General features: G+C 46.4%; 2 protein-coding genes and 1 long non-coding RNA gene across 7 annotated transcripts in view; 1 reads left to right on the top strand and 2 right to left on the bottom strand.

Annotated features, from left to right (window-relative positions):
- PTK2B (protein tyrosine kinase 2 beta) overlaps window positions 1–18,907 on the bottom strand; it is a 135,159-nt gene extending 116,252 nt beyond the window's left edge. For 4 of the 5 annotated variants that reach the window (XM_005562900.4, XM_005562903.4, XM_005562902.5 and 1 more), the window contains exon 1: window positions 18,747–18,907. The gene's annotated coding sequence lies outside the window, so the exon portion shown is untranslated. Of the gene's footprint in view, window positions 1–17,517; window positions 17,626–18,746 lie in introns of those variants that run through there. The other variant, XM_065519002.2, reaches the window with a different exon arrangement.
- A 10,542-nt stretch (window positions 18,908–29,449) lies between these two features.
- On the bottom strand, window positions 29,450–32,910 carry LOC135964700 (uncharacterized). The gene is made up of 3 exons (XR_010577229.2): window positions 32,660–32,910; window positions 31,074–31,156; window positions 29,450–29,642 (listed from the first exon to the last, which is right to left on the bottom strand). It is a non-coding gene; the product is annotated as an uncharacterized lncRNA (long non-coding RNA).
- A 190-nt stretch (window positions 32,911–33,100) lies between these two features.
- Window positions 33,101–60,069, top strand: TRIM35 (tripartite motif containing 35). The gene is made up of 6 exons (XM_005562899.4): window positions 33,101–33,560; window positions 45,831–45,926; window positions 50,426–50,656; window positions 54,877–54,899; window positions 55,774–55,892; window positions 56,916–60,069. The coding sequence occupies exons 1-6, from the start codon at window positions 33,126–33,128 to the stop codon at window positions 57,491–57,493; spliced, it is 1,482 nt and encodes a 493-aa protein (XP_005562956.3). The 5' UTR covers window positions 33,101–33,125; the 3' UTR covers window positions 57,494–60,069.
- Window positions 60,070–71,313: the final 11,244 nt, after the last annotated feature.

Genomic DNA, 71,313 nt, shown 5'->3' with positions numbered 1-71,313 from the left:
CACGTGGCTGGGAAGTAGAGGGGCCACACCTTGAGAAGCCCTCGCTCCTAACCCTTGGGACCTGCCTTGCTGACAGAGTGTAAATTGTGTGCAAACCGGATGTTTGTCCTTCTCCACAGGCAGACATATTGCTCCAAATTTAAAAGAGCAATAATATCAGTTCCAACCTCATGCTGGGGAGGGGAGGTCTTGGGGAGAGAGAAGTGGGAGAGGGCGCACAAATACATGGGCTGAGGTGTGTGCCATTTCCCTGAAGAGTAAAATACGGGCAGGAACTGAGTCTAGGAGTCCTTTCTCCAAACTTAGTGCATTTTCCTCTAGTTACAGCACTGATGAAAAAAATTTTTTATTTTTTATTTATTTATTTTTTTGAGACAGAGTCTCACTCTGTCACCCAGGCTGGAGTGCAGTGGCGCAATCTCGGCTCACTGCAAGCTCCGCCTCCTGGGTTCACGCCATTCTCCTGCCTCAGCCTCCCAAGTAGCTGGGACTACAGGCGCCACCACCACGCCCGGCTAATTTTTTTGTATTTTTAGTAGAGACAGGGTTTCACCATGTTAGCCAGGATGCTCTCAATCTCCTGACTTCATGATCCGCCCGCCTCAGCTCCCAAAGTGCTGGGATTACAGGCGTGAGCCACCACGTCTGGCGAAAAAAATTTTTTTAAAGGAGAAAGGACAGAAGGCAGGCGACATGGTAACAGTGAATGAATAAGGTAAAGGTTGAATGGGGTTGTCAAGAGCACTTCTGTGGCATTGGGCTGAGACTGGCTGAATGTGCATTCTGTGAGCTGGGCATCCCTTCCGGGGTGACGGGTCATTAGACAGATGTAAAAAAGCAACAAAGGGCAGTCATTCCCAGACAGGTATCTGGAACACTCCAGGGCTTTGGGGACTACATGGGGTCCCCAGGTCAGGGGACTCCATGTGCCTGGAAAACACCAGTGGCTTCATTTCAAAGTCATTTGTGATTTTCACAACAAAGTAAAAGAGCAAGACCTTGAGCCAGGCTTGAGGGAGAGGAACCACGTTTGGAAGTGACTTGAGAGGGGAAGGGAGCAATGGGAGGGCTTGGCTGTATGTCAGCTGAGAGATCCAAAAGAAGAAGGTGGATCTGGAAGATGTACAAGAACAAGCAAAAAACAAACAAACAAACAAACAAAGAAGGATCAATCATAAAATGAAATTCCTGAGGCTGACTTGGATGTCAAAGTCTGCACATTTTTTTGCCTGAGGAAAACATTCTTAATGCAGCTCTGGGGGTGGTAGTTCCCTGAGCGATGCTGATTAGTAATCAAATTATTTTCAAGGCTGATGAGCACATTGGACCCTGGCACTCAGCGACATCAGCTCAGGGGTGGCTTCACAAACGCCTCCTCTTCTCTGCTACCCAGGCCTTGGTAGGTGTGTTTCGAGAGCTGGTGGCCAGCAAGGGCCAATGTAAACAGGTCTCTTGTTTTTCAGGCCCTTCTCACTGCAATTCAGCAGACATAGATGGAACACGTCTTCTATGTGACCCACTGAGGGGGGACACAGGTGCCAGGACTCCATCCTCAGGACTATAGTCTAAATGGGGAAGGCACACGTCCAATGAAAGCTAAAGTAAGGCAGAAGGAAAGTCCTAACTGAGTCAGGAAGAAGAGTGTGAGATCAGAGGAGCACAGATGGGATGAACCCGGGGCGCTGGGAGAAGGGCACAGCAGAGGTGGCACAGGGGGAGGGTTTGAAGGAATCTGAGAGGTGGGAATTTAGAAAGCCTGGGAGAGGCAGTCTTGCCTTTGAGAACACCGGGAACGAGGACAAAAATCTGGGGAAGCCAACCAAGTCATCAGGGCGCCGTGGGCAGGAAAGGAAACATAGTCGTTGTTTCAACCAGGGTGGGCACCAAAACTATTTTTGAAGCATTAAGAACAAAGCAGGCTGGGCTCAGTGGCTTCTCAGGAGGCTGAGGTGGGAGGATCATTTGAGCCGGGAGGTTGAGACTGCAGTGAGCTGTAATTACACTGCTGCACTCCAGCATGGGCAACAGAGTGAGACCCTGTCTCAAGGGGTTCGGCGGGGGGGCGGGGGGTGCGGAAAAGAACAAAGTAAAGCAAAACCAAAGAGAATAAGAAATGACTGCCTGGGCACAACAGCAGACAGGCACAGAAATGTCTTAAAATCTCACCTGTGAGGTAGGGGGTTCTGATACACACCCCTAAGGAACAGAATTGCAAAGGTGCTTGAGGGTACGTCCCTGTGGGGGAACCTCCACTGCAGTGGTTCTCAAAGTGGGGTCCCCAGGCCAGCAGTGTCCACATCACTTGCAATCCTGTGGGAAGTACAATTCTTGCTCTCCCCAGATGCGCTGTGGCAGAAACTATGGAGTTGAAGCCCAGTTTAAAAGCCGTGCAGCCAGGTGGGGTGGATCATACCTGTGTAATCCCAGCACTTTGGGAGGCTAAGACAGGAGGATCACTTGACCCCAGGGGTTCAAGACCTGGCAACAGAGCAAGACTATCTGTACAAAAAAATTAGCTGAGTGTGATGGTGGGTGCCTGTAGTCCCAGCTACTAGGGAGGCTGAGGTGGAGGAGATTGCTTGAGCCTGGGAGGTAGAAGCTGCATTGAGGTATGACTGCACCATTGTACTGGAGGCTGGGCAACAGAACAAGACCCTGTGAAAAACAAACGAAAAACGCACAAAACACCCCCACAGCACCGCAAGTGATTCTGATGCCACTGACTCCATGCTGTGCTGAAGGACTGCAGTGAGTCCAAGGACTGTCCGCCTTGGTCATGACACACACCTCCCCTTGGAACATTCTCCACTGAGGTGGCCACATCCTGGGGCCAGGGAGTCCTCCACTCACTCAGCTCTTTTGGGAGTAGATGAGCTTTTGTGGGTCTTGTTCTTGTCTGAATCTCTCTGATGCCCCTCGTTTCCACAGGTATCAGAGATCATCCCAAAACAAGCACTTTTTCCTCGAATCTTTCCCCTAAAAGTTCTCCGCATCTGAACAAATGTTTCCACAGTGTGAGCTCCATATCCTGACATTTGCTAGATTATGATTGGGAGACAAAGGGGCACAAGACGGGGGCCCGTCTTTCCTTCATCCCATTTAGCAACACATGTACTTGTGAAAAATAATTTTATCTCAAGAAAACATGTGCCAGGCATAAACGGATGGTACAGCCAAGAGCTCTGGGAGGAGGGGCACTGGGGGAGGTAGAACGTGAGGACGCCCTTCCCTCCACCACAGTGCCTTCTAGTCCTGAACATCCTCTATGTGCCATCATCCCGATGGAATAGCTGAGCCCAACTGTTGGGGCAAAAATAGCTGCCAGGCCATCCCCTTGCTCTCCAGGTAGGTATCCCCTTCATCTGTCTCTCCCTCTGCACCTCTTGCTGACAGCTGGCTGGTTCTTACCCATCTGGCCAAGCCCTGTCTGCTCTGTCTGCCCCCCTCCCCACTGCACATATGCAAACAGCAGCAAGAGGCAGGAAGTGGGTTCTTCCTTCACCAGCCCTGCTGGCCAGCGGCCAGTGTGGCAGCTTCAATGCCTGAGCAGCAGTCAGCAGCCTGGGCCATGCCCCTAGAGGGCTGGCACCTCCCGCTTGCTGCACCAGCTCAGCCCTGCCTGCAGCCCTGGCCACTCCCCAGACATGCCTGTCTGCCCATGCCCAGCCAAGGCTTCTCCATGCTTGGTGCAAGAGCTCCTGCAGCCTGGGGCCAAAGTCCTCTTTAAACAAAAATCTGCCTCTCTTCCCTGCTTAAAAATTCCTGCAACTGTCTATCCTATCCTATCTATCCTATTGCTTCCTGTCACTGGAGAATGATGTCCAACGCTAAGCCACCAGGATCAAGGGTCTCTATAGCATTCCTGCCTTATCTCCACTGTGCTCCTGCTAGACCCAGCCACCCTCAGATGTTCCCAGCTTCCCAAACAGGCCCCATTTATTCAGTGCCTTCTTATCTTTGCATATGTTGTGCTCTCACCCGGTAAAGCACCTCACCTCACCACCCTTTTTCTGTCTGGCACACTCCTATCTATTCTTCAAAACCCTTCCCAGCACCACCTAACTATGAAGCCTTTTGGGCCTCCCCTTGGTAAAGTTGGTAGCTCTGGCCTTCCTGCCTCCATGGCATCTGTTCTACTGTCATGCAGAACATCTGTTCTCACTGTGGCTGCCTGCATTACTTTTCATCTTGAGAATAACACTCCTTGTTCACCTCCGAAACCACTAATGCCTTGCATGGTACCTGGCCCATAGCAGGTGCTAAGTGATGTGGAGCTAGGCTTTAGATTCACCATGTCAAAGCCACCAATTCTACATTCTCAAAAATAGGAAATATGGCTTCAAGGAGGCACATAGACTCGTTCCTTGCAGATGTTTAAAGCTGAAAGGAAAACAACCACCTGCTAGGACAGGTGAGACTCCGTCCTGACCAACAGGCACAGAAGAAAGGACTAGGTGTCGCTGTCACTGGGAGCACTGGGATCCTGCCCAGGAATGGACTAAAATTCTATGGAAGGGATCTGGATGCTTCTCTGATAGACGGTGACCTGAACTCCTAATTCTGAACCTGCCAACCACCATCAGTAAAGGAAAGGAGTCCAGGCCATATATGTCCACACTGCTATGTACTGTCCCTGGTCCCCTGATCCCCAACTCCAACCACATACACTCCAGAGTCAACTACGCCGGAGCCTGCCCGCTATGTTACCACCCTGCTGGTCTTTCCATTGTCCCAACTTCTTCCCTTTCCAGGGTCTGAGCCTTTAAAGGTCATCTCTCAAGCTTTTGCCCATGTCTCCGTGCCCATGTCAGGCCACAGCTTCCTTTCTTATCTTCTTGCCCAATATTCTTCCTCTTTCTCTCTCTTACCCCAAACTCTAGAGTACCATTTGCCAGCTCACACATTTTCTTAAGAAAGGACCAATGGTAAAGGATGGGGAGGGGGCTGTGACTCTCTGCAGTTGGTGGTGAATCGTGGTGAGTGTGGCTTCTGAGATGGATCAGACTGTTTCATCGCAGAGAAGGTAGAAGGAGAGACCTCCAGAGCCACCACACACAACACCAGCAACCCAGAAGCCTTTGTGCTGATGGAAAGAGCAATGAAGAGCTGGTGGGCCCACCCAAGAAAACCCTTATTATCAGGTCACGTGCCCACAGGTCCCACTCTGGTGACTTACAACTCTGGACCAAGGCCTACAATCACATCACTTGATGTCTGAGTTTCTCGACTGCCTCCAGGACCCTGCGCAGCCTTAGTTCCTTCCCATTTTTAAGGAAGATGATAAAGATACTCCAGGCGACAGAAAATAGTGTCTTGTTTCCAATCTGTAACTGCAAACTTGTTCTTTAAACAATTTTATATATGGTTCCATAAAATGTAAATTAAAGACCAAGGCTGATTTACTAAGTGGGGATTAGAAAATCCTAAACAAAGAGGGAAAGATTGGTCTGGTTGCTTGATTGGTTTACTTGCTTGCATTTCTTCTTTTGTTCATTCATTCATGAGTCCACTGTCCATCCATCCATCTACTTATTTTTAAATATCACGTTTGCTTGAATAGGAGGTAAAGCTCTCTACCTTCCCAAATTATCTGCCGGAAAAGAGAAAGTTTATATCCAAGCCCTTACAGAATCTTTCATATTATGGGTTGCTTTCTCAATTATCTTATTTTGAACAACAATATACTGTTTGGGAAAAGTATTAGCACTCCAATCAAGGCTAGTTTGGGATGCTTACGAAGGTTACTTAAAAGAATTGGTTTTTATGAAAAAAAAAACCCACCATACTATAATATAGATTCAGCAATTTTTCTTTTTAAAATTTTTTTCTTTCTTTCCATAGGTTTTTGGGGAACAGGTGGTGTTTGGTTACATAAATAAGTTCTTTAGTGGTGATTTCTGAGATTTTGATGGACATATGCCACTGGAGCAGTATATACTGTATCCAATTTGTCTTTTATCCCTCACCCCCCTCCCACGCTTCCCCTTGATTCCCCAAAGTTCATTGTATAATTCTTATGCCTTTGCATCCTCATAGCTTAGCTCCCTCAGCAATTTTTCTTGAGGGCATAACCTCAAAATTTCAAGTGCTAAATGTTGTAAACAAACCTTTAAAAGATCATTGTCTAAAAAGCAGTGTACTGAGTCGTTATACTGTTGACATAAAAAATAAATACTTTATAAAGGATTTGAACAGACATTTTTTCCCAAGAAGACATACAAATGGCCAATAAGAACATGAAAAGATGTTCACCATCATTAATTATCAGGGAAATGCAACCAAAAACCATAGTAAGATACTACTTAATCCCCACTGGAATGGCTAACATCAAAATTACAGACAACAACAAGTGTTGGCAAGAACATGGAGGTGTTAGAACCAACAAGTACTGCTGATGGGAATAAAAAATGAGGCAGTTGCTGTGAAAAACCATTCAGCAGTTCCTCAAAATGTTAAACAGAGTTATCACAGGACCCAGCAACTCCACTCTTAAGTTTATAGCTCAGAGAAATGAAAACATATGTCCACAAAAAAACTTGTACGTGAATGCGTATAGCAGCATTATTTACAATGGTCAAAAAGTGGAAACAACCCAAATGTTTATTAACTAATTAAGAGATAAACAAAATATGGCATATCCATACAACAAAATATTACTCATCAATAAATATCAATCAAAATGAAACGAAGCACTAATAGATGTTACAACATGGATGAAGTTTCAAAACACTGTGCTAAGTGAAAGCAGCCAGTCACGAAAGGCCACAGTGTTGTATGATTCCATTTATATGGAATGACCAGAAAAGGCAGATCCATAAAAATAGAAAGTAGATAGTCTTGCCAGGGTACGGGGGAGTGGAGAACAGGGTGTGACTGTTGATGGTACGGGGGTTTCTTTTTGGAGTGACGAGAATGTTCTGCAATTAGATAGCAGTGACGGAGGGCCAGCCGCGGTGGCTCACGCCTGTAATCTCAGCACTTTAGGAGCCCAAAGCGGGCAGATCACTTGAGCTAGGAGTTCAAGACCAGCCTGGCCAACATGGTGAAACCCTGTCTCTACTAAAAAATACAAAAACTAGCCGGGCATAATGGCAGGTACCTGTAATCCCAGCTACTTGGGAGGCTGAGGCAGGAGAATCGCTTGAACCAGGAGGGAGAGGTTGCAGTGAGCTGATATCGTGCCATTCACTTCAGCCTGGGCAACAGAACAAGACTGTCTTAAAAAAAAAAGAAGCAGTGATGGTTGCACAGCTCTGTGAATGTACTAAAAACTGTTGAACTGCACGTTTTAAAAAGGTGAATTTTATGGTATGTGAATTGTATCTCAAAAAATATTACTCATCAATAAAAATCAATTAGCGATTATTAAAAAATAAACTGGGGGAGGGGGAGCTGGGCTGAGGCAGGAGAATCACTTGAATCCAGGAGGCAGAGGATGCAGCAAGCTGAGATTGTGCCACTGCACTCCAGCCTGGGTGACAGAGTAAGACTCTATCTCAAAAATGAAAAATAAAGAAAGAAAGAAAGAGGTAAATAAACTCCTTTTGCATCAATATGAAACAGCCAACTCTCTGCAGACCATAGGGACTATGATGAATGCAGAACATGAAGAGCTGATGCAAAAAGTGTTCTGGTGACAAGGAGGACACTGATGTCAGAGACGGGAGTGAACAGTTACAATGTTTCCTAAACTGGGACAGTTGCGGAAAAGCAGTATTTAAGTTAATGTATTATGTTATTAGCGTGTGATTGAAAATGTATCGCTAAAATAATTTTTCAACATTATCCTACAAAGTTTACATATGAAAATCAGCTTTTTAATTTTTTTTTTAGCAACCCTCCTTATTGGGAGAACAGAGCCGCCTTATGTCAGGCACACATAATATGTACCCAATGCCAGTTGTGTGTCAGGCACCAGGCTGTGTCCTTGGGATATAACAGTGACTCTCCACACAGATATGGTTCTTTCCTCAACAGGGCTTATGGCCTAGTTTGTCTGAATTAAAAAGGAGCTCAAGTTTGAGGTCATTTTTATGAAAGGTTTGTAGAATGGATGATAATATCTTACAAGAGATGTTCTTAATCTTTTGGGGTCACAGGTGCCTTGGAGAGTCAGATGATAGCAATGAACTTTCTTTCATAAACATACGCATTTGCTCCGTGGTGAGAATTACACATCTTTCAGAGAGTTCAAGTCTACAGCCCCTCCTGCCACTCACACATACATAAACCTGCCATGCCCCAGGCTGGACTTCCAACTTTGAGATTGTTCTTTTCCAAATCCATTTGCACCTACAGCCATTCTCCAGCTCCCATGACACATACACAATGAGCACCTCAAGAGCCTGAAACCCGGAAAGAATTCCAGATGACCTGCACCCCAGGAGGTCCATGGAAGGGATCTGGGCCTGGTAGGTACCTCGCCTTCTCACTCCAACCTTGGACAGGAATATTTCTCCCTGGTTTATATCGGGCACTTACCTAAGATCTGCTTTGAAGAAAGCTTTCCACTTGCTAAAAAGTCCCCACACCCCCTGATTGCACATACAAATAAAAAAACAGGAGGCTTGAACAGGCTTACCCAGGGGACTCACCCCATAGCATGTGATGGGATATGAAGGAGGCAGTGACTAGCCCAGGGCTCCTAGGCTCAAGGCAGCTCCTGTGCCCTCTTCTGGGGTCCCCGAGGGCATGAATACAGGCTGGGACTGAGTGTTCAGTGTTGGGTGCAGAAAGCATTTTTCTTTTCTCTCTTTTTTTTTTTTTTTTTTTGAGACAGTGTTTTGTTGTTTTGCCCAGCCAGGCTGGAGTGCAATGGCATGATCTTGGCTCACTGCAACCTCTGCCTTCCAGGTTCAAGCGATTCTCCTGCCTCAGCTTCCTGGGTAGCTGGGAATACAGGCATGCACCACCACGCCTGGCTAATTTTGCATTTTTAGTAGAGACGGGGTTTCTCCATGTTGGTCAGGCTGGTCTCAAACTCCCAACCTCAAGTGATCTGCCCACCTTGGCCTCCCAAAGCGCTGGGATTATAGGCGTGAGCCACCACGCTTGGCCCAGAAAGCGTTTTTCTATACAGGGTCAAGTAAAGAGGGGGAGAGGGCTCAGAGGCTACACTGGTGATAATGCAGATAAATGAGGTGATTGTCGACCAAGTGTTTGCAAATCTTGAGCTTCCCAGGGCCAGAAAGCTCAGAGTCCAGCAGCCATGGCAGGTGCTATGTTTGTGTACACTGGAGGTCAAAGTCCAAGTTACTAAAAACTGTCAATCTGTGCCTTGTAAATCTTTCCCATTTTCCCAGAGCATTGTACCCTCTGCCGAGGATGCCTAACTTCTTTCCTCCTCCCCTTCTTTCTCCTCTCATTCAGCCTGGCCTACCTAGTTAGACTCAACAGCAGGAGGAGGAGAGACAAGGGAAAGGTAAGACTCGTAGAGATTAGAGAGAGTTAGGAGTGGTTTAGTAAAGAAATGATGGAGCTCCTGCCCTACATTGCTGACTCCCTCTTTCTGGGCTGTGGGAAATCTCCACCTTCAGGACAGGCAAGAAGGGCATGCTAACCACAGGGCAAGAATTCAAGAGGCTTGGGATGTGGCCCCTATTCTAGTTGCAACTGGCTGTTGCGACACCCACTGTGGGGAATGAGGAAGCGCTGTCTGGCTCACTGCCTGTGAGCCAGGCGTGAGTGTACAGGGAAGGAGGGATCCCTTTTCACAGGCCCAGGGAAATACAATTTTCTATCCTTGGAATTTGAGGGTATAAGGAAGAAGAACAAAATAAAAGGCATCTCCCTGCTCTGGAGGAATGTAGCATCAGGTTGAGAAATAGATTCTGGGAGATCCCAGGATGCAAAGAAGCCCAGAAGTTGCCATGGGGAGCTCAGATGTCCTCCAAAAGGGTGGGTCACCAACTGAACCTTAAAGGAGTAAGTAGGACTGGTGAAGTGCATGGGGCTGGCATTCCAAACAGGACACAGGACTTGAGTAGAGGCTTACCAGAGACTGGGGCGCACACCAGGCTGGCTGGGGCTTCATTTGGAAGGTATGGGGAAAGTTCAGTTAGAAGAACAGATCAAGGTTGGATTACGGGAAGCACTGAATGGTAAATTTAAGGGGGCTGGATTTGCCTGGGGGCATTGGAGAGTTTCCAAAGGAACCAGGGATAGGACGAGGCTCTTGGGTAAAAATATGAAGCAATATTAGGTAATATGATTTGGGTCGGAGTAGGGGCCACAGAAATGGGAAGGAAGGAATGAAAGGCATGAAGAAAGAATCTGCAGGATTGAGTGATGGGCAAGATACGAGCAGAGAAAAGTGGAGGCGTGGAAAAAGGGGAGGCAATAGCAAGGTTTCGGACCTGAGCGTGTGGGAGAGGAACAACCCCATGAAGAGGAGAGAAGCCAGGAGGAAGAGATGGTTTGGCGTGAGAAAAGGAGGAGTTTAATTTCTGAGATACAGCATTTAAGAAAACAAGCTCTTCAAGTGGGAATATCTTACAGACTCTTAGAAGCGAGGCCTAAGGGAGGGAGGGAGGGTCCTGGGAATCATCACATCTGGGTGGTCACTGGAGACATGATGGAGAAGGGGCCTGTGGATCTAAGTGCATATTCCTGACTTGATACTTCAAGGGGCTGCCAGACAGAGGTTGGGACAGGCTGGCATTTAACACACTCCTAGCAGAGGGGAGGCCCAGGGGGAAGCGGCTGGGCTGAGAATCAAGAATATGGAAGACAGAGGTGAAGAATGGTGGGTTCCTCACGGATGTTCTCATAAGTCCTGTATCTCTCAAATTCATCAAAGAACCAATTTCAACTCAGAGAAAGAAGCCTCCAGGGGCTGCCTGGATGCTCCATGGGACCGCAAAGCATCTGAGTTATGCAATTTATTCAGATGTGTGAGGCCTGAACCATTACAACACTCTCTTATCTGCCCCCCTGGGAGTTTGAGCTCTCCTCACTCTCATCCACTCTACAATCCGGAATCTGACCCTGGCACCTCCATCCAAGTCAGTGTGGTCAACAGCTCCCTACTGCCTTCAGAATAAAGCCCGACAGCTGCCTGGGACTTCCAGAATAACTCTCAAACACATTGGCCTCCCTGTCCAAGCCTTATCTTCCTTTCCACTCCCATCTCTGATTCCCTTTTGCCACTCTTGACTCCACCCAAAATGAATCACTCAAACCACACCTCTCCATCTCTCTGCTGTTATTTATACTCTTCTTTGACTACAGCCACCACCTCAAGTTCCCACAGTGTATCCTATCTATCCTTTCAGAGTTTTGCCAAATGCCGTCTCCTCCAGGAAGCATTCCCAGAGTCCATAGCCAGAAGGAATCTCTGTCCTGCAATCTCATAGCACTTCATGCCTCTTTTATGGCACAACATTATTTACCTTTAAATAACTTAGAGTTAAATAAATACCATACAGTTCTTTATCTTCATGTATTGCCTCCCCTACCATACTATAAAGTTTGTGAGGACAGATATAATTCCTCAAATTTTGGGGAAGAAGTGGTGGTTCATGCCTGTAATCCCAACACTCTGGGAGGCCGAAGCAGAACTGCTTGAGCCCAGGTGTTCAACACCAGCCTGGGCAACATAGCAAGACATCGTCTCTAAAAAACTTTAAAAATTAGCCAGGTGCAGTGGTGTGTGCCTGTGGTCCCAGCTACTCAGGAGGCTGAGGCTGGAGGATTGCTTGAGTCCGAAAGGTCAAGGTTGCAGTGAGGCGTGATTGCACCACTGTACTCCAGCCTGAGCAACAGAGTGAGATTCTGTCTCAAAATAAGATTTAAAAAATTGGGGGAAGAAAAACTATACCTTGAGAGTAAAGGGGGTGATGGGGAGAAACATTCAGCAAGTGCCTAGAACAAATTACAAATGAGCAAAGTAAGGCTTAGAGAGGTTCTATCACTTGGCGATGTCAGACAGGCAGAGTGTGACAGAGTCGAGAGTCAAACCCACCACGTTCTGATCCCAAATTCATTACTTTTCCTGGGACAATGCCTGTGATGTTTCATGCGGGATTTTCACACAGTCAAGTATTTCTCTCCATGACCCTACTAGGGAGGCAGTACTAATTCTTCATCTTCAAATGAGAAAAGGGAGGCTTGAAGAGGAAAGAGATTTAGCCAATGTCCCCCAGTTAACAGGTGAGAGGATCTACACCAAAGCCCATGCCTCCTGCCCTCTCTCTTGCCTCTCGCCCAGGCTGAAAAACTGCCTGAGCTTCTGCCTGTAATGAGCTGGGGGCTGGGATTCAAGCTTGCTGTGAGTCACTAGCAGCTATCTCAGTTGGCACTGCTGTCTGCCAGCGCCAAACATCTGCCTAAATAGCAGAGGGGATGTGATCGGATGCTGCCGAGAGCCTCTGCAGAGGTGCAAAGTGCAGCAGCATCAGATCTCTCATAACCTACCTGGGGCGGGACCTGGGGGCGGGGACTGTGTACACCCAAGCTGGGTGAGAGGGGTTGGGTTTTGACTGCAAATGCTCCCAGAGAACACAGAAAAGCACTTGAGGTTCCCAGAGCAGTGGGATGGACATAGTACATTAATTGAGAAATCAGAAAATGGGCTGGGTGTGGTGGCTCATGCCAGTAATCCTAGCACTTTGAGAGGCTGAGGGGAGTGGATCACCTGAGGTCAGGAGTTTGAGACTAGCCTGGCCAATATGGTGAAACCCCGTTTCTACTAAAAATAAAAGAATTAGCCAGGGATGGTGGTGGGTGCCTGTAATCTCAGCTACTTGGGAGGCTGAGGCAGAAGAACCTCTTGAACCCGGGAGGTGGAGGTTGTAGAAAGAAAATAAGCCAGGTGTGGTGGCATGTGCCTGTAGTCTTGGCTCATGCCCCTGCGCCCAAGTGAGATTTCATCTCAAAAAAAACAAAGAAAGAAAGAAAGAAAGCAGAAAATGATGGTGCTCCAAGTGGCCAGAACCACCACAGGGGCCATTCTGTCCCAGGAGAGAAGGGAACCCCCAGAAAAGCAAAACCCAAACTCAGGTCAGAATTCCCAGTAGACCACCCCCCGTCAATCACCCCCATATACACCAGTGGGACTGCTATGGCTTGTGGGGGGGCAGGTTCTCACAGAATCAGGTGCAAGGCCCTCAAGAAAGGAAGCACATTAAAAGGGGGTCTGCCCCCACAATTACTGGGAGAATTGGCTGAATTTAAAGGAAGACAAATGCAGGAGATGCGAATTAAACCCGGTACCGAGCTCTAAACCCTAGGCGAGGTGGATTCTTTGAGCGCCCCTGTCTCTAGTGAGTGATCTTGCCAGATTCTGTGTGGGTGGATTTCAGAACATAAAAGGAAGAGAGAGAACTGGAGAGGGGGAAGATGTTAGTGAACAGAGCCAAGCTAGGAAACAGGAAGGCTTGCCTCCCGCAGGTATTGGCCATTGCTGATCTTGGTTCTAGTCACACTGACTGGCTGCCTCATAAAAGCAGCAACCACCTGAGCGCTGGGAAAAGGTAAGAGTCCACGAAGACCACAAAACTCAGAGCAGTGTCCAGTCCTGCAGCCTGCCTATAGCCTACCTGGAGGGTCTCCCGAAAATTAAACTCCGCATTCACACCAACCTGCCCATTGCATCTAGGTGAAAAGTGCATTGGAACATGCAGCTTCAAGTCTGCTCTCTTAATAAACTGTCACTATGAGTAATAATTATTCCTTGAGAAACAGCAGAGTGACTCAAAAAGCTGTCCCCTCCCCCTCTGCCGCCCCCTCGCACAGCTCCCAGCTTTGTACACAGTATTAGGAGGCCTAGAAAGTGAAGCCACCATTTCCTCCTGCCTGTCAGCTCTCTGAACACTTTAAATGACCATCTGGACTTCAGTGCTGGATGGGCATTCGTAGACAGTCTCTTTGCTGTCTAAAGAGTTAATTAGGGCTGGCTGTTCCCCAAACACAGTGAACTGAGAGTGGCGCTAGGCAGAAATAAACCTCATTGAATACCTGATGTATGCTTGTGAGACAGTGCTCAGGGGAAACTGCCTGATGACTCGCAGAAGAGGCCCTATAACCTCTGGAAAAATAAATGGCGCTGACCCACCAGCTCAGATATGGCCATACGTGTAAAGACACCGGAGAGCTCACACTTATTGGATGTGTATCATCTGCCTAATTATGGGACTGAATGTTTTATTGTACTTTGACTCTATTATTATTAAGTGGGTGCATAAGACGCTATTATTAAGCGGGTGCATCTGGGTTGTTGAAATATCGAAATAGTCCATCCTCGTTGGAAATGTCCATGCTACAGCCCCCCAAAGGCCTGTTTCTTCCACCCCCAGACTCCCCAAGATGCACTGACGGGGTAAGCCTGGCATGGAAGGGGGCTTCTCTGATGCTGCTCAGGGTAAAGGTGGTGTCTGTTCTGTTTGATCTATACTCAGGCGTTAGTAGCTGTACTTTGAATATCTCTCTAACGTATACTACCTCATGCCACCCTCACCCGAAGCCCTGTTGTTGTCTCCATCTTGCAGATAGGAAGCTAGGGCTAACTCACCTACCTAAGGCTACTCACGGGGTCCCAGACCTGGGCTGGAACCCAGGCAGACTGACTCTGAGCCCGAGCTCTTGAACATCTGACTACTTGGACAGATAAGGCATATCAGTGTTGCAGAGTCACCACTATCCCTGCTCTTTCTCCTCGACCCTGGAACTGACCTATACTCTACAAGAAACTCTTCATCCTCAAGCCAGCGAAACTTATCTTCATTACCACACTTTCAGCCCTAGGCACGTCGCAGCTCTGCACCTCTACTCCATCCCCCGATGTGGCCATCTACCTGGGAGGCCAGAGTCACGTGGTCCTGAGACATATGGGTCCCAGGCAGGGGAAACTAGAGACTGAGTGATCTACCATGCAGGGTAGCCCCAGGGTAGCCTCCCTCCCCTCCCTAGCCTCACCATCAGTTTCCTTTGTCCTAGCAGTATTTGGGGCACATGGAGCTACTGTCATCACTATGCAGAGCTAAGTGCCAAGGGACTTGGACTTTCTCCGGAGTCCTCTGCATGATAAAACATGGCCAGAGCTGCAAAGGGAAGACTGAGGCTGACACAGGTGGGAGTTTGTGTCTCTGAAGGATGCATGATGCTAGAAAGGTTGCATATAGCCAGACGCGGTGGCTCAGGCCTGTAATCCCAGCACTTTGGGAGGCTGAGGCGGGTGGATCATGAGGTCAAGAGATTGAGACTCTCCTGGCCAACACAGTGAAACCCTGTCTCTACTAAAAATACAAAAATTAGTGGAACGTGGTGGTGCATGCCTGTAGTCCCAGCTACTTGGGAGGCTGAGGCAGGAGAATCACTTGAACCCAAGAGGCGGAGGTTGCAGTGAGCTGAGATTGCACCACTGCACTCCAGCCTGGGCAAGAGAGTGAGACTCCACCTCAAAAAAAAAAAAAAAAAAAAAAAAAAAAAGGTTGCACACAAGGGCTCCTTCCTTGAAGATCTTCTCTAAGTTGGACACTGCCTAGTCTAGAATGAATTAGGTCCATCCTGGCTAGCGTTATGAGAAGGGCTATGTCTTCTGAAAGACCTGCTTGGTCCCCAAACTGCGCTCACATCAATCAAGGTTCACTCAACGTGGAGTGCTGTTTCCCTGAGAATCTGCATGGGCTCTATAGCCATACTTAGGGAATGACATGTGTCTTTTTATGCAGGACTGATCATAACCTTGCAAATATTCAAGACACAAGTCCAAGTGCAGGCTCATTTGAACGTTTCATAGAAACGTTAGGTGTTCAGTGGAACACCTCTATCCATCTCACGCCATAGGATCTCTCTCAACACCACCTGGGCAAACCATCTAAGGACCTGGGGACAAAATGTTTATCACAGGGGGATGGGGAGGTTCAGCCACTGGAAAGAAGGACCATTTTTAACCTAGCCATTCCCGCAAAGGAAACACACTTTCCATTTCCTCTTTCTCCTAACGAATTCTAACTTCCTCTAGGTTCCCTTTTAGGAGGACCCTAATTTGTTGTTACAAATGCTCCCATTAAAGTCAAAATCCAGTTCACAAGGCACCCTCGCTTGCTCTATCTCTTAGCACTACTTTTCTAATAAGGAACTCATCCTAAAACTGGGACTCATGACAGCCAAATTTCATGGCCCATTTGTCTGCACTGAATATTTTATGTGGATTCTCTACTTTAATTCATTCACATTTCCCTTCAGTTAATTCTACTTTGAGTCACTCTCTGCCCACCCACCATCCCTCAAGAAGAGCGTTATATCTCCACCCCTTGAAGCAGGTCATATGGGAAGGGAGTAGCAAAGCTAAAAACATAATGTAGACTCTGCCCCCAACCCAAGGGCTAACCCCAGGTGTTCTCACTGGACGCAGAAACCCTACCCTGTATTTTGCCTGAGACCTCCAAGTGCTCACTTGTGGAAGTAAATGAACCCAAACACTCTGTGGCTGTTGTTTTGCTCACCCCTGTGAAGGTGTTGCAAAATTCAATATGCACCGTGTTTCCTTTAGTACTCACTAGGCAATTTACATACATTATCAGGGATCCTCCCAACCACCTGCACAGATATTCCTGCCCTCGTTTCAGAAAAGAGGATTCTGAAGGTCAGAGAAGCTCACCAGTCTACACGGATTTGAACCCAGATCTGTCTGGATTTAATGCTGTTTCTTTCTGAGGTACCATACTCCTTTCACCTGTATAGATGAGTAAACTGACCAAGGAATTGATCTTTTTCGTCTTTTAAATAATAGCGTCAATCAGTGAATGAGCTCAAAAATAAAATCCAGGAGGAATGGTTACAAGATAAACCTGAGACTGTTCTCAGAGTGCCTGGGCAGTTTCCAGCCCTTACTTCCCAGCATTGCGCCAACCTTAGCTTCTCCTAGAGTAGGGTTGCCAAATACAGGACACCCAGTTACATGTGAATTTCAGAGAAACAGTGAATAATGTTTGAGTATAAGTATGTTCTACATAGTCCATGAGACATATTTGTATTGGAAAAAAAAAACCTTGAGTGCTTATCTGAAATTCAAATCTGAGTGTCCTGTGCTTTTATTGGCTAAATCTGGCAACCCCTTTCTGCTGGGAAGTCTCCTGCCTGGCTCCAGGTCCCAAGTGTTGCTCCAACAGAAGTTGCCATGGCAGCCTGGCAGGCCTTCCAAAGCCTTCTAGAGCGGTCTCCACTCACCCCTGCAGCTTCCCCTCGCCCCTGCATGTTCTAGGCTCCCAACAAGCCCAGCTACTTTCATTTTCCTGGATGCTTCCCGCTGCTTCCAGCCTCCTGCTGCTTTTAGCCTCTGGTCTCTGCACTTGCTGTTCTTTCCCCTCTTCTCTTGCCTGGCTAATTTCTAGTCATCCTTCAGCTCTCAACTTGGAGTCACTTCTGCCAGGAAACCCACCTGGCCATTGCTGATTGGCTCCCCCCACAGCCCTCTAGTGCACGGTTGGATAGTACCCTGTACCTTCCCCTGGCAGCCTCCCTCAACCACCCCCTATCCCACACTGCCCTGGTGAGCAGAGGCCATGCCACACTCACCTTGTCCCCACACCTTGCACCTGCACCGGGCCACAGGCGGGAAGCCAGTGAGTGCCTCCTGAATGAATGACTGCAGACTGTCCCGCCAATGCTGGGGCTCTCCAGTGTGACTACTTCCTTCCTCCCTTCTGTCTTTAGTCACTTTTTCATCAGTGTCCTCCTCCCCCTCCCCTAGAGTGGTTGTGAAAGACAGGGCCGTCAGTAACAGCACTCGGGGTGAACAGAGAGCATCCTACGTGGAGGGGCCTCCCAGCACCCACCACCGGGTCACGCCAGGTGCACGGCCCCAGTGGGCTCAGACCCAACCACAGCGCAGCTTCCGAGTCCCTCTTGGCTAAAGCCACCTCTAGGCACAACTTTCTGCTCTTGTCCTCCCGCTGGCCCCTTAAATGAGCGGACTTGGGTTTTGCTCCCAGTTTGGGGTATAGGGAGATGCCGGTATCATGTGGTCGAGGCTTAGGGCAGGTGGCAGGGCTTGCAGAACATCACCCATATGCCGCTCCACGCTCACCCACCCAAAGCGGTGCCCACGCTCAGCCTGACAGCAGGCAGAGGCAGCTCCAAACTTAACCCTTGAGTGGTACTCAGGAGGCGGCTTCTCAAGGAACCAGAGTGGCCAGTGTTGACTACACACACACATACACACACACACACACACACACACACAAGAGCTCCCCTGCCCCCCAGAACACCCCTGCTTCCTCCAGCCAGGGCTTGATTCAGAAGATGACCTCTCAGGGGCAAGGAGTGGCTGCAGGAGAGTTGGGGTGGGCTGTGGGTGAGACTATGACCCCAGGGGCTGCAGAAGGGCCCAGGAGGAGCGGGGAGCGGGGCGGGAGCAGGCAGAGGTCTGAGGCAGGATCTGAAACCCCGTGGCTCCCTAACCTGACCTTTAGAGGCAGCAGCCTGCCTGTGCCCTCACACTGTCACCCCTAGCGTCCCCCAGCCTCCCCTGTCTGAATATGTTGAGAGGACAAAGAGGGAGAAACACCCTATAGTGTCAAATTTACTCCTAAAATAGAACCCCTCTTCCCCGCGGAAGGCTGGCGAGCTCCGGGCGTGTGCACAGCACCCACGGTTCCGATTTCCTGGGTCTGGCTGTTTTTCCGGGAACTCCCAGCTCAGGTGCCCAGGATCCCGGAATTGTCGTCCCCAACCCCTGCCATTCGGTCAAGCCTCCAACTTCTGCCGGGCACAGCGCTCAGCCCTGGCTCGCGGGAGGGACTCACCCAGGGAGGCGCGGACTCCGGCGATTGCTCCCTCTGGCCCCGCCAGGTGAGCCGGGACGGCGGCAGGTACAGGTAAGTCGGCCGGGCAGGTAGGTGTGCAGCGGCTCCGGAGGCTGTGGCTGAGTAAAAGGGCTGACAGGTTAGATTCCCCCTCCTCCTCTGAGTTGTTAACCACACCCCTGCTGCTCTCCTCCCCACTTCCTTAAAGGGTGGGGTGTGTTGTCTGTGTGTGCCGGCTACAGCCTCTTACCATAAACTCTGAAATAGAAGCTGCCACCAATTCCCTGAGCGCCAGGCAGACCGGAGGGGCGATCTCTGCCATCCCCCCGGCCGCAAATGGGATCCTCAGATGTTATGTGCCCCTTGTGAGCAGGTGATTCCCCAATTCCTAACACCCCTCCATCCTCTGCCCACTCCACCTGCAGCCTTTTGGAGGCCAAAAGGTGTGTGTAGGGAGGTGGGGGCAGGGCGGGCAGGGGAAACCAACTTCTCAGGCTGGTTCTCCCCCAATCCCCCCGCAGTGGGAGATATTACCTACATGGTACTCTGAGCACCTGTGTCCTAATCTCTCCATGTCCTAAAGTGGCCCCAGTCCCTTTGCAGGCATGAAAAATCATAAATATCACCAGGGATTTGGGCAGAACCGGTCCAGGTCCCTGAACACCGAAGACCAGGTCCCTGAGCTGTGACCAAGTAGGGTCTGAGGACAGCACAAAAATAGTTAGAGAATCTGGACAGCCCCTTCCAGGGCCCTGTCTCCACATCAGTCCACCTGGCTGCCCAGAGGCTGGTCCCCTCTTCCTTCGGGTCAGTGAGATGTGAGCAGGCACTCAAGGGCACTTAGCAACACTTCTTCCCTATCCCTAGAAAAACTCCAGACTTGCTCTTGAGTAGGAGGAGGAAGTTACCTGGACTTGGCATAAGGTCAAAAAAGTGGAGGGTACTCAGCATCACCCTCATCCTATAATGTCCTCTCCAGAGCCCCTGGTCCCAAGCTTCTTTATTCTGTGTCCTGTGCAGGACTGGAATCTGATTCCCAGGGCTGCTCTCTTGCACAATTCTAGAGGATGCTATTCACAATGTACTTTCTGAGAATGGCGCCCCCTGGAGTTGTGCTGAGGAAGCAGTTTCCAAGAATGCACTGACTCCTTCCCATTTCTGAAAAGAAGCTGGAGACTTAGATTAATTAATGAAGCTAGGAAGTCAATGTTTCGCAAAGTGTAATTGGTGGACTACCTATAGCTATTGGCTGGATGCCACTCTGGGTCCACTGAAGATCACACTCTCTGCAGCTGAGGCCCACCTGCCCAGCACAGCGCTCACAACCTATTGATGGTCACTGCCAGCCTTGACAGCTGGAGCCCCCAACCCTTTCCCATTCATGCTATTCACAGATTTGCCACATTCCCAGCACTCAGTGTCTTGGAGGTAATCTTGGTGACTACACAGTGGTCAGCACGTCAGAAGGTGGCCAGGTGGGAGAACTTGGCCATGGATGGGAGAAACTGAAGTTAGCAGGGAAGGTGTGGGGATGAGGCGGCAGGCAATTGACAACATGGCAAGGACATGGTCAGAGGGCATCCGGCAGTCGGTGTCCCTTCTGTATTCTTGCCCTTGGAAATGAAGTGATGAAGGCCAAGTGGCACGAAAGTTAGATACCCGGGTGAGCTGTTAAGAGTCTGTACTAGGAGGTGGCAGTGGGAACTAAAAGCAAAGACAATCAAGACCTGTTCAAGAAAACGTGAGTTTGTGTGTGCTGCCCCTGTGTGGCCACATAAATGAACTACAATCTTATCCTGCTGGGACAAATTCCGGGAAAGGTGAGTTTTCAGAGGTTGAATTCTTCAGCACTTTACAAAAAGTCTCCCAAATCTACCTCATAGAATCATAAAACCATAGGTTTTTAAATGAAAAAGACATTGAGAAACTCTCCGGGGTGACCAACTCCACGATTAGGTCTCCCTAGATTCTGTCCAGTGTCATGTACAAGCAACCCAGGTGACAGCATCATGCATTTCTGCCTGTTATTACCTTTTAAAAAACCCATTGGAAATGCCTCAGGAGCCCTCAGATTCCACTGAAATCCCTAAAAAACGCTATCCATGGTGATGCTGTCCATATGGCATAGGTTGCAATAATGATCCACCCCAGTTAGAAAAGAAAAGTACTTCCCTTCTACTTCTGTATCTCAGGCTGACCAAGTGTCATGTGGGAGGCCCTAATTGCGGGGGTGTCAGGAGGATGTGTACCTGGATCAGCAGAAGGAGAAAACTGTGATGAAAAAGGCCTTTGAACAAATGTCCTTTCAGCTGCTTTTTTCCATTTGGATGTTCCACTCTTACCCCAAACTCAGGTCTATAACCCTGATTCATCTTGCTCTTCAAACAAGCCCTGTTCCAGCCCTCCCCGTGAATGTCAACAAAAGAGGAGTCACCTTTGACTGTCCCTCTCCCACCTTACCCCGCAGCCATACAGTCTCCAATCTCTAAGTCCTGGGAGTCCCCACAAACATTTTTCCTATTCCTTGTTTTCTTTCCTGTCCTATTGACCCACCCCGGTTCAGGTTCTCTCTCTTATCTTTTCAGTAACTGCAGATCACAAAGGCGGTTAAGCTGGTGATTAACTTTTGGGATGGCATTTGAAACCACGAGAATGGATAAGCTTGTCTAAGGCAAGAGTCAGAGGCAGCAGAGGACTTCAAGTCAAGCTCTTACCAGGAGCAATGAATGAAGAGCCACAGGTCAAGTGGGGTGGGCTGATAAGTAAACTGAAAGTAAACACGGAGGCAGCACGTGCTGATGAGTCCTGGAAAGCTTGGCTACCAAGGACAATTGAGACCAGGGAGTACTGGAGGGTCTTGTGGGTTGAAAGAGGACTGATTTGTCATTCAGGATGGTAGCCAGTAGAGCAGGTTTCAATGCTCATAGGAAGAGACCAGGCAAGAGGGAAGAGGTTGTGACTTCAGACATGCGAATCCATCTTTCTGAGCTTATATTTCGTAATGTAGAAAAATAGAAAAATAAGTATTATCGGCTCTACCTGTTTCCCAGGGTATTGTGAAGCCCAAATTAAGTGATAGGTGTACAAATGCTATGAAAAATTCTATGGCTATAATTTTTAGAAATGATAGCAATTAAAGTAAGCTTCATGGGTAGATAGTACATACATATCTGCCATATAATTTATCAAGTGTTCACTCTGTGCCAAGAACTTTCATCTGTCGTCTAGCTTGTCTTCACAACCATCTATGATGTAGCTAGTCCTATTCCTGGTTGAGGAAAGGAAAAGGAAGCTTGGAGAAGGTAAATAAATTAGTCACAGCCTCACAAGTGGTAGCAGGACTGAATCAAAACCCATCATTGGCAGGGCTGCGATATTACGTAATTGACATCTCTCCATTGTAAATGATGGAATTTAAATTACATCATGTAAATTTACTATTATGTAGAATACATTTTATTTTAAAAGAATAGTATGGTTATAAGTAGTCCAACAAAAAAAATGGACAAATACAAAAACTAGCTGGGCATAGTGGCATATGCCAGGAGTCCCAGCTCCTTGGTGGGGCTGAGACAGGAGAATCACTGGAACCCAGGAGGCGGAGGTTACAGCGAGCTGTAATCGTGCCACTGCACTCCAGCCTGGGTGACAGAGTGAGATTCCATTTAAAAAAAAAAAAAAAGGACAAAGAAAAACTTATGGGTACAAGTACTAGAAAAAGTACTTCATCACCAAGGGATGTCTACCTCTCATTTAACCAGACATTACTATGTTTAACAAGTGGGCCACAGTTGAGGCCAAAATAAGTTGAGAGTATGGCTTGAATGGAACTCAAAATCATGCCCTCAACTTAAAAAGAACCTTCTCTTTTCTTTCCTTAATAATGGAGTCCCTGACTTTTGGATGGTCACAGGCTGCCCAAAATAAAGACTACATTTCCCAGTCTCCCTTGCAGCTGTGACCAGGTGCGACCCTGTGATTAAGTTCTCAGCAATGGTTGAAGAGTAGAAGCTATGCACAAAACTCCAGAATCATGCCCTTTAAGGGAATGAGCACATCCTCCGATATTTTCCACTCTATCTTTTCCACCTCCATCTGACAATGAAACCTGGAGCAGCCATCCAGTCTATGATGTTAAGAATCTGGGTACCTAATGCCATCCAGCCACCATGCTTACCCTGGACATAGTCTGAACCTAGTTTAACTTTTACATGAGAAAGAAATTTAAGGTGCTTGGGTTACTTCATTTTGGCCTTTGTTACCACAGCCTGAACTGCATCACTGATATTATGACATAATGAGAAATATATATTTGGTCTCTGACCCTGCACACAACTTCTAAAACCCTTGGAATTTCTGGGGTGTTAAGAATGTTTTTTTGAGGCCAGGCATGGTGGCTCATGCCTGTAATCCAAACACTTTGGGAGGCTGAGGCGGGAGGACTGCTTGAGGTCAGGAGTTCGAGACCAGCCTGGCCAACGTGGCAAGACTTCATCTGTACAAAAAAATACAAAAATTAGCTCGGCATGGTAGTATGCACCTGTTGTTTTAGCTACTTGGGAGGCTGAGGCAAGAGGATTGCTTGAGCCCAGCAGATTGAGGATGCAATGAGCTATGATTGCACCACTGGATGAATTTAGCCTCGGCAACAGAGCAACACCCTCTCTCTCAAAAAAAAAAGTGCCTTTTGTGTGCCAATGAGATGCCTGGTGGCTTAGATATCTTAGATCCCTTAGATAGCTTCAGGATGAGGGCTGGTCATCAGAAAGACTGAGGCATGATGAGAAGGCTGAACTTTCAGCCCTACCCCCAAAACTCGGGGAAGGAAAGGGGCTGAAGGTTGAGTTGATCACCCATGGCCAATACTGTAATCGGTCATGCCTACATAAAGAAGCCTCCCTAAAAACCCAAAAGAACAGGGTTCAGAGCTGAACTTGCAGAGGTTCTCAAAGGGTGGCACTTTAAGGGAAGGCATGAAGCTCCACGCCCCTTCCCACAGACCTCACCCTGTGCATCTCTTCCCTTTGGCTGCTCATCTGTATCCTTCACAATATCCTTTTTAATAAAGGACAAAAGAAAGAAAAGTGTTTCTCTGAGCTTTGTGAGCCACTCTAGCAGATTAATCAAACCTCCTTAGAGGGGGTCATGGGAACCCTGATGTATAGCCAGTCAGGCGGAAGCACAGGCCACAACCCGGGACTTGCTACTGGTATCTGAAGCTGGAGCGCGGTGGCAGGGTGGGGGAGTTGGGGCAGTCTTGTGGGACTGAGCCCGTAACCTGTGTTATCTGATGCTATCTCCAGGTAGATGTTGTCTGAATTGAGCCTCAGTGTTGTGGGACTTTTCCTTAGGTTAGCTAAAGACGGGGTCCTTGTCTCATGGCCATGAAAGATTAGGCTCACAGACAATTTGAAGGGTGAGTAAGGCAGGGTTTTATTGGGTGAAAAGGGAAAAAAATGGCAACAGAGACCCTTCACAAAGCCAGAGTCCCTATGTGCTTCCTACCTCATGGTTTGAATCACAGGTACCACCCAGGAAAAGGAGGGCCCAGGCTCCTCCCCACTGCAAACAGCAGAAACTTCTGTGGCTCCACCCCAGCGCACTCCTCCCAGCACACAGGCTGACTGGAGTTTCTCTAGGGACCCTTCCCACCTGGTTGTCTCACCAGCTGGTGTTCACTGGCGAATCAGCTGTTGGTGGGGAGAGACTCCTGTGCATCCAGCATCAGACATGACTGTTGAGTGGTACATGAGAATACAGAGAAAGAAGCAGTGCTTTTCTTTTCTTCAGAGCATCCTAGCTAATACACCACCATTTAGCCTATTGTCTTTTAGATACAAATTAAGGCAGAACCTCAATTTCCTCATCTATAAAATGGGATTAATTTACCTTATGCGATTGTTAGAAAAACTAGAAATTCATGTGCATTTTCTCGCTATTGCTATAGCTCATAACTGACCATTAATGGATATTATGTCCTGTTGTAACTTTTTTTTTTTTTTTTTTTTATAGTCTTGCTCTGTCACCCAGGCTAGAGTGCAGTGGCGCAATCTCGGCTTACTGCAAGCTCCACCTCCTGGGTTCATGCCATTCTCCTGCCTCAGCCTCTGGAGTAGCTGGGACTACAGGCGCCCACCAGCACGCCCAGATAATTTCTTTGTATTTTTAGTAGAGACTGGGTTTCACCCTGTTAGCCCGGACAGTCTTGATCTCCTGACCTCGTGATCCACCCGCCATGGCCTCCCAAAGTGCTGGGATTACAGGCATGAGCCACCGTGCCCGGCCCTGTTGTAACTTTTTAAAATGGGTTCTTGGAGAGAAAAAAAAAAAAAAAAAAAAGGTTGCTTTAAAATATTCCACCTCCCCCATCAAAAAAAAAAAAAAATCTGTGGAGGGGAGAGATAAAACGAAAAAAGGAAAGTTGATAATAATGCAAGCTGAATGATGTGTATGTAGGGGTTAATTATACTGTTCTCTCTAAAATATTGAGTGTATTTGAAAATGCACATAATGAAAAAGTTAAAATAAATGAACAAAATAAGATCTTTCCACAGAAGAAAAAAAAGGGCCCCTGGAAATAATCCAATGTGAATCTCTTTGGGAAAAATAAAGACATAGTTAAACCATTGAAAAATTGATTTCGGTCCCAAAGAGGGAGGGAAGGATGGAAAACACAGAAGAGCATTTTTAATTCTTCCATTAAAGAACAACACACAAGGCCAGGCACAGTGGTTCATGCCTGTAATCCCAGCACTTTGGGAGGCTGAGGCAGGAAGATCACTTGAGGTCAGGAGTTTGAGACCAGCCTGGCCAACATGGTGAAGCCCCGTGTCTACTAAAAATACAAAAATTAGCCGGGCATAGTGGTGCATACCTGTAATTCCAGCTACTCTGGAGGCTGAGGCAGAAGAATTGCTTGAACCCTGGAAGCAGAGGTTGCAGTGAGCCGAGGTCATGCCACTATACTCCAGCCTGGGCAATAGAACAATACTGTCTCAAAAACAAACAAAAACCATGCAGAGAAAGCCTCATTGCCACAGAGGACACATGGTCGCCATAGAGGACACATGGTTTCTGCAGCTATTGGGCACGCTTCTGGACTTCCGTAACTCCCCAGGTCGCTGCAGGGCTGGCCTGCAGGGTACTCCTAGAAAGAGTGGCTGCCTGGAAGAGGAGACTGCCCTGATGCCCTGCCGACTCTGAGTCAGCTCTGTGACTTTGGTCTTCTTGGCTCTGAACCCCTAACCCCCATCTGTGAGTGGGCTCTGCTGGTCCCCCACATCCCATGGATAAGCTCTGAAGCATTGAGTGACTGCCCAAACCTTGCTTGCCAGTGTTGAATTCCATAATTCTAACAAGCATGGTGATCTGGTCCTAGCCCGCCGTGTGCAGGAAACATCAACTAGGAAGTGAAAGCAGGTTGCTGCAGGCAAATGCATTGTTAGCAGCAAGAAGAACTTCTAGATAGGAAAAAAATGCCTAGCATGTGCAAGAGCCCTCAAAACACAGGCATCTGTGGCCATTTACAGGACAGAGGCAAACAACCCTGCATACTTCATTAACTCCTATTACTTTATTAGCCAGCACAGTAGAGTATTATTGTCTATTTTGGTACATCATGAGGTATGATTTATATTACATTCTGCATGCTTTAGAGAAAAAAAAACCACAAGATATATTTCTGAAATATTCCCATCCGAAGTGTTTCCAATAAAATAATCGAGTGCTTCAATATAAATTTCAGGAACATGGAAAATCAGCTTTGTGTTGTGTTCAGTTGCCAAGTTGACTGTCTATTCCTGTACCACTCCAGTGTCTTTATAATGAATTGCAGCAATGTGTAACTTCATGTGGATGATCTAAACAAGAGGTCGAAAGCTGAAATGCCTACAGGGGCCAAGCAGGGAATGTGAGGGAAGCTGGCTGGATAGGAACTGTGGCAAATGGGAGAACAAATGTCCCTCCTACAGCGAGCAGCTGCTATTCAGCTCAAAAGTCTATTGCCATGCAGAAAAGTAAGCTTAATGAAGCCAGATCCTCCTTTTTTCAAAACGCAAAGGCAGACAGTGAACTATCTGCAAAGGAAGTTAAGAAAAAACAATTCCATTTACAATGACATCAAAAATAAGATACTTGGAAATAAACTTAACCAAGGAGGCAAAAGTCTTGCATGATGAAAACTACAAAATATTGCTGAAAGAAATAATAGAAGGCATAAGGAAATGGAAAAGACATCCTGTGTTCATGGATTGGAAGACATAATATTGCCTAGGTCACTGCCTATCGAATGAAAAATTTTCCCTCTTTTATAATAAATAGCAGAGCCACTAATGTATCTCAGGTAATCACCTTCATCACATGATTCAGGTAAATTCTGATTAGCTCAAGTCAATCATGATGGTCTTATTCCCCTTGCCAGTGATGAATTTCGAAGTGAACATGTGACCCAGTTCTGGCCAATAAGATGCGAGGGAGTATTCTGGAAGGTTTTAGGAAAGGTTTCTTAGCTCTAAAAATGAGACACACAGGGAGAAATGGCCTTATTTCATTTCTAGACATTGGTTCACATCAGGATAAGATGCTGGAGTTGCTGCAGTCATTTTCCAACCAAAAGGAAGCCATAGGGCTGACCAGAGAGAGAGGATGAATCTGAAGTCACTGACATAACCACCAGTGGATGCCTTTTGCCTCCAGATTTCCTGGTATGTGAGATAATCCACCCCCTTATGGCTTAAATCATTTTTTGTTACATTTTATCTACATGTAGCTTAAAAGATCATAAATGATACAGATGAAAAAAAGTAAAGGTCAAATAAAAGATGTTTGCAGTCAAATATGACCCAGAGGTAGGCAGTTTGCTACCCTCAGTGTTTTCCTAGTTACTTGGGAACACTATTTCTCACAGAAGTTCTCCCTGCATTATTCAGATCAACTGAGAGCTCCCACCCTCCTTGTTTCTGTAGTTTAGGCCTCAGGAAAGGTATATCGGACTATAGTGATTTCCTCAAAGATTTACTTGGTAACTCTGATGAACAAGGTCTATTATGTCTGCAGTGCCAGGATGCCTGTTTCTGAAGATGCTGCTGCCAGCCCTGTGGCTGACTTTATTTAGCAACTGTTGTCCTTATCCCAATATTTTGTTATCTGAAATCTGCTTTGTCTGATATTAACATAGCCATGCCAGTTTTCTTTTTATTAGCATTAGCGTGGTATATCTTTTTCCATCCTGTTAGTTCAATCTGTATGCTTACATTTAAAGTAAGTTCCTTGTAGCCAGCATATAGCTGAGTCTTGCCTTTTTATGTAATCTAACAATCTCTGCCTTTATTTGCAGTAGCTACTTTCTAGTTCACTGTTTCAAAAAGAAAAAAAAACAAGGCAATTTTCTCCTTTACTCTCTGTACCTGGGAATTTATTTTCTTAACAATTTAAAAAGTTATTCCTTACATAAATTTACATGGTGATGGCAAAGGGTTTGGAAATCTGGTAGTGCTTGGCAGGGCATTTGGGATGTGGGATGCAGGACTTTGAGATTATGAGAACTTTTGAGTAAGCTCTTGCAGAAGATTAGCTAGTATACACAGGACTTGAACATCAATAAGGACCTTTGAATAAGGTCTTTTCTACTGAAAGGAGAAACATAAATTGGTGACAGATTGGTTCTAGTCACCAAGATTTCTCTTTCCTGGTCTCTGGCTAAGTCTTAGTCACCCTTACCCACCCACCCCCGCCCCTGCCCCTGCCCCCCACCCCCATATGCAAAGAATAAAACAATTTCAGAGCATCTGAGTTGGTAAGAACTTGGAGCAATTAGTTTCATCTTTTCTTTTACAGTGGAGGAAAAGCAAGTTAGAAAAGTGAAATAATATGCCTCAGGTCCTGCCCCTGGGTAGTGGTGGAGCTTGGACTAGAACTAAGTCCTGTCTGGATTTCCAGAATGACTGAAGAGTCTTATTGGTTTAATGTTAACCTTTGTATTGTAGTTTAAAAGATACAGTTTCTACTCTTCCTTCTTGTTTTTGATTTGTGGCTCCATTCAGAATATGAGAAAAAAACCCCAACAAAATAAGGAAGATCAGGTAAGAACAGAATGAAACACATAGACAGCAACACATATCAATTCACATAGCAACTGGGACACATAGATAAGAACACAATGAAAGAGAATGAGACAAGATAAGATTCTCTGCTGGGGGAGGTGAAAGGGCTATCTGGAGTGTAGCGTTGTTAGCCCCATCTTGTGGCTTTTTTGGATATTGCCTCTAAGGTTAATTTTTGAACCACTAACCATAGCTGGAGATCCAGCAACTTATTGGGTGAATAGATCTAGGATAATTGCTCTCAAACTTTTTTGCACCTGAGAATCACCTAGCGTGCATGTGAAAATGAAGATTCCTGGGCCTCACTTTCCACAACAAAGATGAGTAGATTAAAGTGGGCCGAGGAAACTGCTTTTAGAAAACTCCCCAGGTAATTGCAGAAGAACTATGAACCACAGTTAAGAAACACTGAAGGCATTCAGAATTAGTGGTATTCATCCCTTGTCATTGTGAGGAAAGGACTATTCTGAGGAAAAGTGTGGAAGGAAACTGTTAAGAACTTTAAAGGTCTGAGATTTTACCCTACTTGCAAGCTAATGTGTGGGCCAAGGGAAAACGTCTCCTCGCCCCTTGAAGTTTCATGGCAAATCACTGACAAAAAGGTTAAGAAGAGGAAAGGGATAGAAATTTATTTATTTATTTATTTTTGAGACAGGGTCTGGCTCTGTCACCCAGGCTGGAGTGCAGTGGCACGATCTCGACTCACTGCCACCTCCCGGATTCAAGCGATTCTCCTACCTCAGCCTCCAGAGTAGCTGGGACTGTTAATGGTGGAGGGTGTCCAGGTTCTTGGCATCTTGAACAAAGAATTGGAAAAAACACACAAACTAAGCAGGGAAGGCATGAAGGGTTTTATAGAAAATGAAAGTACACTGCACAGTGTGGGAGCCGGCCTGAGAATAGGGGCTCAAAGGCCCCATTACAGAACTTTCGGGAGTTTAAATACCCTCTAGAGGACTCCATTGGTTACTTGGGGTACGCCCTATGTAAATGGAGAGGGTATTTCCTGTTGCAGCTGAAGTGTGAATTGCCCTTATGTTCCCTGCCTCCAGACCCTATTTTCCTGCCTCAGACTATAGGTGTACACCACCACACCTGGCTTGTTGTATTTTTTGTAGAGATGGGGTTTTGCTACGTTACCCAGGCTGCTTTTGAACTTGTGAGCTCAAGGCCTGCTTCGACCTCCCAAAGTGCTGGGGTTACAGGTATAAGCCACCACCGGCACCTGGCCTGGTCTGATCATAGTTTTATGTGACATCGGAGCCTTCAGAATGAAGATCGAAAGATACAGGGGAAATGGCTCATTTTCATGCTTAGGTTCAACAAAGTATGAGTAGCTGTGTAGAAATATGATTGGACAAAAGAGTATGAGCTAATGTTAATAAACTGAGTGGGGAACCTAGGCCTGTCTGTCTAGATTTTTCTTGGCCTCTACGAACATGCATTTCTTCCTTCCAGGTATGTTACATGTAGTTAGACAGGCATGAGCAGGGCAGGAGAGGGCTCTGCCCGCCCCAAACCCCTCAAGCAAGAATGCCAGGTGATGGTTCTGCAGTTATCACACTGCCTTTCTAAAATGGATAATTTGGCAGCTGGACCAGAGACAGACAATTCCCTGATGGTCCACAGCTGTCACACTAAAGTGTTAATTGATATTAATTGATATTAATGCAGGTGCCAGACATAGGCAATTCCCAAACAGATAAAAACACTTGAGACTGGTAATCAGCTTCCAATACAATTTCAGAAATTGGGTGAGTGAGCTTGGGCATGCACATTAAGAGACAAAATAGTGGAGTATGACTTTCAGGGGGCATTCCACTGGAAAAGGGAAGAAAACCTCAGATGGACATGTGTACAAATTCCAAAGCACACAGTGCATGCTCAGCTCCCAAGCCTAAGGAGGGCACTGTGCATTCGGGCAGCTCATGCTGAGGGAAGAATGAAGGGAGAGGGCAGCAAGACCCCAGAAGTGGGCCAGCATATGAAGTCCCAGGATCAGGGTTAAATGCCACACTTGTCCCTCAAGTTGCCTGCTTGGGTCTCTTCCAAGTGTACTTTCTTTCCTGTCCTAAAACTTTTTAATAAACTTCCACTCTTGCTCTGAAAGTTGCCTCAGTTTCTTTTTCTCCCTTATGCCCTGTATTAGTTCATTTTCACATTGCTATAAAGAACTGCCTTAGACTGACTGGGTAATTTATAAAGGAAAGAGGTTTAATTGACTCACAGTTCCGCATGACTGGGGAGGCCTCAGAAAACTTACAATCACGGTGGAAGGTGAAGGGGAAGCAAGACGCCTCCTTTGCAAGGCTATAGGAAGGAGAATGAACATAGCAGGAATTACCAAACACTCGGAAAGCCATCAGATCTCGTGAGAACTCACTCACTATTAGGAGAATGGCATGGGGAAAACCACCCCCATGATTCAATTACCTCCACCTGGTCTCTCCCTTGACATGTGGGAATTATGGGGATTACAATTCAAGATGAGATTTGGCGTGGGGACACAGCTAAACCATATCATGCCCCTCAGTCTAATTCTTTCTTTTAAGGAGGCAAAAATTGAGGTTGCTGCAGACATACAGATTCACTGCTCGTAACTCAGACACCTTCTACTCCTAACAGGTATGGGGCAGGACCCTCTCTGGAATCGGGCTCTTATAGCCTACAATCAAACAAAGTAGGTCAGATAATTTCTTTATGGACAGTTTCCACAGAAAGGCAGAGAGAAAGTTAGACTAATATTTTAAGGTTTCAAGACTGGCTTTAGGAAAAAGGGGTTCTGGTTTCTATGACCTGCCTTGGGGAAAAAGAATTCTAGTTTCTATGGCTATCCTTGGGGACTGAGAGATAGGAGGGCAGGAGGGCAGAGAAAAACTTCTGCTTTTGAGGCCATCATTTTGGGTTGTTCTTATTTGAGTTTCAACACTAACAAGTTTGCATGCCAAAATTTCATGAATACTGGTAAAAGATATGAGACTCCTGGATCAGAGACAAAGGACAATACTAACAGCAATAATAGTAGTTACAATATTATCATCGGGCCAGTTTCTGAGCCCTAATTCTTGCAAGACTATGTGATGAAGGCCACAGTAGGTTGCATTATAGGAGAGGGGCCCCAAGTTTAGGAAACTCAAATCTCTTATAATTGGGAATAAATCTGCCAGATCTTTGGAGAGCCAAGAATTCTGCCTTCCTGGGCTATTCAATGCAGAAACATCCTTGAAAAGATAGTTGGAAAAAGGCAGTTAGTGCCTCTGCTCTCTCAAGACATGCAGGAACATGACACATGTGAATTGTCTCCCAACAGAACAGGAATGAAAGTGCATCATGTGAAAAGTATTCTGCATCCAGAGGCTGTAAAGTGATCAAACTGAAGCAGGAATGAGGATTTGAAGGAATCATCCAGGCCTATTGTACCGGGCAAGAACTGAGCATGAACTCTAGTTATCTCAGCTAAACTTTGCAGAAGTCCTCAATTTCACTGCTTTAACGGGACTTGCCCATTAAAACAGTGCTTGTCATGAGCACTTTCCACATTTATTTCACTTGAATCCTCACATTTCATGGAAACATAGATATTACAGCTATTGTACTCATGAGTAAATGGACTTTGAAACATGATCACTTGTTCACTTTTTCAACCACAGGACAAGAATCAGGTTTTCTCGGAGCTCTTCTGCCGCCTCCCCTCTCTTGTTTCTCCTTACCGCGGCAGGCTAGAAGACTGGCTAAAATAAGTAAACGACTAATGCAAGAGTGGCATAGGTCCTCAAAAAGGCGCTGTAAACCTTAAGTGGTAATTGCACTCACGGTGCTTTAAGACCCAGCCACTACTTCGGAAGCAGGAAGTTGGGATCTCTGGTTTCTCCCAGCCGCGGGCCTGAGGTTCCCGGGGATTGGTTAAGGAACGGCCTCCTTTTCCCATTTCCAGCCGGAAGTAGGTTTCCAGTGACACGGAAGACCTACCGCGCCGCCTGGGAGACCCTTCCGTGCTACCCAGGCCAGGGACCCGCCCGGACCCGAGCAGGCGGGAACTGCGGGCACAAGGCCGATCCCGCTCTGCAATAATTTCGTGTGCACACCGGAAGTGGGTGGGGCTCCTCCGGGCGCCTCGCCTTCCCCCCCGCCCCGCACGATTGGCCAGCGCCGTTGTCTCTCAGCGTTCTAGGGGAAAGGACTGGGCGATTCCCAGCACTCGGGCTGCGGGGGCTGGCAGCCAGAAGGGTGGGAGGGGCCGGAGCAAAAGTTCCGGGAGCCCTAGCCGGCTGCTCGTGCCATGGAGCGGAGCCCCGACGTGTCTCCCGGGCCTTCCCGCTCCTTCAAGGAGGAGTTGCTCTGCGCCGTCTGCTACGACCCCTTCCGCGACGCAGTGACTCTGCGCTGCGGCCACAACTTCTGCCGCGGGTGCGTGAGCCGCTGCTGGGAAGTGCAGGTGTCGCCCACCTGCCCGGTGTGCAAAGATCGCGCGTCGCCCGCCGACCTGCGCACCAACCACACCCTCAACAACCTTGTGGAGAAGCTGCTGCGCGAGGAGGCCGAGGGCGCGCGCTGGACCAGCTACCGCTTCTCGCGTGTCTGCCGCCTGCACCGCGGCCAGCTCAGCCTCTTCTGCCTGGAGGACAAGGAGCTGCTGTGCTGCTCCTGCCAGGCCGACCCCCGACACCAGGGGCACCGCGTGCAGCCGGTGAAGGACACTGCCCACGACTTTCGGGTAAGAGCAGCGGTTTGCACGAGGCGGCCGAGCCGGGACTGGAACCCGGAACCCCTTGGCTCTGCTGCTCCCGCTTGTCCTGCCTGCCAGAGCCCAGTGTGCCCGCGTCTCGCTCCCAGCTTGCAGGACCCCACCTCTCCGACCCAGGTTCCCTACAGGGCCTGGCTGCTTCTTCAAGGTCGGCCCAGGGGTCCGTGCTAGGAGAAGAGAATGCAAACAGAAAGTGAGAGCTGAGGTTACATGATGTTCCCAAGACATTTGCCTCTGAAGGGCCCGGGCCATGCATCCCTTGTGCCAGCCGGGTGTGGCCCAGGTCCCTTTAAGCGGCACGGAAGTGGGTGCAGCCCACGAGCCCTGTAGCTTGGTACACTCAGTTTAGAAGTGGAGGAGGAGCCACAGACCTGGCCAGGGATGTGAAACCTTAAGATTTCCCCCAAACCAGTCACCTACTTGCCAAGCTGATCCCACAGTTTGTATTATCTGGGGGAAAGGCCACTAACCCTGGCTGGCTGACTGACTTATTCTGGTTTGTAAGCCAGCATCTCCATACCTACAGTTCTAGTGGCTATACATTAACCCAGGAGCAACTTACAGGACAAAACTAACATGGAGAATTCTTCGGTATAGGAAGGAAAAATGAACAGAAGATAAGGGTTAGCCTAAGTCAGCATTTTCCAAAACGTTTAATCTTAGCCCATAGGAAGCAGTGCATTTTCCTTTGTGACCCAGAACATATGTATCAGTTGAAACAAAAGTTTTCTTAACATGTCCATGGCACTCTGGCATTTTCTGTTACTTCACTTTTTTTTTTTTTTTTTTTTGAGACCTCTGTCGCCCAGGCTAGAGTGCAGTGGCGTGCTCTCAGCTCACTGCAACCTCCGCCTCCGGGGGTCAAGCTATTCTGGTGCCTCAGCCCCCTGAGTAGCTGAGATTACAGGCATGTACCAACACTTTTTTTTTTTTTTTTAATTTCTAGTAGAGACAGGGTTTCACCATGTTGGCCAGGCTGGTCTGGAACTCCTGGCCTCAAGTGATCTGCCCACCTCTGCCTCCCAAACTACTGGGATTACAGGCGTGAGCCACTCCGCCTGGCCTCTGTTACTTTACTTTTAAAAAATTACCCAGCATGTGAAATATTGAATTTATTTCATCACCTGCTAATGCATGAGTCATAGCCCCAGTTGGGAGAACACTGGGTAGCTGGCCCGAAGCTGCATGGACTGGAGAGGAGGAGCTGCCCGAGTCCCCAGTGCCTGGTCTCTGGGCCCCTCTGCAGCCCTGCCTTTTTTTTTTTTTTTTTGCAATACCTGTTTAAATACAGAAGTCTGTTACTGCTCCATATGCATTTGACAAAGTGAAGGGGAATGTAAGGATGCTGTCAGTACGCATGTCTCAGTGAGTAATCCTTTTACTCCTGTCACCGTTTTTGCTTAACATGGGTCCATGTCAATGCTTTTCCTGTTTCCACTGGCGGAAGTAGCAGATCCTGATTTGGGACAGCTGGAATAAGTGCTGGCCAGCCTGGGGTCTGGGGCCCAGGTCAAGCAGGGATCATGGTTCAGGTCTTGACTGATCCCTATTTGGCTGGCCAAAGTGCTGATCAGGAGATGGGCGGGGGTCAAGGCTGAGAATATCCAGGCAGAGCCCCCAGGTTGGGGCCAAGCTAGGATTAAAGAGCAGAGAGCCATGCACCAGCAGATGCCTGCTACTGCAGGGTCCCAGGGATACTGCAGGAGGCAAGATAGACAATTTCCAGCCTCAAGGAGCTTCCAGCAGAGACCCAAGGGAAGAGAAGGTGTCAGCCAGGTGAAAGAGCGTATTTCAGGTAGAGGCAGCAACATCTGGAAGTGGGAAAGCCTGACTTTCCAGGCACCGAGGGAATTTCAGGGTAGTTAGAATGAGGATGGAAGTGCAGGAGGATCCAGGAGGCCTGTGGCTCACCCTTGCTGTGAACAGCAGCTGGGGGTTTTAACAGAAGAACGATGGTGTCAAGTCAGTGGACACTCAGGATGATGTCAGGGGCTGAGTAGTCTAGTCCCAAATGGATCTGAGAAGAATGAGAGCCAAGCGTGGTCAGCCTGATGCAGGGTACAAATCACTCATTTACTAGACAAATGGGTACTGATGGCTGTTGGGTGCCGTGGCCTCTTCTTAGCTTCATGGAATTCTCATTTGAGCAGGGGGCATAGACAGTCAATAGACAAGATGTAGTTCTGTGTGATTCAATGTAGGTGGTTGTGGGGGAGCAGTATGGGAAGATTCCCCCCAGCACTTGGTAAGAAGGGACTAGGTAAGAAGCTGTGTGCCTCGCTGAGGGAGTTTTCAGCTGTGTGCTGTGGGGAGCCCTGAAAGATTCTAAACGGGGGAGTTTGTGATGGGATGTATGCTTTAGAAAAAGATTACTTTGCCAAAATCATCCCAGCAGACACATTTCAGTGCTCACCCTGTGCTAGATGCTTTTCAGCGTTCACACGTCAACAAATTTAATGCTTACAAAAACTTATTTTCAGGTCCTGTGTTAGTTTTCTGTTACAGTCGTAATACACAGCCACAAATGTGGTGGTTTAGAATAGCACAAGTTTGTTCTCTTATGGTTCTGGAGGTCGGAAGTCCTAAAATCGAGGTGTCTATAGGGCTACAGTCCTTTTGGAAGCTCAGGGAGAATTTCTGTCCTTGCCTTCTCCAGCTTACACAGGCCCCCTTCCTCCAGCTCTGAAGTGTGTCTTTCCATTCTGCGTCTGTTGTCACTTTGCCGCCTTTGACCAGTTCTACTACCTCCCTCTCATAAGGACTCTGTGATGACATTGGGCCCACCGAGGTAATCCAGGATAACCTCCCCACAGCAAGATCCTTAATTTAATCATCCACACAGTCCCTTTTGCCATACAAGGTAACATATTCACAGGTTCTGGGGATTAGAATGGGGACATCTGGGGGGAATAATTATTCAGCTTGCTACAGTTAGGTGCTATTATCCTCATTTTATAGACAATGATAGAATCAGAGAGAGGATAAGAAACTTGTCCAGAGTCACAGAGCAAGTAGCTCTAAAGATCACCTGGAGCCTTGTTGAGTTCACACTGATCCTGGACATTGAGAGAGGTTTCTCTCATCTCAGACTTGTGTGGGCAGCTGACTGTGTGTCAGGGGTTTGAGTGGCTGTTGACCACTGTTAGGACGGCAGAAGGTACTGGTTGTGTGCCAGTACTGCATGTCCAGTACAGGGCAGGACAGTCCTAGACCTTGCCTTCGTGGGCATGGTTGTATCATCTCACTAATAATTACATAGTTTCAGCTCAATGTTCCTGTGAAAGACAGTACAGGATGTGGTGGGAGATTGTAAGGGGGAGGCTGCTTTTGTTTCGTGGAGCGTGGGAACGAGTCTCCAAGGAAGTGATTTCGCTGAGAGGAGCTGATTGAGGGGCGGCCAGGAGTGTGTATGTCGGGGTTTGGGGAGCGGGGTACAGCGTTGGGGTGTGCAGTGACCGAGAGATGTTTCACGTGGGGATGAGGGAGTGCAGGACAGATCCCGCAGGACACAGAGGGCCGTGCTAAGGAGCTGGGATTTTTGTCGTAGGTGCAGTGGCACATGATGGAAGGACTGATGAAATTTGAGAATCTGGCATCATGCTTGCAGCAGAGCTATAGCAAGGAACAGTGCTTAGAAGAACCTTCCGAAATCCTAGTGCGGTGTTTCTCAAACTTGAACAAGTACACATTCTTCTTAAAGGAAAAAATAGTCCAGCAGTGAGAGTTAAATTATCTTTTTACTTACATGCATACAAACGCAAACCTGGTATACATAGCACTTGCTCACGCCACATATAAGCAATAAAACCAAAGGAAGTGAACAGATTGAATACAAAACTAAAATCAATAACATTCCACTTAAAATACTAATTCTAAAGTTTTATTTTGCTGGAACAAAATCTCTACTCCTGGCCAAGATACTTCTGATTCTCCCATTACTCTGTTCCAAGTGACTATTTAATCCACCCAAATTTCTCTGAAGAGCTCTGGAGCTTTCTTCTTACGAGATTGGCCTTCATTTGGGTGTGGCACATTCTTTACCTGCTATGTGTATTTCTCTTCTTTCCTTATCAGGACAAGAAAGTTGTATGGCTTGATATCAAGTAAGCTGTTAAGAAAATACGAATGGTGGACGGGCATGGTGGCTCATGCCTGTAATCCCAGCACTTTGGGAGGCCGAGGCAGGTGGATCATGAGGTCATGGGGTTCGAGACCAGCCTGGCCAGTATGATGAAACCCCGTCTCTACTAAAAATGCAAAAATTAACCCAGCATGGTGGCGGGTGCCTGTAATCCCAGCTACTTGGGAGGCTGAGGCAGGAGAATTGCTTGAACCTGGGAGGTGGAGGTTGCAGTGAGCTGAGATCGTGCCACTGCTCTCCAACCTGGGCGACAGAGCAAGACTCTTGTCTCGAAAAAAAGAAAATACAAATGCTGGTGCTGAAGTTGTGAACTGAAAGCATGTGTCAGCGCTGTTTATTCTGTGACTTGGAGTTGGATTGTCTTAGTATTGGTTTAGGTTACCATTAAACGAAAATATCCTCAGACACAGACTGTTCGTCATTCCATTGTGACGGTTTAGGTTACCATTAAACGAAAATATCCTCAGACACAGACTGTTCGTCATTCCATTGTGACAGAATGGTTACATCTTGTGAGGAAATGGTTACATCTCAGTAGTGAGAGGTGGATCAAGGCCACTGTGTTTCATGCCTGTAATCCCAGTGCTTGGGGAGCCTGAAGCAGGAGGATTGCTTGAGGCCAGGAGTTCAAGATCCTGTACCAAAGCAGAAGAAAATTAGCTGGGTGTGGTGACACATACCTGTAGTCCCAGCTACTCGAGGGTTTGAGATGGGAGGATTGCTTGAGGCCAGGTGTTCGAGGCTGCAGTGAGCTATGACTGGGCCACTGCATTCCAGCCTGGGCAACAGTGCAAGACCCTGTCTCATACATACATACATAAAGTTCTAAGGTCAGAACTCAGGATTCCTGCCTCTCAGTCCAGTGCTCTCCAGCTTACATCTTCAACAGAAGCCCTGTGCTGAGCTGCGTTGTCCAGACCCTTGTCTTATCCAGACCTTGTCTTATCCATCTCACAGGACTGGCATGATGACCGCTCTTTGCCACAGCCTCTCCCTGTCCCAGCTCCAGCCCTCTCTCCCCTTCTGGGGTCAACATCTTAGAGTCCATCTGGCTGGATCTAACCCGAGAGTCCTCTCGATACCTCTTGAGCCACATTCCAAGTCTTCCCCCTTCCAATGCTTTTCCCCATTTCCTAACCACTCACCCCATCCTGATCGCCAGCTTTTAGGCAAGGACTTACCAGCTCTTCGGTTGCACCAGAGGACGTTGCTTGCTTGTCCAGGCCTGTGCCCAGTGGTATTGGGAGATGGGGACAGTGGGGGGTGTCTCACTAGACTCTGCACACTGAGGCTCCTGAGTGATGGCCTCCAGCAGTGGGCCCCATGGCAGACACCTGCTTCAGAACGAGGTCTGAACACATAGGGGAAAGACAGATCCGGGAGACTGAGTTGGAGTTGCATAAGAAAAGAATTTGGATGGGCTCAAGTTATCCTCCATGCATTTTTTGCTGTTCATTTAAGAAACGTGGACCATATCCAGCAGGAGAGTTAGGTTACCTAGCATGTAGGTGGCACTTAAAAGCTATGCCAAATGCACAGCATGTGCCAGCCACCCTCGTGTAAGCATCTTACAGGTATTGACTTGTGGAGTCCTCACAGCAGTCCTTTGAGTTTGGTAGTATTTTTTATCCCTCTTATCCAGATGAGGAAATGGAGGTGCAGAGAAGTGAAGGAACATGTTCAAGATCACCTGCTACTAGGTGGAGGTGCTGGGATTTGAACCTGGATGGCCAGGTGCCAGAACTCTTGGCTGCTGCATCAATCTGCGTGAAAACAAATGGTGAAATTTGAGAGACTGTAGAAACTTCTCTGCCTTCATTTTTAAGGTGAGGAGCCTGATAGCTGAAGAGAGAAGGAACTTTTACCAACTCACCAGTGGGTAGCGACAAAGACAAGGCTCCTAACCAGCCCTCCTAACCTTCAGTCCAGGAGGCACGGTGGTATAGCAGAAAAAACACAGGCATTCCATGTACTCATTGACTGGGCAGGTGGTTAACTGAACATCTACTTTATGCAGGGACTTGGATATGCAGGGGACAAAACAAAGTCTCTCACTTTGCAGAGCAAGCATTCCTTCTGCAGAAGCGTACTGAGCACCACTGTGCGAGGTAGGGAGGACCTGGAGAGTAAGACCTGCCCTCAGGAAAGAGAAGCTATTACCCTGGATAGTGAGTGCGGAGACAGAGGTGTCCAGGGTGCTGTGAGCCCCTAGAATGGAACCAGAGCTGGCAAGATCAGGGGGCTTCCTGGAGGAAATGAGGGGTACTAGAGCCGAGTTTTCAAGGTGATGTTGGGTTAGTTGGAGGAAGCAGGTAGGAACCAGGCAGAGCAACAGGCAGAGCAACAGAGTCTCACAGGACAGAAAACCTGGCTCGGACCAGACAGAGCTGGTTTCAAATGCAACTCTAACACTTTTGGTAAGTACTTGCAAAAGGGCTGTGAAGACCTTGTACAATGATACTCATTCTTTCCCTTGCCCCTACCTTCCTACTTCCAGCTATACCACAGAGCACCTGCCCTGTTAATGAAAACTGTGGGTAACATGTTAATGAAAATTGTGGGTAGCATATTAAAGTATTCAATATGCAATTGAAATTTGATGCTTAAGGAATCAATTTGTCATTTTTGGGAAATCATGTAGTCTATATGATCACATTCTGGATCCTTTAGTATGAATAAAAACCTATTTTGTGTGTGTTTATAACTAAATAATCTTTAACGTAGGCCAGGCGCGGTGGCTTACGCCTGTAACCCCAGCACTTTGGGAGGTCGAGGCGGGCGGATCACCCGAGGCCAAGAGTTCGAGACCAGCCTGGCCAACCTGGTGAAACCCTGTCTCTACTAAAAATACAAAAATTAGCTGGGCGTAGCCTGTAGTCCCAGCTACTCGGGAGGCTGGGGCAAGAGAATTGCTTGAATCTGGGAGACAGAGGTTGCAGTGAGCTGAGATCGCGCCATTGCACTCTAGACTGGGCAACAAGAGCGAGACTCCATCTCAAACCAAAAAAAAAAAAAAAAAAACAAAAAACCTTCAATGTTATAACGTGATGCTAACATCAAGGCTTGTTTGCTCTCTTGAGCTTGGGGCTGGGGGATGTTTCAGATCTGTCTTGGGCCCCTGCTACTGCCCATTCATATGCTCCTTGGGCTACAGGCAGGTCCCTTGAGTGGTAGTTCTATTTGTAATCCAAGCATATTTAGGGTTAAAATTAATACCAAAAGCAAACAAAAGAATATTGTTTAGATGCATTCAAATTCACACTTCTTACATGTCATATTTCCTAGGTTAACTACTAGATGCACAGAAGGGGAAAAGTGGAGTAAAAAAATGTGTAGTAAATTTTAAAAAAGGAAAGGAAGAAAAAGAAAAATAGAATAAGCAAGACAAATAGCTCAGAACAAGGTGGCAGATTTAAATGCAAACATATCGGTAATTGTGTGTTAAATGCTCCAGTTAAATGAAAATGTTGATATGACTGGATAAGAAAACGAAACCTAATTCTGTGTTGCTTAATATAATTATCTCAGTGAAAAAACATTTGATAAAATTTACCATCTTTTTGTGATTAGAAAAGCCGGAAACTAGGAATTGAAGGAATTTTATTAGTTTGATTAAGGATATCTAGCAAAAAAACAGCGAATATCACATTTAATGGCAAAACATTGAAAGCTTTCTTATTGACATCAAGAAAAAGACAGGAATGCCCATTATGACCAACTCTATTCAGTTTTGTGCAGGATAGCCTTGTCAAGGAACTAAGGCAAGAATTATAAATAAAAGATGTAAGGTTTGGAAAGAAGGGAAGAAAAACTGGCGTGTAGATAATACGGGTTGCGTATTTTTGCACTGAGATTTCTATGTGTAGAAAATAAAGATTCTACAGTTAAATCATGAGTATTAATAAGTTTAGGCGAATGCTGAATCCAAAATCAAGATACAAAACCAGTTGTATTTCTATGTATCACTAGCAAATAGAAAATGAAACATAGATGGAGGTTCACACCTGTAATCCCGGCACTTTGGGAGGCTGAGGCCAGAGGATTGTTTGAGCCTAGGAGTTTGAGACCAGCTTGCACAACATAGCTCTGGCTCTACAAAAAATTAAAACAAATTAGCCAGGTGTGGTGGTGCATGCTTGTGGTCCCAGCTACTTGGGAGGCTGAGGTGGTGGGAGGATCACTTGAGCACAGGAGGCTGCAGTGAGCTATGATTGCACTACTGCACTGCAACCTGGGTGACAGAGGGAGACCCTGTTTTGGTTTTTGTGTTTTTTTTAATTTAAAAATATGTTTACAATAATATAAAAAATAAGATATCTAGGAAGAAATTAACAAAAAATATGCAAAACTCTGATAGGGAAAAATATACTTCATTGAGAGATATCAAAGAACATTAAGTAACTGGTGAGATATATTATGTTCGTGGATTAGTAGAGTCAGTATTTAAGCCTTTCAGTTTTCCCCGAATTGATCTATAGAGACAATACCGTACTAATCTAAATCTCAACACGATTATTTTTGTGTAACTTCACAAACAGATTCTAAAATTTATATGACCCTCCAAGGGCCAAAAATTGCCCAGACATTTTTGAAGAGAAACCCATCAGAAATCCTCTTTGTTACAGCTACAGAAATTAAGGCTGTGTAATATCGGCACAAGGATAAACAGATGGGCCACAGAAACAGATGGAGAGAACCAAGTAACAGATGTATGTTTGATTTAAGACAGAGGTGGCTCTGCAGACCAGTGAGCAGAGATGGTCTTTTTAAATAACGGTGCTGAGACAATGAGCTACCTGGGCACACCATGTACAAAAATAAACTCCAGGTATCCACATCAGACCTAAATGTGAAAGGAAAGCTATAAAGCTTTGAGAAAATAATACAGAGCTATACAATAATAATACAAAGCCATAAAGCTTTGAGAAAATAATATGATTGTTTTTGTGATCTCAGTGTAGGGAGGTGTTTCTTAAAATTAGTGTACTAATCCTAAAGGAAAAGACTAATACATATGGCCATATTTCAATTAAGAAAGATAAATGATGAAGTAGAAAATACCCATTACACCTCTAACTAATCAAGGACATACATTGTGTGTATATAATAAATTCCCACACATCAGTTAGGAAAATGGCAGGCAACGTAATGGAAAAATGGGCAGTACTTTACTGAGTACTTAAAAATAAACATCGAAGTGGTCAATAAACATTTTCCATTAACATTGCTCTTGCTGTAAAAATTGGTACCACTGCTTTGGAAAACAATTTGGCATTACCTACTAAAGTTGAAGACACATCTGGTGGCCCAGCAGTTTTATCCCCAGGAATATATTACAGAGAAACGAGTTCACATGTGTCCCCAGGAGGGTTACTCCTCTGGGTCTAACTTGATCCTCTGTATAGTTGGACTCACAGTGCTTACCTTACAGGGAGAATTCAAATTAAATAATTGAATTAAATAGAATGTTTGTAAAGTGCATAATTTAGTGCCTTGTGTATAGTACATGCTTAACAGTAATTGCTTGCTAGTAATAGTAATATAATTGTTGGTTAGTCTCATCAACTGACATCTCAGAGAAGGGCCATTTTAGGATTGGTCTTTTCTGAAGGAAACCAGAACTCTCTTAAGTGGTTGAAAAGTTTGAGAAGATCAAGGGAGTATTCCCTTTCCATCCTTATTGTCCCATGACTTCCTAAGGGCCAGGGTTGAAGGGCAGGGGCTGGGCTGTGTTGTTTTGGGGCCTGCACACCTCTGGGTAATGCATATGGGCAGCTGCTTCACTCCTGTCACTTACACTAATTTGGCAAATCACCAAATTGTCCTTTTGGACTCTTACATGATTTTGTGTCAAAAATCTCATTCTATAAAATAAAACATTGGAATGACATTTCAGTGGTTTCGTGGGGGCATTCATGCAAACTATAGATGATATACTATAGAAAACAATGTTTAAAAATCTTAAATATTCTCACTTAAGATGAGAAGATCGAAATGAGTTGAAAATAAAACAGAACTGCAGGAAATGAAATCAGTAACCATTTTGTTTTCTGTACTGTAAAACTTAAAGGAATGGGCTACTGAGTGGGACCAATGGGCCAGTTCTCTATTTCCTAGTAAATTGCCCCAAAACTTAGCACCTTAAAACAAACATTTATTATCTTTGAGTTTCTGTGGGTCAGGAATTGGGCTTGCCTTAGCTCTGGGTGCCTCTGCCTCAAAGTGTCTCATGAGGGGCTGCAGTCAGGGTACTGTGGGCTAATTCTAGCCAATGGGCTAGTTTTCTATTTCCTAGCAAATTGCCCCAAAACTTCATGCCTTAAAACAAACATTTATTATCTTTGAGTTTCTGTGGGTCAGGAATTGGGCCTGCCTTAGCTCTGGGTGCCTCTGCCTCAAGGCCTGTCATGAGGGGCTGTAGGTACAGAGCTGTGGTCTCATCTGAAGGCTCAGCTAGGGCAGGCTCCTCATTTACACTCACATGTGTAGCTGTTGGCAGGATTCAGATCTTCACTGGCTGTTGGCCTGAGAGCATGAGTCCCTCACTGGCTGTAGGTCAGAAGCTACTCTCAGTTTCTTGCCCCAACAGTCACTCCCAGGGCAGATGACCACATGGGCAGCTGGCTGCCATCCCAGTGAGCAAGCTAGAGAGAGCAAGGCAGGGTGTGCACAGCCTTTGTCACCTAACCTCTGAGGTGACTTAGTATCACTTGCCACATCCTTTTGGTCAGAAGCAAGTCACTAGCCCACAGGGGAGGGGATTTCACAAGGGCATGAGTACCAGGAAGTGAGGGTCACTGGGGCCACTTTAGAGGCTGCCTGCCTGAATCTGCCCTTTGCCCACAAGGAGTCATGTCCCTCCCACATGCAAAATGTACTTGCCCTCTCCCAAGCTCCCCAAACATTTCATCCCTTTACAGCATCAGCCCGAAGTCCAGATTTGTCATCTAAATCAGGTCCAGATGGGAATAAGGTTTTGGGGGACACATCTGTATAATTTATGGCTGCATAACCAGTCACCCCTTGAAACACTCATCTCACAGGAGGGAGGAATCACTGGGTGCTCACTGGGTGTCTCAGCAGCTGCCTCCACAGCTGTCCAGGTTCACGTCCTGACTCTTCCACGTACTAGCTGTGTGCCCTTGGGCTGGTCATTTCCCTTCTGTGCCTCACTTTCTCATCTGTAAATGGGGCCAGTAATATAACTTATCTACTAGAGAGGAGTAATGATTAAATGACATAAATTCTCAAGTAATTGGCATAGTCCTTGGCACAGAGTAAGTGCTGAATACATGATAACCATTTATAATTGTTTGAATTATTTTTCTTAAGAAAAAACTTCAGACGCTTTCTGAGAATGTAGATCGAAAAGGATAAAGAGGGAAAGAAAATGATAGGTCTCAGATACAAGAGGCAGGAATCCAACATAAAACACTGTCGTGGTTCTTCAGGTCGTCCAAGAACATCAGAAACAATCATTAAAGTTTAAGAAACAAAAACTACTAAACGAAAAATATTTGTGCTTGCTGATTAAAGTATTCCATGCGATCCAAGCAGTGTTAGAATGTCAGGATGTGGGAGGGGTATGGAGGGCCATGTTGAGGTAAGGCCTCATGGGAGGTAACTGAACCCCATGGGAAATGACCGGCTCCACCCCCATTGTCAGTCACCGCCCATTAGAGATTGCAGACCCGTTCAGTTTAGGAAATTGCAAAGGGAACCTGTGACCACACTGTCTGCAGTTGTCTGCACAGCTCAGGGATTCAGACCCAGCATGAACCAGCTTTTGGCCCTCATGGGGCACTCTTCTAGCTGGTGCTGTGACCAACATGAGAGCAGATCACTTCTCAGCCCCATCTCCCAGTCCGTACCAGGCTGGACTAGAGGATATCTGAGGGCCCTTTATCCCATAGATGTCTGATTCAGGATCAGGACTGTACTTAACCATCTGTGCCCACAGCACTTGGCATGGCTGGGGTTCGGCAAATGCATTTGAGTTACACTTGTGTTGAAGTGGAGTCCCAGTTGTAAATGTGATGTGTCTGTCCTCCCTGCCCAACCTCCAGCCCTAACCTGTCTTCCTCTCATTCCCACATCAGGCCAAGTGCAGGAACATGGAGCATGCGCTGCGGGAGAAGGCCAAGGCCTTCTGGGCCATGCGGCGCTCCTATGAGGCCATCGCCAAGCACAATCAGGTGAGTGAACGATGGGGCTGGGTGAGGAGATTGGGTCCACTCAGGGCAGTTGGGGGAGGATTGAAGTTGCGTCAGCCCTGACTTTGTCTCACATAACCCACTGGGTAGAGGTGGGCTCCCTTACCTGTGATGGTCCTGGGCAGCCACGTCGTGGATGCTGACCGTGGCTTCTCTGCCTTGGCTCCTCTAAAGACCCAGGTGTGATCATGCCATCAGCCACAGGAGTGACTTAAAAATCTACCAACACCATCTGCCCTGTGGCATATGCATTGTACCACCGCCACCTGTGCGTTCAGTGATGACCTGGGACTCATGTAATTTCTTGTTTTCTTTCAGTTCCCACATCCACTCCATCAGCAATCCTATTCCCCCATCTCTAAAGTACATTATTTCTGCCAAACTCTCTATGTTCTGGTCCAGGTCACCATCATCTCTCACTGGGCCTCCTGCCTGTGCCTCGTGCTTTCATTCTGTTGTATTCTGCTTTCCACGGACTGGGGTGATCGTTTAGTAAAACACACCAGCAGTGCCCCTCCTCTGCTTAAAACTGCCAGTGGCTTCCAGTCACCCTCGGTACCACCCAGATTCCTTACCATGGCCTCCGAGGCCATTGCCTGACCCTGCCTATCCTCAACCTCATTTACTTCTCTGCCTCATCTTCTTTCTGTCCCTTAAGCAAACTAAGTCTTCACCCCAGAATGTGAGCCCAGCATCTTTGCCATTAAAATCTCAGATGTCCCCTTCAAGAAACTTTTCCTGATCACCCTCCTCTGTTACTCAATGGCATACTTACCTGGTTTATTTCCTTGATGACACTTCATTACCTGTAATTACCTTTGGTTTTCTATCTGCTTTTTATCCCTTCCCATCAGCATATAATGAAAACAGGGCACACTATTGCCAATTAACTAGAGGAGTTCTTGGCACACAATAGGTGACCAATAAAAATGTTTGTTGATTGAGTGAAGTGAGTAGGTGACCAATAACTTAATCAAATGAATGAATGGGCTTCCTCTGTGCCCACTCCGGTTGTTCTGCCTGGCACCCTCTCTTCCTCCAGGTCCCGTGTGGATTGGCAGGCTTGTTTCTGACTTTTGATCTTGGCTCTGGTCTTTGGCTTTCTGAGGTGGCTGCCTCTAGTAATTACCACTCTGTTAGACTCGTGTTAGCGACAGCTGAGCCATGCCTGGTCCGGTTTGCTGGGCACTGTCCTCAGGAGCCTGTGGTCCCCTCCACTATGTGTCCAAAGCTGAGGATTAGGCCCAGGAAAGGGCCTCATTAACATCTGGCTGTGGAGTTTACCCTGAGCCACAGAGCTGGTGGAACAGAGTGGAAGAAAGGACTGTGTGACACACTGGGCGCCAGGGCAGTAACCGCAAAGCAGACCTATTTCCAAACCTAAGCCCAGTTCCCCAGTGGATCCCTCAACCCCCTCCAAGCTAATCCCCTCCTCTAAAAAGAGGGCAATTCCCTCTTACTAGGATTAAAAAAAAAAATTCAGATAAAATAATGCATATAAGTGCCCAACAGAGAGAAGTCGTTAACATTTCTGATGTCTAATAGACTGACAAACTGGTGGGAGAGAGTTTTCACTTTTTCAGTGGATTATTTTGTCATCCGATGTCAGAGCTATAAATACATGTTGAAATTCCAACTCCAAATAGCAATTACGAACCTGCTGTTGCTGGAGTTTGTTGAGTTGTTTTTCCAGTAGTCATCGTGGAGTCATGTAGCTTCATCATTGTTCTCTTACTTGGTTTCCTTTTGTGGCTAAAGCTATATGACTGGCTTGCCTTGTCCAGGACTGGGTTGGGGATACTTGGGGAGTGTCTGTCTGTCCATGTGGCAGTACGGCCTGCCCACCCAGGGAGTGTAGGAGTCCTGAGCTTTTTGCTGAGGCTGAGGGTAATGAGGTCATGTGGGAAGCCCCTAGGATTCCAGCCTGATTAATACTTTGTCTGTTAAATTCAGTTTATCAAGTCGATGAGAAAAGTGAAAGTTCTGGTGTTTATTCCTTTACAGTGAGGCCGTCATTGCCCACGGTGAGTGGGCAGGAGTTGACCTTGCACTTGCTGGTTTTTCCTGCCATGCTCTATTCTTGATTTTTCTGTGTGATAAGAATTATCGAGGAGAGGGAAAGCGTTAAGATAAATAGCTAATGCATGCGGGGGTTAATACCTAGGTGATGGGTTGACAGCTGCAGCAGACCATCATGGTGCACATTTACCAACGTAGCAAACCTGCACATCCTGCACATGTATCCTGGAACTTAAATGTAAAAAAAAAAAGAGAATCACCCTGGATTCTACTCTCTCCAACGCAGACATCAGTCTTTTCAGTCTGATGGGTTAGCTGTGCTGTTTGTCCTCATTTGCATTTCTTTGATTATTGGTAAGTCTGTACACGTTTTCACAAGCATAACGGCCATTTATGTTTCTTCTGTGAACGCTAATTCACATTCTTTTTTTCCCTTGGAATATTTGTCTTTTCTCTCAGTGGATTTGTAAGAGTGCTTTGTACATTAAGAATAATAGCCATTAGTCATAAATGTTGCAAATATACTTCCTGTTTGTCATTTCTTTTTCAGTGGGTCATTTTCAATTTTTTTGGCCATTTTCACTTTTTCAGTGAATCCTTTTGTTACATTTTCAGAGCTATAAACATACAAACAGTCCCTGGCTTATGATTTTTTGACTTTACCATGGTGCACAGGCAATGTGCATTCAGTAGAAACTGTACTTTGAGTACTCATACAACCATTCGTTTTTCCCCTTCAGTACAGTATTCAGTAAATTACATGAGACACTCAGTGCTTTGTTATGACGTAGGCTTTGTGTTGGATGATTCTGCCCAACTGTAGGCTAATGTGAGTGTCCTGGGCACGTTTAAGGTAGGCTAGACTAGGCCGGGTGCAGTGGCTCACACCTGTAATCCCAGCAGTTTGGGAGGCTGAGGCAGGCAGATCACGAGGTCAGGAGATCGAGACCATCCTGGCTAACATGATGAAACCCCGTCTCTACTAAAAAGGTACAAAAAATTAGCCGGGCGTGGTGGCGGGCACCTGTAGTCCCAGCTACTTGGGAGACTGATGCAGGAGAATGGCGTGAATCCAGGAGGCGGAACTTGCAATGAGCCGAGATCGTGCCACTGCACTCCAGTCTGGGCGACAGAGCAAGATCTGTCTCATAAATAAATAAATAAATAAATAAATAAATAAATAAATAAGGTAGGCTAGGCTAACCTATGATGTTTTTAGTAGTTTAGGTGTATTCATTGCTTTGACTTAACCGTTTTTCAATTTATGATGGGCTTATTGGGATGTAACCCCATCATACGTTGAGGAACATCAATATTTAACTTTCAGTCCAAAGATGAGATTACTAACCTACCATTGCCACAGCACACATTTTGAATGGTTTTTCTAACAGTTGTCACGGAATTATATTTTTGTCTTTAACTTTATGAATAGTCTCTTGCCATACACACCTCTTATTTTTCTATGTATTCAGTTATCTCATTCTTTCTTCGAGGCTTCTCAGTTTTGTACTGCGCCAAGGAATGTCTTTCTTATTCCAAGCTGAGAAATATTTATTTGCTTTTTCTTTAATTACATTTATGGTTTCCTCTTCCCTTTGAAAAAACTTTTTGTGAGGACAGGCACGGTGGCTTACGCCTGTAATCCCAGCACTTTGGGAGGCCGAGGCGGGCGGATCACCTTAAGTCAGGAGTTTGAGACCAGCCTGACCAACATGGCGAAACCCCGTCTCTGCTGAAAAATACAAAACTTTGCCAGGCGTGGTGGCACACACCTGTAGTCCCAGCTACTTGGGAGGCTGAGGCAGGGAGAATTGCTTGAACCCAGGAGGCAGAGGTTGCAGTGAGTCAAGATCACACCACTGCACTCCAGCCTAGGTGAAAGAGCGAGACTCAGTCTCAAAAAAAAAAAAAAAAAGAGGAAAAAAAAAAAACCTTTTGTGGTTATGATTAGGAGTGTGTATATTATTTTAATGATTATTTTAAAATAAATACTTCCTACTGCTCCTTTGGTAAAGCCTCTGGATCAGACAAATTTTAAGTCCTAAGATTGGAAGGCAAATACTTTAGAAAAAATCATTACTATTTGCAGCCATTCATTTCTATGATTCAGGACTTCCTTGTTATGGTGCAACCTAAAGAAGGAACTGAACATTGTATGTAGATGAGATTATAGTACTACAGTTGCAATCTATAAGCTGTGATTTTATTTTTAAAAAAAACCCTATCAAAACAACCTATTATTAGGTTGTTGGACTTTCCCATTTGAAATCTGAACTTAGAAATGTGTGCTTATAAACTATTATGTTGATGCTTATAAACTATTATGTTGATATTTTATCTATAGGAGTTCTATACATGATTTCTTTGAACATAAAGTTCCTTTGCTAAAAATGGGAAAGTTGCTGGGCTATGGAGGTTCCCTCCGTATCTGACCCCTGACTCCCTCCCGCTCTCTGCCGTAGGTGGAGGCTGCATGGCTGGAAGGCCGGATCCGGCAGGAGTTTGATAAGCTTCGCGAGTTCTTGAGAGTGGAGGAGCAGGCCATTCTGGATGCCATGGCCGAAGAGACAAGGCAGAAGCAGCTTCTGGCCGACGAGAAGATGAAGCAGCTCACAGAGGAGACAGAGGTGCTGGCACATGAGATTGAGCGGCTGCAGATGGAGATGAAGGAGGACGACGTTTCTTTTCTCATGGTAAGGAGCTCAGCGTCTGGATTCAGTGACAGGACCAGATGTTCCGGCACCAGCTGGGAGCCACAGCCCACCAGCCCTGGCCAACCTCATCTTCCTGGAGCTTCCTGGGTACTGGCCTGGAAGAGCTCACAAGTGACCTGCTCTGCTTGTGTCATAAAGCTAAAAAGACTTACCGGGGCGGAGTTCCTTGAAACCCTCTTATTTCTTCCTCTCTCTTCTTTTTTTTTAGAGACAGGGTCTTGCTCTGTCACCCAGGCTGGAGTACAGTGGGTGATTATAGCTCAGTGTAAGCTCAAACTCATGGGCTCAAGTGATCCTCTCTCCTTAGCCTCCTGAGTAGCTGGGACTACAGGCACGAGCCACCATGCCCAGCTAAGTTTTTCATGTATTAACAGTCAGCTGGGGGTGAGGGGGTCTCACTGTGTTGCCCAAGCTGGTCTTGAATCCCTGGCTTCAAGTGATGCTTTCACCTTGGCCTCCCAGGTAGTTGGACTGCTGGCGCTCCACTGTGCCCAGCTCCTGTCTCTTCTTTCCTCCTTTCTCTTGCCCTCTCTCCTACTCTCATTTTTTTCCTGTCTCTACCTTTTTGTTTTGTTTTGTTTTGTTTTTTTGTTTTTGATACAGAGTCTCACTCTGTCGCCCAGGCTGGAGTGCAGTGGCGCCATCTCGGCTCACTGAAAGCTCCGCCTCCCGGGTTCCCGCCATTCCCCTGCCTCAGCCTCCGAGTAGCTGGGACTACAGGCACGCACCACCACACCCAGCTAATTTTTTTTTTTTTTTGTATTTTTAGTAGAGACTGGGTTTCACCATCACCGAGGATGGTCTCGATCTCCTGACCTCGTGATCCACCCGCCTCGGCCTCCCAAAGTGCTGGGATTACAGGCGTGAGCCACCGCGCCCGGCCTGTCTCTACCTTTTAATAAAATGAATTCTTTTAAAATCATTCAATTATTTAAATTTTTTATTTAAATATGATGCCTTGGCTTTCTGTCTTCTTAAGAAAAAGATGATTCTGTTCTCTCTTTTAAAGAACAGTATTATTCATTTTTTCTTCCTTTTATTGATATATTTCCTCTCCATGAGCCATCGGTCCTTAAAAATTTCCCGCAGGGAAATTTCTGGGCTTGAAAGCTGGTCTGTAAACTGGCCAGGGTGGTGAGGTGTCTCCTGTCCCCGGAAAACAGCTGACTGCTGTGGAAGGGGTGTCGCTGTAGAGCGGAGTGGGAGGTGACAGGGACGGTTATCTGTTCAGGCAGTGTCACCTCCTGGGTGGGACCTTTAGGAGTTCTCCACCTCACTCAGAGCCTCGAACCATGAAGCCTTCTGTCTCTAAAATGTCCCTGATTATGAAATCATTCTGTGTTCAGAGCTGTCTCTAAAAAGAAAAATGAAGGAGAAAAAAAAAAGATAGAAAAACCATTTCGTGGGATCTAAAAGCTGTGTGTCTCGTGGATTCTGTTTAGGGAACTGGGAGTATTGTCTTGCCCAGTACCCAGAGTGCTTTCAGGGATGATTTTGGTTTGTGACTCCTTTTTATTTTTTATTAGCAACTTTATTGAGATATAATTTACATGCTAAACAATTCACCCATTTAAAATATACCACTCAGTGATTTTTAGTATATACAGAGTTGTGCAACCATCACGACAATTTTAGAACATTTCATGCCTCCAAAAGCAGCCCTGCTTTAGCTGTCACTCCCCAGTTCCTCCTCCCACATAAAAACTGTTACCTAAATTGAGTCTAACAGAGTGGTAATTACTAGAATTAGCAGCCCCTGGCAACCACTAATCTACATACTATCTATATAGATTTACCTATTCTAGACATTTCAAATGCATGGAATTATATAACATGTAACCTTTTGTGACTGCCTTCTTTCAGTCGGCATATTTTGAAACATCATTCGTGTTGTAGCATCTATCAGTACTTCATTCCTTTTTATGGCCGAATAATATTCCATGGCATAGATATACAATCATGCATTGCTTGGTGATGGGGATATGTTCTGAGAAATGTGTTATTAGGCAATTTTTTCATTATGCAAATGTCATGGAGTGTGCTTACATAAACCTACATGGTGTAGCCTACTACACACCTAGGTTATATGGAATAGCCTTTTGCTCCTAGGTTACAAACCTGTGTAGCATGTTGCTGTACTGAATACTATAGGCAACTAGAGCCCACTGTTAAGTATTTGTGTATCTAAACATAGAAAAAGTACAGTAAAAATATGGTGATGTAATCTCATGGGACCAGAGTCATATATGTGGTTCCTTGTTGACTGAAACATCGTTATGTCGCACATGGCTATATTACATTTTATTTATTGATTTATCAGTTGGTGGTTGCTGTGGTTTAAATATGTTCCCCAAAATTTATGTGTTGCAAATTTAATCCCCAATGCAACCGTGTTGGGAGGTGGAGCCTAATAAGAAGTGATTGGGTCCTGAGAGCCCTCATGAATGGGTTAATGTTGTTCCTGGCAGAGTGGGTTAGTTATTGAGAGAGTGGGCTTGTTATAAAAGTGAATTTGGGCCCCTCTTGCTTGCTTGCTCTTGGTCTTATGTGTGGTCTCTTGCCCTTCTTCCTTCTGCCATGGGATGACACAGCGTGAGGGCTCTCATCAGAAGCCAGTGCCTTGCTCTTGGACTTCCCAGCTTCAGAACCACGAGTGAAATAAACTATTGTTTATAAATTACCCAGTCTGTGGTATTTTGTTACAGCAGCACAAAATGAACTAAGACAGTGGTCATTTGGGTTGTTTCTATTTTGGCTATTATGAATAATATGGCTGTAAACATTCAGGTAGCAACTTTTATGTGGACATATTTTCATTTTTCTTGGAAATACGTCTGGGAGTAGATTTGCTGGATCATATGGTAACTCTAGGTTTAACTATTGGAAGAACTGCCAGGCCATTATCCAGAGCAGCTGTATCATTTTATATTCCCGTCAGGAGTGTATGTGGATTCCAGTTTCTCCACATTTTTGCCAAAATTTGTTTTTTAAAAATTATAGCTATCCTTGTAGGTGTGAAGTGGTATCTCCTTGTGTATTGCATGTCATCATTTCCCTGATGGCTAATGACCTGGAACATCTTTTCATGGGCTTTTTGATCATTAGTACATCTTCCTTGGACAAATGTCTATTCAGATCCTTTGCCCATTTTTAACGTGGGTTGTCTTTTTATTGTTGAGTTGTAAGAGTTCTTTATATAGTCTAGATGCAAGTTCTTTATCGGTTTTAACTCTACAGGTAGGTCTTTGATGCATTTTGAGTTATTTTTTGTATATGGTATAGTAAGGGTTAGTCCAACTTCTTTTTTTTCTTTTTTGTTTTGCATGTCAACATACAGTTTTCCCAGTACCGTTTGTTGGAAAGACTATTTATTCCTCCATTAAATCATCTTGGCACTCTTGTAAATGATTGATGGTAAATATGAGGGTTTATTTCTGGACTTTCAATTCTATTCCATTGATCCCAACGCCTGTTTTTATATTAGCACCACATATCTTGATTACTGTTGATTTGTAGTAAGTCTTGAAATTGGGGATTATGAGTCTTCCAATGTTCTTCTTTTTCAAGATGGTTTTGGCTGTTCTGGGTCCCTCGAAATTTTGTGTGAATTTTAGGATCAGTTTTTTAGTTTCTGCAAAGAAGCCAGCTAGGATAACGGATTACACTGAGTCAGTAGATCAACTTAAGGAGTGTCTTAGTATGTTTTCTGTTGCTATGACAAAATATCACAGACTGGGTAAATTATAAAACAGTCCAAGTTTATTCAGCTCATTGTTCTGGGTGAGGCCAGGAAGTCCAGGAACATGATGGCGCTGGCATTTGGTGTGGGCCATCTCATGGCAGAAGGAGGAAATGAGTGCAAGACACAGTAGTTGCTCATTGTTTTATAGCAACGCAGTTATAACTAAACCGCTTCACAGTAATGACAGTAATCCATTTGTGAGGGCTCTGCCCTCATGACCCAGTCACCTCTTTTTAGGCCCTACCTCCCAACACAGTTGCATTGGGGATTCAGTGTTCAACACATGAACTTTCGGATAATATGTCCAAATCATAGCAGAGATGTTATTGTTAACATCTTGACAATATTAAGACTTATGATCCATGGAATGCATGACTCCTTTTGAGGTCAGAAACGTATATATTTCCTCTATATCTGTGTCTCTGTGTTGTTATTTTTTTATTTTCATTTTTTTCAGAAACACAAGAGCCGAAAACGCCGGTAAGTTGCCAAAGCGGGTGGAGGGGAGGGCAGGTGTGGGCAGAAATACCAGGGGTGCAAACTCCAGTGGCCCCGGGGCAAGCAGGTAACAGCCAGCTGGGTGCACCAGCCCACATGAGCTACTGTGCCCTGGTTTTGAGAGGGAGTGGTGGACAATGGCCAGGTGGAGAGAGCCCTCTCACAGCATCCAGTTCCAGTTGGCTCTGGGGCAGTGTTGTTCTCCTGAGCGTGGAGGGTCCCCGCCTGCCGTGCAGGGAAGGAGAACACCGTCCTGTACATGGCTCGCGTTTCTCGGGGCCAGTCAATGTCAGGCTTGTTTCTTGGCCAGCCCCCTCCCTCTGAGAGCCTTAGGCCACAGTGGTTTGTGTTGATGGTTGTTGGGTTCACAGGGATGAATGAGGAAGAGCTGTGTCCCAGTCAGAGCTATCCAAAGATGGAAGAGAGTGCTTTTGGAGGGAGTGAGTTCCCTGTGCTCACTTCCCACTGGCAGTGTGCAAGCAAAGGCTGGAGGACACCTTGGGACCGTTGGACTAGAGCATCCTTAGGGTCCCTTCCAACTCAGACATCCCGTGAGCCGGATGTGTAAGTGTGATTTCTGCCTGCAAGGATGGCAGCCATGTTAGAGAACCTCCTGTTTGTATTTCTCCTGGGGCAGGGTGAGCCCTCGGACTGAATTCTGAAGGGAGGTAGCAGCCCTGTTGGCCTTGGCCCATCTCCCGTCATAGCCCAGTCTAGTCTTGTCCTGGGGAAGGTGGCCAGGAAACTTGGGCCTGAGGGAAGGGAATGAGTCCTGTTGCTGGTTTCCAGTTGGCCCAGTTTGGCCCAGGATGCATGACTCTGGCCCTGCCTGCCATACCCCATTGTACTTTTCCAGACTCTTCTGCACCATGGAGCCAGAGCCAGTCCAGCCTGGCATGCTTATTGATGTCTGCAAGTACCTGGGCTCCCTGCAGTACCGCGTCTGGAAGAAGATGCTTGCATCTGTGGAATCTGGTGAGCGGGGGTGCAGGCAGGTGTCCCAAGCATGGGTGGAAGCCCTTTATGTTAGCAAAGAGGCACCAGGGCTGGTCTCTGCCCACCTCCCACCTCCTCTCAGAGGTCCCCTCCTCTCTCAGGTGATCCCCCTGCCAGGCCCTTGCAGGCGAGTTCCCGTACCCTGGTCTTCTCCACTCTGCCCAACACCTCCAACCCTCCTCGTAGAATGCCTTCTCTCAGGACCTTGACACTTGGTCCCCTCTTCAGAGAGGGAAACTGGCTTCCTTGTCTATTCAGAACTGTATTTTGTATGATAAAAGACCTCCTCCGTCCGGGATCGCCTCTCCCAAGGCGACTGCAGCCCACACGAGCCACAGTGTCCTGGTTTTACAGGGAGGAATATCACTGACTCAGGGAATGGGCCATGCTGTCCTAACATCCCTGGGTCGTGTGAATGTTGAGTCTCTGCCTGTATGAGTTCCTGTGGCTGCCATAACAAAGGACCCAAACTGGAGATTGAGAGAAGTCGATTCTCTCACAGTTCTGGAGGCTAGAAATCCAAAATCCAGATGTCGGCAGGGCCAGGCCCCTCTGAAGCCTGAAGAGGGGAGTCTTCATTGCCTCTTCCGTCTCCTGCTGCCTCCTGGTGGCCATTCTTGGCCTTACTGGCTCCCCCTCAGCACTTTGATCCCCACCTCTGCCATCACACAGCATTTCCCCCTGTGTGTCTGTGTCTGTCTCCTCTTTATTATAAGGACACAGGTCATATTGGATTGGGGACCCTCCTCCAGTCTTACTAACACATGTATAACCACCCCACTCCCAAATAAGGTCACACTCTGAGGTACCAGGGGTTGGGACTGCCACATATCTTCTGGGGGATACAGCCCAACCCCTGCCACTGCTCCAGCCCTGGGCCGCTCCTTGCATGGACTCGGGGCCGGGTGGGACACAGTGGTTGGTTTGTGGGGCTAGAGATATCCACGTGTGGCCTAAGGGACCTCAGGTTTGCTGATTCCCCATTTCTGCCCCTGCTCGCAGTACCCTTCAGCTTTGACCCCAACACCGCAGCCGGCTGGCTCTCCGTGTCTGACGACCTCACCAGCGTCACCAACCACGGCTACCGCGTGCAGGTGGAGAACCCGGAACGCTTCTCCTCGGCGCCCTGCCTGCTGGGCTCCCGTGTCTTCTCTCAGGGCTCGCACGCCTGGGAGGTGGCCCTGGGGGGGCTGCAGAGCTGGCGGGTGGGCGTGGTGCGTGTGCGCCAGGACTCGGGCGCTGAGGGCCACTCACACAGCTGCTACCACGACACACGCTCGGGCTTCTGGTACGTCTGCCGCACGCAGGGCGTGGAGGGGGACCACTGCGTGACCTCGGACCCAGCCACGTCGCCCCTGGTCCTGGCCATCCCACGCCGCCTGCGTGTGGAGCTGGAGTGCGAGGAGGGCGAGCTGTCTTTCTATGATGCTGAGCGCCACTGCCACCTGTACACCTTCCACGCGCGCTTTGGGGAGGTGCGCCCCTACTTCTACCTGGGGGGTGCACGGGGAGCTGGGCCTCCAGAGCCTTTGCGCATCTGCCCCCTGCACATCAGCATCAAGGAAGAACTGGACGGCTGAGCCGGCCCGGGGCTGCCCAGGTCTTGTGCCACGGCACTGTTTTCTTTCTGCCCTCTTCCTAATGCCCACATTGCTTGGGCACTGCTGTGCCCCCACCTCCTTGCCAGGCTCTTCTTCCTGTCCCGCCTGGTCCTTTTCCGTGACTCTAGGCTGCGCCTCTCTCCATGTTTAGTCCCTTCTCTGTCCACAGTCAGGAGCTATCTGGGTGGCACCTCACTGGCCAGGCTCTCCCGAGTCGTGGCACCTCCACAATGTGAATTTTCTGAATCCCCATTCCAGGATTTCTGGGAATAATGTTTACTTCTAGAATGGGCCTGTTGTAAGCCATCTCATCCAGGTGTGGTAAAGCCATTGGATGAGGCGGGGACTGCCATGGAAAGGAGAGTTTGTTACTTATGGTTCCAAGAGGAGGGGCCGCATAGGAAAGCCCCAGGGTGGGTCAGAGGGAGGAAGGAGGGAGGGGAACAGGTGGGCAGGAGACTTCCTCTGGTTTTCTCAGGAGGAAGTGGGCAAGGCAGAGTAAGCAGGGGAGACAGGTTTAGGGGTAGCTGACTTGAGTAATTTCAGTGGCTCTCAGCGTAGGGGCTGGTCTTTTTGTCTGATACCTGGCCCCAGGATAGGACAGGTGAATGTTGGCCTGGGGTGTGACAGCCCTGGGAGAGCCATGTGAAGGAGGCAGCTGGCGCCATCCCTCCGGATTAGTTGGTTTCCATAGGAAAGGTGTGTGCTCAGCTGGATGCTTGCTATCTCCAGCGATTAGGGGATTGGCTAGCCTGGGAGGAGCAGTCTGTCCAGGTCAGCAAGGCCCCAGATATCACAGCATCAAGAGTACAGGAAATACAGTTAATGCAGGGCCTCTGTATTAACCATCCCCATGGTTAATACAGCTGTATACCCCGTCCCCATCAGATCAGCTCTTACTGATCTGTTCTTGCACAGTTTCTTCTGAACCCAGGGTTCCAGAGCACTTAGTAGTCGCTGTGGAGGAAATTCCTCTGGTTAATTCTCATCAGCGTCTGCAGAAAGGAAGGAAAGAGGGCACCCTTTTCGGTTGGGAAGAAAGGAGAGGGGTGGCGCCGTGGACGTGGCCCTAAACGCTGTGGGAGAGGGAAGAGGAGACTGGGCCTCGCTGCCCTCTTCAGTCTGCTGACTTCAGCCTGGTCATGCTTGCTCTACCACTTGCGATTTCATCCTGAATTGCTTCCTCCACCGTGCCTGCAGACTTTTCCCTAGGCTTGTTTTTTCTCCCACATCTCTGAAGAGAGTTTTTAATCGTCAACTCACTATGTCCCAGGAAGTGGCATCATAAAAGGAAATATTTTTTCTCCTAGGAGCAGTGTTAAAATCTGGGTCACATTCCTGACCAAGGACTCAGCATCCCACTTTCTGCCCATCCCCTCCAGTTCACAAAAACTGACATTTTAAACAAATCATGACTCATGTCTATTAGTTGGTTATAAGTATATTGTGTACACTGGTTACATAAAACTTACAGCCACAAGGAGGGCCCAGGTAGGCAATGCCAGTGTGTGAAGGGGCTGGGTTGGGTGTGGTGAGGATGTTGGCAAACCAGCGCATGCACCTGGTTGGAAGATGCTCAGCCTCACAAAAACTCCAAGCCCTTTGGGAGCCAAAGTGTCTGAGAGTGTGACACTCCTCTAAAGTATTTATCACACCCATTAATATAATTTCTATATAATAAACTTGACCTGAAATTACTTCATTCGTTATATTAAAATTTTAAAAATGTTTTTTATTTTCACTCTAGATAGGGGAAGAGTTTTTTGTTTTTTTGTTTTTTAAACAGGATAACTTGAGCAGGCTAGGCCTCTTAAAAATGTATTTGAGCTAAAACTCATTTTTCTTTTGGCATTTTCTTTTCAACGTTCTTATAAGCAAAGTTCATCCACGTTGTAGCATGTGTTCAACTTTATTTTTTCGTCGGCCAATATTCCATTGTATGGAATGATAGTACTACATTTTATGTATCATGCATCGATTGGTGGACATTTGGGTTGTTTCTACTTCTTGACTGTTATACATAATGCTGCTAGGAACACTTGTGTACAAGTTTTTGTGTGGACGTATGTTTTCATTTCTCTTTGGTATCTGCCTGGGAGCAGATTTGCTGGATCATGTGGAAACTGTTTAACCCTTGAGGGACTCCCAAGCTGTTTTCCAGTGTGGTGACACAATTTTATATCCCGTCAACAGGGCATGAGGGTTCTGATTACTCCACATGCCTCAGTGCTTTTTATTATCCATCTTTAGCCGTCCTAGTAGGGGTGATGTGGCATCTCATTGTGATTTTGGTTTGCATTTCCCTGATGGCGAATGATATTGAGCATCTTTTCATGAGCTTATTGGTCATTTGCATATGTTCTTAGGACAACTATCTTTAGATCACTTGCTCCTTTTTTAATTGGGTTATTTGTCTTTTTATTATTGAGTTGTAAGAGTCCTTTTATAGCCTAGCACAAGTTCCTTTAACTGGTATATGATTATAAAATTTTTCTCTGTGAACTGTTTCATTTCCTTGATGATGTCCTTTGAAATACTAAAGCTTTTAATTTTGATGATGTCCAGTTTTTATTTTTTCTTTTGTTGTATATGTATCCTAGAAATCTCACTTTTGATACCGTCCTCAGGTCCATGTAAGTTCTGGGTTTTGGCTCAGGGATGGGGCAGTTGTTCTGTTGGCAGGAAGCCCTAGTCCACGAGTTCATTAATTCTTCCCTGAAGTCCCTCTCCTGCCCTCGCCTTCCACTCACCCCGTCACTCTCCTTCTCATTACTGTGTCCAGGCTCAAAGCAACAGCTCCATGGGAAGGTCCCCGTTCTCCAGTTTCTCCCACTTTTGCATCCATTCCACATGCACCATCGTTCATGTTCCCATCACCCGGAGGGACCCCACTTCCAACCCGCTGCAGTGCATTTCTCCAGGGCAGCTCTCAGGGCATGTTGTCATCGTGCTCTGCCTTTTTACCTGGAGTCTTCTCAGTCTCTTCACACACCGCTGCAGCCGGACCAGGCTCCCTTGCCCTCGCCAGGGGCCCATTGTCACTGAAATGTCCTGACCTCAGTTGCTCTGGCTCTCCTGGTCATATTGACTCTGCCACTTACATGATATCTCCTGGGGCACGCTCTGCCTGCCTGAGCTTATTTCCTCATCTGTAGAAGTGGGGCCCCTCCCCACCTCCTGAATGTCTCAGCAGTGTGAGCACCTCAGAAACCGGAGTCTCAAGAGCATGCAAGAGCCTCAGTGACCTCCAGGCTCCCAGTCACGTCCATGTCAGCCACCTGGTATCAACTGGTCAGAATTGGGTGCACAGGGACCATTTCCTTTTTCGCTTCCTCTTGTGGGGGTTGAAATTTCTCTCAACAAAATTTGATTGCTCCATATCACAATAGTGGAAGTCTTTCATGACCCTTGTGATGAGTGATGGGAAAGTGACAGGAGTTTTCCCAGCTCCAGAGTGACATTCGAGACCCCTCCCTGGCTGGCTCCTGCTACCGTGGTCACCACTGTTTACACAGACCCTGCCCAGCCTTCCTGGGTGCAGGGTCCCATTGTTCCTCCTGCCTACAGCGCCTGTCACCCTCCTTTTATTGTCCCTCAGTCCCCCTTCTCAGCTTGGCGGTGCCTTCCCAGACCTGCCTGGGGCTCCCTGCGCTGCCACTGCATGCTGTCCGTTTTGCTGGAAGAGCACCTCGCTGTCTTTTCTGCTTGGAGACCTGGGAGTGCAGGAAGCATGTCATCTTCCTCTTTCAGGCCCCAAATCTGTGAATGTTGCTGGACCATAATAAATGATTGTTGAGGCCAGACGCGGTGGCTCATGCCTGTAATCCCAGCACTTTGGGAGGCCGAGATGGGTGGATCACCTGAGGTTGGGAGTTTGAGGCCAGCCTGACCAACATGGTGAAACTCCATCTTTAGTAAATACAAAGTTAGCCATGCGTGGTGGCGCATGCCTGTAATTCCAGCTACTTGGGAGGCTGAGGAAGGAGAATCGCTTGAACCCAGGAGGCAGAGGTTGTGGTGAGCTGAGATGGTGCCATTGCACTCCAGGAGCCGAGATTGTGCTATTGCACTCCAGCCTGGGCAACGAGTGAAACTCCGCCTCAAAAAAATAATAATAAAAATAAAAAATAAATAAATGATTGTAGAGTGCATGTATGGTTAGAGATGTGCACTGCGGGGCAGGAAAGCTGCCCTTGAAAGTGCCACAGACCAACTGGTGGCATTTTGGTAAGGAGAAAGTGGCATGAAGCCCACAGTCCAGATTCTGGATCCAGATGCAAGCCCTGTGATTTCTGGGCTGCCTGAATCTTCTGACCCTCTGCTCCCTCACGTGGAATGAAGATGACAATATCTACCTCAGGCACTTGTGGGGATTCAATGAAGAAAATGATGGTAAAAATGTGAAGTATTGTGTTCTAAACTTAGGACAGGATTAATACACATTGGCTAGTTCTTCAGAAATGGGAGATTCTGAATATAGAATTGTGATTCCCAGTGATGACAAATCCCAAATAAAAGTGAGAGATTGAGAAGCAGAAGTTACCTGTGTTGGGAGTGCTCCGATTTCTTCAGATTTTTAACAAGAATGTTTGCATAAAACTCATGTTCATGAAAAACTTTCAGTAGCATGAGAAAATGGTTATGTTGTAAGAACCAAAAAAATAGGATTCAAAGCAGTAAGTACAGGCATGCAACCACTCACAACAAGCAGGAGCCTGTCTTTAATTTGTGTTGTTTGATTAGATAATCCGTTTACATGGCTGTGAGTTCCAAAGGTACAAAATGTACTAGAACAGTGTGTCTCCTTCTGCCCCAACACTCAGCAACCCCTCTGGTAGGCAACATATATTACCAGTTTTTTTCAATCTTCCCAGAGATGTTTTATGCATAGCACATATCCTGTTGATGGGTATATTCTGTTCACCCCAATACATTATAATTTAGAGCAGACAGCTCTAGCTGTCATCCCTGAGCATCCCAACCAAGAGGCAAAAACCCCAAAGATGTTATTAAAATCCTTTTCTCTCAAGGGGGCGGTTTGTACTGATGTTTTCATGCAGTCCGTTCAGTGGATGGATTTGACTTTTTGTTTGTGTTTAAATACTTCACCTTAAGGTTTTAAAAGAAAGAGAAAAAGCAAAGCAGAAACCTTAAACCTGAGACCTCAATACACATGTCACCCAGGCTGAAGTACAGTGGTGCGATCTCAGCTCAGTGCAACCTCCACCTCCCGGGTTCAAGCAATTCTCCTGCCTCAGCCTCCTGAGTAGCTGGGATGCATGCGCCACCACACCTGGCTAATTTTTGTATTTTTAGTAGAGATGGGGTTTCTCCAGGCTGGTCTCAAATCCCTGACCTCAGGTGATCTGTCCGCCTTGGCTTCCCAAAGTGGTGGGATTGCAGGCATGACCACTGTACCTGGCCTCACTGTACATTTTTAAAATCTAAATTCACTAGAACCCTTACAAAGGTTTCTGGTGGTTAAGAGGCTGGGATACCAGATTGGACAACCTGGATCTAAACTCTGACTCAACCGCTGTGTGACCTTGGGGGAGTTACTTGACCTCTCTGTGCCTTAGTTTCATCGTGAGGAAAATGAAGACAGTAAGAGTTCCTACCTCATAGGGTGGATATGAGGTTAAATGAGCAAATGTGTGAAACACTTAGAAGAGGATCTGGCACAGTTGGGAGTTTACTGTTGTCTTACCTGGCTCTGCTATTTAAATAGCTGCAAGATTGATATAGCCATTGTATTTTTCTGTAAACAGGGTAATTTGGACATTTGCATGTGTTTTCCAGGTCATTCCATTCTAGCATCCTGTGATTCATAATTTATGTCACTAGCAAAAGCCTATGTCTTGTGCACAGTAGGGATTGCTGACTCAGGGTGCTACTGCTGGCCAATATTCCAGAACCTGGGATTGGGAGCAGAAACTGTCTCATGTTTTGACCCTAGGGTGGAAAAAAGACTAATGAGTCATAATGTTTTAGGCATAAGAAAGGTTATTCTGGAGAGGAGTGAGATCTTTAAAAAGGTTCATAAAATTAGTAATCGATTATGCACAATGAAATCATGTTGTTATGTTCCAGAGATGACATATGTACTTGTATGTATGAGATTAAAGATGATGACAAATACTGACTCATGTCCACTGTGAAGGTGACCTTAACTTCCAGTAGCAGTGGAGCTATTTGGACAAAAATGATTGTTAGCGATGTGAGACGCTGGGATTAGCATCTCCCTTCCAGATTTCAAAAAGAAAATGCAGCTTCTTGCACTGGCCTGTGCCACTCACTCCTTCTCCCAGCCGTGACTGGAGGACCTGACAAATGCCTTCAGGAACTACTAAACAATAAGTACTGAAGTCTGATGGCCCAGGGCATGGGGAAGCTCCCCTTCTCTGGGGCGCTGTTTGTCCTTGTTTGTGGGTGTCACCTGGGTGGGATTCTTCTGCCAGGGAATAGGCTGAGGAAGATGGGAGATTCTGGTTTCTATGGATACTGGGCTAGCTGGGATTTGCATAACAGTTCAGAGAACAGACAGTCTGGGAACAATGTGGACCCAGGAGGAACATCAAGGCACATGGAAACGAGTTGGAGGGTCTGGGCAGCCGTGTTGCATACAGCCCCCTTTTAGGGACACGAATCTGTGTCTTCCCCTGCTCTCTGGATAGGCAGCAGTGTGGAGCCCCGAGGATGGAGGGAGGCTGTGTGTGAGCAGTGCCTCAACCAGGGTATGGCACATACTTGGGGCTCAACAAATATTGGTGCTTTTTACTCTCCACCCCCTCTTAAATTGGCTATGGGCATGCGAAACCTCCCTTGTTTACTTAACAAAGCATCTCATGTAGGCTCTGTTGTAATCCCTACTACCTGAGCACCGTGTGAGATAGGCTCCAAAAAGGGGTCAGAGGGCTTGTTCAAGATCACAGGACTAATCAGTGACAGAGCTGAACCTCAGACCCTAGTCTCCTGGTGTTACTGTCCCTAGATCTCAAAAACATCTGGGTTTGCAGCAGTAAATGTGGTATAATCCAGGCAGTTCAGTTGATGAGGGGCTGAACTAAGATAGAGGTTGTGGGGGTAAGGCAGGGGATGTGGCGAGAAGTGGGCGGTTAGAAATCCTGGTGGAGGTGGGATTGCCAGGCAGACCGTGTACAGACTGGACCGGGTGAAGAAAGGAGGCTGCGAGGTTTCTGTCCTGAACGACTGGTGCTGGTCACTGGGACGTGGTGAGGTCAGTGCAGCGTTTGGGGACATGGGATGGAAGCGCAGGGAAGGCCATTAGAGAGCTCTGGAGTCCAGGATCTGCACGGGAGATACGGAGTCGTGCGGCACAGGCACATTTTAGATGGGGAGCTGAGGATTCAGGTTAAAGACCTATGAGGAGTGAATAGAGGCAGAACTGCAACCAAAGGAAGGCGGCGTAACAGATGCAAATATAAACACGTTGAACAGCAGTGCCAAAAGACCCCGAATTCAAGTACAATGGGGGTGGAAAGTAACACATGGACTCGTTAAAGGCAGCATACAGCCTGCAGCCCCCAGCATGGCTTTGCCCAGTACCAGGGAAGACAGAAGCAAAGACGAAAACACCGACGACCAACAAAAAGTGATGGATGGCCAACCTACTGGCAGAAATTGGGGAGGATTTCCCTTAACTATGAAGCCCATGGAGCCTGAGTTCCAGCAGCCCCCCAGACACATCGAAAGGTGCTTTGTCCCTTCCTCCCTCTCCCCTGTCTACACCGAGGATCAGACGCCACTGAGGTTCCGATGTTGGACCTTTGGGGTCTAAAGAGGTGGTCTGGGTGCTGCAGAGTCGTGCTCCTGGGTTACTTCTTGCAGCATGCCCTTTTGCTCTCTGAGAGCCTGGTCTCGGCTGTAGGAAGTAAGGGAGGACTCCCACTGTGGGGCTCCAGGGACATCTGCAGCATGTGACGGGTGGTTACTGAGCTTGACATTTGTTGAGTGAATGCCTAAACAATTGAATCAACCCCCAGGGAGAAACCGAATTTGGGAAATGTGAAAGGGAAATAAATCTTGGAGCCCCCAAATCTCTTGGAGCCCCCAAATCACCAAGCTAAAGGGCAAAGTCAAGCTGGGAACTGCTTAGGGCCAACCTGCCTCCCACTCCATTCAAAGTCACTGAGATAAATGTATATCTCATCGCCTTCTTTGGAGAGGCTAATCAGAAACTCAAAAGCATGCAGCCGTTTGTCTCTCATCTACCTGTGACCTGGAAGCCCCCTCCCTGCTTGAGTTGTCCCGCCTTTCCAGACAGAACCAATATACACCTTACATACATTGATTGATGTCTTACATCTCCCTAAAATGGATAAAACCAAGCTGTGATGTGACCAACTTGGGCACATGTCATCAGGACCTCTTGAGGTTGTGTCACAGGCGCACATCCTCAACCTTGGCAAAATAAACTTTTAAATTAACTGACACCTGTCTCAGCTTTTCGGGGTTCACAGAAACAAAAATTGAGGCTGTGAGATCTAGCCATTCTCCTGAGCATCGGGGCATTGTTTTAATTAAGGGAGTTTCCTGACATGTCCTAACTCTCTACTGTTCTCCAGCTGCTTTTTGAAGTGGCCAGGAATACTGTTTTCTTCTGTCCTTCATCCTACCGTCACCCACGTCCGTGTGAACAGACCACCAAACAGGCTTTGTGTGAGCAACAAGGCTGTTTATTTCACCTGGGTGCATGCGGGCTGAGTCCGAAAAGAGAGTCAGTGAAGGGAGACAGGGGTGGGGCCGTTTTATAAGATTTGGGTAGGTAAAGGAAAATTACAGTCAAAAGGGGGTTGTTCTCTGGCGGGCAGGGGTGGGGGTCACAAGGTGCTCAATGGGGGAGCTTTTGAGCCAGGATGGGCCAGGAGAAGGAATTTCACAAGGTAGTGTCGTCAGTTAAGGCAGGGACCGGCCATTTTCACTTCTTTTGTGATTCTTCACTTGCTTCGGGCCATCTGGGTGTATATGTGCAGGTCACAGGGGATACGATGGCTTAGTTTGGGGTCAGTACCCATCCTAGCAACTGCAAGCTCCAGGAAGCAACTGGGCAGAGAGGAGGGGGTACTGGCAGCAACATGGTGCATCCTGGGAGGTGGAATTCCTATAGGACAGTGCAGCAGGGATAGGAAGCACCTTTTCCAGTGAGCATGTGGGTTTGTAGTTTCTTGTTCTGTGTTTTTGTCAGTCCTCATTTTCATAGTTTCAGGAGAGCTCTAGGCATAGAAGATTTCGCCTTCAGACAGCAGAGCCACTCCACTTTGATGCTGAGAGAGGCTGGGAGGGTGCTGGCAGCTGGGTCACCCCAACCACTGTTCGTTGTACCCGTCTCTCCTGTGTGGGTTTTATGTGGAGCTGAGGGAATTTAGGATTTAGATTTCACCTCCTTGGTGTTGAGTCTATTAATTAAAAACAACAGGCTCGGCGCAGTGGCTCACGCCTGTAATGCCAACACCTTGGGAGGCCAACGAGGGAGGATCACTTGAGCCCAGGCATTCCAGACCAACCTGGGCAACAAGCGAGACCCCATCTCTCCAAAAACTTTTTTTAAAAATTAGCTGGGCATGGTGGTGTGTGTCTGTAGTCCCAGCTACACGAGAAGCTGAGGTGGGAGGATCTCTTGAGTCCAGGAGTTCGAGGCTGCAATGAACTGTGATTACACCACTGGACTCCAGCCTGGGCGACAGAGTGAGACTCTGTCTCTTAACATAAATAAATAAAATAAAAACAACATGGGGACATGACAAAATACCACAGAACAAAGGGGAGGAATTATCCTGAAGATTCTCTGGAAGAAAATAATTTCTTTAAAAGGCCATCTGCAGTACCTGGAAGGAAGCTTTGGCATCCTTAATAAGGAGTCGTCTCTTTAAGCAGCAACGGACAGAGGAAGAGGACAGGAGGCTGAGTATGAGAAGGGAGTGAGTGAGATAGAGCAAAACTGCAAGGAAACTGAGACGATCACAGCGGACTTGAAACTCATAGAAGAGACAGTCAAGAACAGAGCTGTAACCAAGACAGAAAAATGGAGTAAGCGACATGGAAGATAAATTTGAGAAACATTGCCAGAAGACAGGGAGAGGGGAAAAAGAGGAGGCGAGGGAAGGGGAGGAGAGGGAGGGCAGAGGAAGGATTAAAGTCTAACAAAAATTATAGGAAAAAAATAAGAACAAATTAAAACTGAAATGACTGATAGAATTGAAGATTGGAAGTGCTTGTCACATTCCAAACAAATTCATGGCAAATACTTTCAATTATAGGATACAAAATAAATTATAATAACATCCAAGACTACAAAGCAAAACAACACAACACAACAAAAACCTAGCAATTACCAAGGAATAAAAATCAGTCTGCTTTGCCAAAAGACAAATGGGAAAATATGTACAGAATTTTGAGAAAGATTGTGAATCATCTGGAATTTTGTATCCAGACAGGTTGTGCAAAGGTAAAATAAATGACATTTTCAAAATGCAAGGATTCAGAAAATATGCCATAAGTGAACCCCACTTGGAATAATTTGATTGAATATGTGTTATATTGCAAATGTCAAAAGTTCTTGGAAGAGATGATATATAATGTTAAATAGAATTTGACAACAGTGATCATATTATATAACTCCAGATTATAGTAACCAAACCCAGAAAATTTGGAGGCAAGGGAAGTAAAGTTTCTTAAATCCCCATATGGAGGAAAAGAGGTGGGAAGGAACAGAATTCTTTTGTAAAGTATTGTTTTATTATGTATTTCTGATATTGAAACAAGTATATGTTGAAAGGTTGCTTTCAGGGACCACTGAAACTAGGAGACTTTTAAAACAGCGTACATTTCTTCCAAAACATGAAAAAACAGAGAAGGAAAAAGATAGTCTATGCAGAAAGAATGACAACAAATGAAATAGTAATAAAAGAAAATGTCATCATTGCTATGCCGGCAGATACACATTATCTAAATATTCTTATTAAAAACTAAGATTCTCAAATTTTAAAAACCCTATAATCGGCTTCTGATAAAAAATATCTCAAACTAAATGACCAACTGAATCACAGTACCAAGGAGTCTCGTTTCTAACAAAACAGATCCAAACAAAACAGGATGGTGATCATTTCAGGCAGGAATTCAAAGGAAAAGGGCAAAATGAGATATAAAGAGATTTTTTTTTTCCTGGAAAATAAAAAAGCCATCAAATACCTGAGGCAAGTTCTTTGATATACACTGAAAGTTTGGTGGTGTAATGATTACCTAGAAACTCAATAGAATCAACTGATAATAAAAGACTTGGTGAAGTGAATTCAAATGACATTAGTTTATAAATATGAACACTTGATATCAGCAATATTCAGGAAGAAAATATGCTGGAAATAAGACTCCATAATAGCAACCGAAATATAAAACTACCTTGAATTAAATTTTAAAACAGAACTATAAAACTTTACTGAAATCTAAAAAACTAGAATAAGCAGTCATAACTCGAAATACCTAGAGGTCTGGTTTTAAATTAGACAAAGTGATTTTTATTTAATTTGGAATAAGCAAAAAAAGCAAAATATTTTTAGGAAAACAATAATTTCACTAAGATGTATCTTTTTTTTTTTTTGAGATGGAGTCTCGCTCTGTCACCAAGGCTGGAGCGCAGTGGCATGATCTCGGCTCACTGTAAGATTTATCTTAAGGAAATATTCAGATATTAGGACAAGAAAATCTGTACAAACGATCCGTCGTTCATCATGGAATTATTTAAAATAGAAAATAGTTGAACGTAATCTAAATATCCAACAGTAGGGGAAGAGCTCGGTGCATTATTCCATATGCTGGAATGCTACGAAGCCACTTAAAAAACAAAATTAAAAAAACAAGAATATTTAAAGACATGAGGAAATGCTTACTTGGCTAAAGCCAAACCCAAACTATAGTCAATGCGATGCCAAATTTGTAAATCTATCATATTTTAGATACTGTTAGCCATGGATATCTCTGGATGCTGTTTACACGTTTGTTGACCCCTATCCCCCCCTCCCACTCCTCCTCCTCCTCTGTTTTCTAGAATGAGAAGCGTGACATTTATAGTGAGAAAGGGTCGCAGTATGAAGACGCCAGTCGGTTAGGTTTGGTTTAGTACGTGCTTCTTGGTGCCCTGGACACAGGGTTTTGTTTTAAGAGCTGCGAGGCTATGAGGAAGCCTCCCCACAAGCGAAAGCGGGCGTAACCCCTGGGCTGGGTCCCAAGAGAGAGGAAGACAAAAATATGGGGACAAGGGAAGTCGCCGCCTTGACTCATTAGCAGGACGGAGTCACCTGCTGAGAAACAAGCGGCGAAGTTCCCCAGAGAGAAACCGGTGACTCCCTGGAAGAGAGGGGCTGGGGGAGGAACTAGAGTGGGAAGAGCCCTCGCTAGGCACAGCCTAGAAGGTCCGGGTATGCAGGGCGGGCGCCCACGGAGCCCAGCCGGCCGCGTATAGAACGGCAACTACTACTACTACCCAGTGGGTGCAGGAGGCTCATTAAGGCATCCGGGGCTTAAGAAACTTCGTCGGCAAGGGCGCTGCTATTGGCTCCCGCGACTGGCATGATGTCACTGTCATCCAATCTGAACTCAGTTGCTCCTCCCAGTCTAATGAGTTAATTAGCAGTTAATTAACTCTTCCTAAGCCATAGGGGCAACAAAAACAACCCTCCTCAACTCTTCGCTGTACTTTGCCAGATAGAGGAGTAAGAAGGTGGAAATGGAAATCAACTGAATAAGAGCAGACGGGCAGGTTTTATAGATAGAAGGTGTGTGTATACGTGCACATATATACATATATACACCTTAAATCTATATAAATATATATGGTGTATATAAATATATTTACATATATACCATACATAAATTTATATAAATATATATTTACATATGGCATATAAATTTATATATAATTTATATAAATATATTTAACTATATAAGTATAGTTAAATACACATACTATATAAACCATATATAAAATATACCATATACCATATGTACATTATAATATATACCATATATTTATACATAAAGTAATGTATGTTCACTCAGAAATATGTATAAGGAATCACCCAGAATTCCACCATCCAGAGTTAATACTATTAAACATTTTTATGCAGTTTCTTTTTATATGTTTAAACTCAAAAGCGTGAGATTTCTACAGAAATTAGATCACACTATATTTTTGTAGCCCTTTTATTCACTTACTGTTTTCTTTGCTATTTAATATCTTCAAATGTGTAGGATTTAGTGGCTGTAAACCTTTTCAACTAAATAGACATTCCATAAGTGTACCATTTTCCTTTATGGAAATCTATGGCATCAGTTTTACTGGCTCCAATGATTTGTACTGGGTGTATCATAATTGACTTCTAAAATTTCCAGGACAAGTCTGCGTACCGTGGCTCACGCCTGTAATCCCAGCATTTTGGGAGACTGAGGCAGGTGGATCACTTGAGGGCAGGAGTTTGAGACCAGCCTGGCCAACATGGTGAAATTCCATCTCTACTAAAAATACAAAAATTAGCTGGGCATGGTGACACGTGCCTGTAATCCCAGCTCCTCGGGAGGCTGAGGCAGGAGAATCACTTGAACCTGGGAGGTGGAGGTTGCAGTGAGCTGAGATCATGCTACCGCACTCCAGCCAGGGTGACAAAGCAATACCCCATCTCAAAAAAAAAAAAAAAAAAAAAAAAAAAATCCCCAAGTCACCGTTATAAGCCGTACTGCAACTGACACACTTACACATTTGCATACACATTGTATTTTAGGAGTCCTGT

This window comes from Macaca fascicularis, chromosome 8, assembly GCF_037993035.2.
Source record: "Macaca fascicularis isolate 582-1 chromosome 8, T2T-MFA8v1.1".
NCBI classification, from domain to species: Eukaryota; Metazoa; Chordata; class Mammalia; order Primates; family Cercopithecidae; genus Macaca; species Macaca fascicularis.
This window is presented reverse-complemented; position numbering and strand designations above follow the sequence as displayed.

Excerpts from the sequence above, each read along its gene's own strand:
- TRIM35 (XM_005562899.4), top strand. The coding sequence starts at position 33,126 with ATGGAGCGGAGCCCCGACGTGTCTCCCGGGCCTTCCCGCTCCTTCAAG. Across the intron at positions 33,561-45,830 it reads ACACTGCCCACGACTTTCGG|GCCAAGTGCAGGAACATGGA; the intron begins GTAAGAGCAGCG and ends TTCCCACATCAG. Across the intron at positions 50,657-54,876 it reads ACGACGTTTCTTTTCTCATG|AAACACAAGAGCCGAAAACG; the intron begins GTAAGGAGCTCA and ends CATTTTTTTCAG.